The following is a 72,089-nucleotide window of genomic DNA, read 5'->3' on the forward strand; positions in this document are numbered from 1 at the left end:
TCCTATTTATGTAAATAATCCTACAATTTACGTATATTATACAATAACAAAATACAAAATACTTCATAAAGTTGTAATTCTCATTACATCAGTTTCCAGTGTTCGATATGATCGTCGTGCATAAGCGCACTTGTTCTAATACCTATTCTTAAATGCTTACCACACCTCCAAACATCCCCTTTCCAATTTTGTAATCCACTTTTTTTTTTATACATTCTCTCCGTATATAAACTGTATTCATTTCAACTTTTACTTATCACTCATGATGTAAGCGCGCGCGGAGAATCGAACCTCGGACGGCACGGAGAAAGACAAGTGTGTTACCACAGCGAAACTCGCCCACCACCTGATGATGATAAAGAAGAAGACGGTGATGAAAATGTAACACCAGATAGATAGTAGTCCGTGGTAACACATTGGTACATGTCGGCGTGCGTCTTCATGAAATCTTCTAAGATTTAAGGGTTTTTTTTAAATACTTAAGTGAAACCATGAATCAATTAATTCGAAAGTTGATCAACATGCGCTCACTTTTAGACGGTGCCAATTTCATTTGATTTAAATTTGTTTCGAAATCCAAACAGCGTTTTTATTGTATGTATATCTTTAAGCTTAGTATATTGACATAATGGTAGTGATTTTCTCCCATCAATGCTTTAGCTGGACACATTCGGTGACACGACCACGACAATCACAAAGACAATACTTACACTAAACATTAATAAATTATCAGACGTTTAACGACATGCCTATATCACTAACGTCACAGTTGATATTTCTCCATAGTTGCATATACAAATTGCGTTGAAAATCTGATATTTTCTCACATCAAGGCCTTGTTTAAAGCAGCCAACGACAAGACTACAACTATTTGTGTTCATAAAGGTATACAAATTTAACGACATATCCATACGCTTAAAGTGGCGGTATCTCTCCGTGCTTGAACATCTTCAATGTCACACAAGTAGATTTCCAATATTTTAGTTTTAATTGCAAGTAGTGAACATCCAGTGCAGCCGGTATTCCTTAAGCCATTTACATGCAGTTTCTTTATTTATTCAATTAGGTAATATTTCATAGGGCTGTTTACATAGTGCTTGTCAGCTGTTCCTTATCAATATAAACCTTAATTTGATATGATATAGACATAGATGTATATAACGCATATATATGCTATATAAATATTTCGTATCAAGGAAAATCATGGATACTGAACAAAAAGCAAAGTGATTACAGCTACAATGTAAAAAATGTTATAAATAAGTGCATTTATCATGCATTCACTTCCTGTTAATGAAACCTATTTAACGTTTTTTCTAACTTTGGTTTGATTGTGTTGTAGTTCTTTGTATATAACCATGTTTGTGATGTATAATCAATATCACAGATGCCAACCTTGTTCAACTTTCATTACAATTAGGTCAATGTCATATAAGAAAAGGTCAAGGTCATATAATAAAAGGTCAAGGTCATAACTAAAGCCATCTATCCTAAATTTACTATGTATTTTTGGGTAATGAAATCAAAATCTGTTTAAAAAACTTGTGTTATCCATTGAACGTTTAGTCCAATCAATTGATATTTTTCGCAGCCAAATTGCAACAGAAAGTGTTTTTTTGTATTTCAGAATGGTTGGGATATGCATTATGTATGTATAGTGTCACAGGTAAAAAAAACTGTATATATAAATCAACCCTTTTTCCTGTATTGATTAAAGCAGAAATAAACATAATTGCTAATTGGAACAAATTTAAAGTGTGACATCTACCTCCTAGATCAAACAGAATATGGAAAGTTAGTAGCATTGCTAACCGAGGTACAGAACAAATTTAAAGTGAGACATCTACCTCCTAGATCAAACAGAATATGGAAAGTTAGTAGCATTGCTAACCGAGGTACAGAACAAATTTAAAGTGTGACATCTACCTCCTAGATCAAACAGAATATGGAAAGTTAGTAGCATTGCTAACCGAGGTACAGAACAAATTAACCAACATAATCAATTCTGTATATTTTATGGATACTGTTAAATTAATCAATATAAATACTAGTTAAACATAATCAATATAAATACTAAACATATTGCGTCATGAATATTGCTTAAAAGCATTCAAATATATTGTATATTATTTGGTTTTGCTGTATTTTAAGACATTATATATCATCAATCAAAATCAATATGTATACTAGTTAAACATAATCAATATCAATATAAATACTAGTTAAAAATAATCAATATAAATAATAGTTAAACATAATCAATATAAATACTAGTTAAACATAATCAATATAAATACTAGTTAAACATAATCAATATAAATACTAGTTAAACATAATCAATACAGATACTAGTTAAACATAATCAATATAAATACTAGTAAAACATAATCAAAATCAAATGCTCAAAATCCCATGCAATTATTTCATGCGCATATTATTCTAAACAGCAATAACATCTCGTACAAGAAATATGAAACTAGTGAAAGTAATGAGGGTGCTGGAATGCCTACCTTATACAAAAGTCCGTCATTCTGACTAACAAAGATGTGTATCCTGTTTTGGTGTTTTATTGGTTAAATGTTTGGCATGAATTGCCATTATAAAATGGTTTGTTATAATTATGAGGATTTATGGTAAATATCATTTTTCCTATTTAAACAAATCTGAAATTTTCTTTTCCTCCATCAGTTCAGTACAGGTGCAAAGCGTGGTATGCGTATGTTTGAATGAAAATACGAAACTTGATTTATAGTAAGCTCCAAATTTACTTCATGAAAATATAATATGATGATAGCTTTTCTAGCAAAATCATTAGGTCAGAGGTCATCTGACATAAAAGCCCCGCACAAAATATCAATATTTGTATTGTCTATGTTCGTGGGCTTCATCATTTTTACTGTTCAGGCAAAATTGCGAGTGATGAAGTTTTCCCCCCTGAAAACTTGAACATATTTGGGGACCCATTTCACCACAATCTTGAACACAAATGACCGAATGATTATCTATGCTTGGCAAATCCAAGTCTCTGTCACTCAAAACATAACGTATCGGTACCTAGAATGGACAAAGTGCACCAAACTCACTGCTTGTGATATATGTTTTCATTTTTCTGTTGAATATGTGTGTGCAAACTCACAAACAGTTTCACTCCTTACCAATAAGGCCAGCTTGTTTCTTTGGAGGCCTTGTGGGCCTACACCAAACTAAGAGTGCTTTCGCGTATGCAGTTGAAACGGTTGGACCGGTTGAACCTGCAAGAAAAACGGCAGGTACAAATCGGGACCGAGGCTGAACCGCGGAATAATTGGTACGTGCAGTTTGAGGGGTCCAACTGTACCTAAAAAACAAACTTGCTGAATAACATTATTTTTCAGTATTTCAGCATAAAAAGTAGGGTCAGTGCACATATCTTCCGGAGCAGTGTGCTATAAAGTCTAAGTGAAATGGATGGTATCTTAAATTTAGTTTAATTCTTGACAGAAAATTCCGAAACTTTGCATTTTGAGCTTTATATATCTCAGATTCAACATTAGGTACAAGTGCGTTCGCGTATAGTGGATTAATTACAGACCACCTGAACCGTTTCAACCGAGTTACGCGAATGCAGCCTACGTCTTTTGTAGGCGTTCGGGACACACCGATTTCATTTGGAAAATTTAACGTCTCGAGATTAATCCAGTTATCACATCACATGTTCATTTCTGATGTCTGGTAACTACGTTTGAGATACATGATATATATACATCACTTTTTACATGAAAAAATATGTGAAAAAATACGAAACTAATGGTGAATACTTAAAGCTTACCAAAAAATTGAGCTACAGAATGTCACTTTGAAGACAACCCTAGAGAGGTTCCGTATTGTGACCGCCATTGTAAATATTAGTTTAGACATCCCAGAAAGGTGCCGAGAGAATATTTGACATCGTGTAAATATATGTCAGTCGTTTAAGTGGATTTGCCTCATGGTACTAGCAAAATTAACACGGATTGTTTTGAATATTCTTTTCAAAACATTGAGGAAAAAAAGGTGGGTTGTAAAAATGCATACCTTTCTTTTGACCAAAGCATTGACCTGTCTCGCTGTGGTACTGTACTGTGGTACTGTCGGTATAAATACAGATCATTGAAGGCAAACATCATAGTTGTTAGTATTATATGTGTTTCCGCTCGGAGATAAATCATTCACGGTTCAAATCAGTAGTATATCGTTTACTTACAAGCGTAACAGTGTGTTATGCCGTGTATTCGAGCAGTTATGTAAGATATGTATAACACCGTGGTTGATGGTTCGTCATACAATTTATCCTGACCAAAACATGGTTTTAATAATGTAATGACGCAGTTTTGATCAGATGTTTAAAAACTTCATACCTTGCACCCTCGAAGGGTTATCCTGATGTGTGACATCGTGTGAGGTTTTCGTTCCTTCCTTATCTAGTCGTCCTGTACATGTGCATTCACAACACAGCGATGTTACACGGTGTACCCACATGTACACTGAACCAGGAAGCCCTGATATAGATAATTCTGTCTGCGTTACAAAAAACGTACCAGGTGCATATTACGGAAAATTGGTCTCTGGGTATACACAATATCTAGATGTCTGGGTATACACAATATCTAGATGTCTGGGTATACACAATATCTGGGTCTCTGGGTATACACAATATCTAGATGTCTGGGTATACACAATATCTAGGTCTCTGGGTATACACAATATCTAGATGTCTGGGTATACACAATATCTGGGTCTCTGGGTATACACATTATCTAGATGTCTGGGTATACACAATATCTGGGTCTCTGGGTATACACAATATCTAGATGTCTGGGTATACACAATATCTAGGTCTCTGGGTATACACAATATCTAGATGTCTGGGTATACACAATATCTGGGTCTCTGGGTATACACATTATCTAGATGTCTGGGTATACACAATATCTGGGTCTCTGGGTATACACAATATCTAGATGTCTGGGTATACACAATATCTGGGTCTCTGGGTATACACATTATCTAGATGTCTGGGTATACACAATAGCTAGGTCTCTGGGTATACACAATATCTGGGTATCTGGGTATACACAATATCTAGGTCTCTGGGTATACACAATATCTAGATGTCTGGGTATACACAATATCTAGATGTCTGGGTATACACAATATCTAGATGTCTGGGTATACACAATATCTAGATGTCTGGGTATACACAATATCTAGATGTCTGGGTATACACAATATCTAGATGTCTGGGTATACACAATATCTAGGTCTCTGGGTATACACAATATCTAGATGTCTGGGTATACACAATATCTAGATGTCTGGGTATACACAATATCTAGGTCTCTGGGTATACACAATATCTAGATGTCTGGGTATACACAATATCTAGGTCTCTGGGTATACACAATATCTAGATGTCTGGGTATACACAATATCTGGGTCTCTGGGTATACACAATATCTGGGTCTCTGGGTATACACATATCTAGGTCTCTGGGTATACACAATATCTAGATGTCTGGGTATACACAATATCTGGGTCTCTGGGTATACACAATATCTAGATGTCTGCGTATACACAATATCTGGGTCTCTGGGTATACACAATATCTAGATGTCTGGGTATACACAATATCTAGATGTCTGGGTATACACAATATCTGGGTCTCTGGGTATACACAATATCTGGGTCTCTGCGTATACACAATATCTAGATGTCTGGGTATACACACTTTCTAGATCTCTGGGTATACACAATATCTAGATGTCTGGGTATACACAATATCTGGGTCTCTGGGTATACACAATATCTAGATGTCTGCGTATAAACAATATCTAGATGTCTGCGTATACACAATATCTGGGTCTCTGGGTATACACAATATCTGGGTCTCTGGGTATACACAATATCTGGGTCTCTGGGTATACACAATATCTGGGTCTCTGGGTATAAACAATATCTGGGTCTCTGGGTATACACAATATCTTGGTCTCTGGGTATACACAATATCTGGGTCTCTGGGTATACACAATATCTGGGTCTCTGGGTATACACAATATCTAGATGTCTGCGTATACACAATATCTGGGTCTCTGGGTATACACAATATCTGGGTCTCTGGGTATACACAATATCTAGATGTCTGGGTATACACAATATCTGGGTCTCTGGGTATACACAATATCTGGGTTCGGGTATACACAATATCTGGGTCTCTGGGTATACACAATATCTGGGTCTCTGGGTATACACAATATCTAGGTCTCTGGGTATACACAATATCTGGGTCTCTGGGTATACACAATATCTGGGTTCGGGTATACACAATGTCTAAATGTCTGCGTATACACAATATCTGGGTTCGGGTATACACAATATCTGGGTCTCTGGGTATACACAATATCTGAGTCTCTGGGTATACACAATATCTGGGTCTCTGGGTATACACAATATCTGGGTCTCTGGGTATACACAATATCTAGATGTCTGGGTATACACAATATCTAGATGTCTGGGTATACACAATATCTGGGTCTCTGGGTATACACAATATCTAGATGTCTGGGTATACACAATATCTGGGTCTCTGGGTATACACAATATCTGGGTCTCTGGGTATACACAATATCTAGATGTCTGGGTATACACAATATCTGGGTCTCTGGGTATACACAATATCTAGGTCTCTGGGTATACACAATATCTGGGTCTCTGGGTATACACAATATCTGGGTCTCTGGGTATACACAATATCTGGGTCTCTGGGTATACACAATATCTGGGTCTCTGGGTATACACAATATCTGGGTATACACAATATCTAGATGTCTGCGTATACACAATATCTGGGTCTCTGGGTATACACAATATCTAGATGTCTGGGTATACACAATATCTGGGTCTCTGGGTATACACAATATCTGGGTCTCTGGGTATACACAATATCTGGGTTCGGGTATACACAATGTCTAGATGTCTGGGTATACACAATATCTGGGTCTCTGGGTATACACAATATCTGGGTCTCTGGGTATACACAATATCTAGATGTCTGGGTATACACAATATCTGGGTCTCTGGGTATACACAATATCTGGGTCTCTGGGTATACACAAACTCTAGAAAACTGTGAAAACATAAAATCTATGTCTGGGTATCTAGGTTTCTGGGTATACACAATATCTGGGTATACACAATATCTAGATGTCTGGGTATACACAATATATGGGTATACACAATATCTGGGTCTCTGGGTATACACAATATCTGGGTTCGGGTATACACAATATCTGGGTCTCTGGGTATACACAATATCTGGGTCTCTGGGTATACACAATATCTGGGTTCGGGTATACACAATATCTGGGTCTCTGGGTATACACAATATCTGGGTTCGGGTATACACAATGTCTAGATGTCTGCGTATACACAATATCTGGGTTCGGGTATACACAATATCTGGGTCTCTGGGTATACACAATATCTAGATGTCTGGGTATACACAATATCTGGGTCTCTGGGTATACACAATATCTGGGTCTCTGGGTATACACAATATCTGGGTTCGGGTATACACAATGTCTAGATGTCTGCGTATACACAATATCTGGGTTCGGGTATACACAATATCTGGGTCTCTGGGTATACACAATATCTAGGTCTCTGGGTATACACAATATCTGGGTCTCTGGGTATACACAATATCTGGGTTCGGGTATACACAATGTCTAGATGTCTGGGTATACACAATCTCTAGATCTCTGGGTATACATAATATCTAGATGTCTGGGTATCTAGGTTTCTGGGTATACACAATATCTGGGTATACACAATATCTAGATGTCTGGGTATACACAATATATGGGTATACACAATATCTGGGTATCTGGGTATACAAACTTTCTAGATCTCTGGGTATACACAATATCTGGGTCTCTGGGTATACACAATATCTGGGTATCTGGGTATACACAATATCTAGATGTCTGGGTATACACAATATCTGGGTCTCTGGGTATACACATTATCTAGATGTCTGGGTATACACAATATCTGGGTCTCTGGGTATACACAATATCTAGATGTCTGGGTATACACAATATCTAGATGTCTGGGTATACACAATATCTGGGTATCTGGGTATACACACTTTCTAGATCTCTGGGTATACACAATATCTGGGTCTCTTGGTATACACTATATTTAGGTCTTTGAGTACATAATAGCTTTAATTACTTGAAATTAGGAAATACTTTATGCTGTGTTAAATGAAAATGACTTTATGTGAAATGTGACATCTTAAATTCGTTTATATCCTTAATTCGTTTTAAAGATAACCTTAAAGTTGACATACATTTGCCTTAATGGAAACATGCCCCTTTGAATTCATGAGAAACTATCCCTTAATAACTTTTTAAGGATATTTGAAATTTGAAATAAAGAGTTATTTATATCTGTTTCTTTCTTTTGTCTTGGAAATTCTGCATAACTGATGACAAACTATCCATACTTAATGTTAAGTGCGTTAGGCTAAAGACTGAATGCGAAACGTTACAAGTGGACATTGATATGATCGTTGTTCTGATCTACAACTACTGTACGCCTTTCTCATGGTCAATGAAAATGCATTGGCCAAAATATTGCGCATTTACTATTTTGTCGTACCTAGATAGAGTCGTCCAAATAAAGGGTCTGATATGTTTCATGACTGGACTTCACAAATGCAATGGTAAATTAGGGTTACTTAAAAATGTCTGTCTTGTTCAAACAACTGATTACCTTATATCAATTTACTTATAATGAGTTGTACATACCTGATTGTAAGTTGTATGTTCAAGAAAGTAGCTCTTGTTTTAAGTGGCCCAAACACCCCGCTGTACAACAAAAAACTAGTGTATTGGTTCAAGCAATCTTCTTAATGATCAAACCTCTATGTTATAGACTTTCAACGATGACAATGTGTTTCGGGGAGTGTTTTGTGACCATTCAATGATAATGAACTGAGAATATCGCCTTTATATCCGTGGTCATTTGTTCGTTCGTTGATCTTCTGTTTTTAAACAGAATTGAATTCATTTGATGCGTACCTCGTTGTACAAGTATTGCTTAATGTGGAACTGATCGGGGAAAAAATCCCAAATAGCCTCGACAGAAATCTTTGATTTCGTCTGCTGTAAGTTATGGCGATTTGATGGGAACTACTGGATGAATCCTTCACAATTTTTCTATGTAGAGTCTCCTGTGGCTCTTGTACTTTGTTCACTTTGAAAACGACCAGAATTACGAAATGGGCGATAGGGTGTCCCTGATCATAATTAATACATGTACATTACCATGCATGTATACGAATATGATTTTAAGAACAAAGATGAGAAGGGAGATATCAAAGGCATGAAGAATGAAACGTCATGTGATAGTGGTTTCGAAAATCCCACCATACAATCTTGATCATTGTGTTAATACAGTTTATAAGTAATTAGGTATAAAAAGTATTATCATTCGTACCGAGTTAGGTAGTATTGTATCGTTCCAACACGATATCTGTTATAAAAGTCTTAACTGAATTGTTTATCTTGTACATATTATATCTCATACTACAAAGACAGCGAAATGTATACATTTCACTTGCCTGTTCTCATTTAGACTAACAATAATTCATAAACACAAAACTCAACTGGTCTGGGTCTGGTAGTTTATTTTGTTTTCTTTCATGTCGAACATTCTGTATCATTTGTATTCATGTCTTGGTTAAATTGATAAACCATCTACAGGTTTCAACAAAACTGATCCCTGCGACCTCGAATATAGGTCAAGGTCATTTATTTTCGAAAATTTTGTTACGCTTCATTCCAGGATCTTACATACAAACAGTCAGATTATTTCATTTGAATAATTGTTCATGCGATTTGTCGGGCTTTGTCTGAAGAATGTTCCAGCGTTACATCATGATGTTTAGCCATTGAGAAGAAGTCGTTCAAAAGGAAAAGTGACGCTGCCGGGCGCCATATTTATGCCGATGTTCTGACACATTTTTCGATAATTGCGACATTCCTAGACTTTCTCGTGATTTCATAAACCATTCCAGGGTGCGATTTTCATCACCTAACAGTGCACACAGAAGTCATGTCATATCTTGCCCAACTAAACCTTTCCGAAGTTCGTGACAATCACTATTAGTTAGCTACAAGTCTGTATCTAAACAGGTGTTGATTCATGTGCCATACTGTGGCGCGTTATTAGGAATATCAATTATATGCTTATGGAGGAAAATCGTTTAATAAAACAATACAACGCCTAATATGGCAGGAAAGTCAACAATTTAATGTATGCTGTGTTGACGATTCCTTGTCGTAATTCATGTTCTTTTCAACGAGATTGTCGCAGAATAACACTATATAATGTATCACTACCTCCTGAACAACCAACGATTAAGGAATATTGAAGGTAAACAAATAGGGATTGCTTCTTACTAAAAGAAGATAGATTCAGGTCACCTCTTGGCACTTTGTACTGTCACTACAGAGACATCACAGCTATCCTCTGTCAGACCTCTGTGTGATATACATACAGACACCACAGTTATCCTCTGTCAGACCTCTGTGTAATATACATACATAGAGACACCACAGCTATCCTCTGTCAGACCTCTGTGTGATATACATACATAGAGACACCACAGTTATCCTCTGTCAGACCTCTGTGTGATATACATACATAAAGACACCACAGCTTTCCTCTGTCAGACCTCTGTGTGATATACATAGAGACACCACAGCTATCCTCTGTCAGACCTCTGTGTGATATACATACATAAAGACACCACAGCTTTCCTCTGTCAGACCTCTGTGTGATATACATAGAGACACCACATCTATCCTCTGTCAGACCTCTGTGTGATACACAAACAGACACCACAGCTATCCGCTGTCAGACTTCTGAGACACATGCATACATGTGTCATCGTCAGACTACTGAGACACATGCATACATGTGTCATCGTCAGACTTCTGGGAGACATGCATACATGTGTTATCGTCAGACTTCTGAGACACATGCATACATGTGTAATTGTCAGACTTCTGGGAGACATGCATACATGTGTTATCGTCAGACTTCTGAGACACATGCATACATGTGTCATTGTCAGACTTCTGGGAGACATGGATACATGTGTCATTGTCAGACTTCTGTTAACTATCCTCCGTCTGTTTTTACGAGACACGTATATATTTAAAAAAAAAACAATTTCACACCCCATACAGTATGAAAAAGAGCGAAATTTCAACTGTATCTCTTTAATGCCATTGATCATTACGTAAATTATAACAAATACTGGAAGTACAAAATAGAATAAATAAAACATAATAATAGAAACACCACATCTTGGTATATCAGTGAAAATAACAAATGTAAATACAGACTAAAAACATGAAAAAATAAAGATAGACATTACATGTATAACGTCTTATAAAAATAAATTGGGCATCATGTAAAATACATTCTTGGAATACCTATCTAAACTTATCATTATATGTGTTTCAAAAGTCCATTAAATTTATAGACTTTATTTTATGAAATACAATATATAATTACAAGAGCCCCAAATGGCCTGCACTGAAAATTTTACTTAAATCAATAATACAAAACACCACTCCATTTACCAAGAGCTTAATTCTTTCTGAGGACATTTACCTTTATCTTATAATATCAATGAAGAAAAACCTACATATCTAAAATTTGAGTGTGATCCATCCAGTACTTTTTAAGAAATACTTAATGGCAGTAACAAGTTTTGTTTAAAGATAGAAAGGCAGGCGATGAACCACAAACAAAGAGCAATTTAAATCTAAATTCAATGATTGTACAATAATAAGAAAGTCTTTACGAAAAGCTGACTTGGCTGAGTATGAACAAAATTTTTTATACCTATTACAAAAGTTACTTGAAATTATAGAATGTAAGTGAAATAACCATTTTAATTTTTCAAGACACTCAAAGGATATGTAGTCATCATTTTATAAACATCATCACATGGGACCAACGCACAAATTTATTGCAAAAACATTCTTAGTTGAAATAAATTCTGGCACTTTTAGTGGCAGAAATCAGAATGCTGGACAATATTTCCTCAAACTCTACTTTTAGATCAGGATTACTGTAAATGAGGGAGGAAGGAAAGAGGAAATGTGTCACAAACCTGGTCCATGTCAAATGTTGATCAAGGAGCTAGACTTGGTTACTTTGAGAGTCTGATGAAGGGAAAAATCCAAACAAGAAAACTTCATTCTCAATGATAAGGAAACCTTTGTTTGAAGATATACCTCCAACTGACGTTGTTGTTGACAATCTACATGTTTTTTCCAGAAATGACAAAGCCCTTCTACATTTTTCTACTTCTGTTTTACGTAATTTAGACTGATGAGATTTACTGCAGTCTTCAAATGATTTTCTTTTTCCTCTTGTAGAACTTGTACATCTATTGGCATTGTTATTAATCAGTTTAGTTTTGTCACACAAAAGCACCTTATTTTTCTCTGCTTTATCACTTAGCCCCTTATTTTCATTTTGTAAAAAAGTTACATTTTCAGCTAATGTGTTGTGTCGATTTATCTGATTTTCCTCTTCCATAATCTCCACCATTTTTTGCATACTGTGACGCTCTATTCCTACTTTCCAGTTGTAAGATACTTTTTTCAAATTTTCTACAAACTCATTGTACTGTCTCCCACCTTTTTTACATGTTTTTAGTCCTCTTTGTTTCAACTCGTGAAGCAAAGTTTTGAAATTGTGAATTTGTTGAGTGTCAACATTAAATGAAACATTAAGTTGATATTCGAGAATCTGAAGAAACTGTAAAATTTGATCAGATATAGACCGACTCAAAAAAACTGGATTTAAGAATATGAAAAAGAATGTATCTGCTGATATACATCTGGATACAGCTAACCTGTTGACAATGTCAGGTATGATCACAATACATCTGCATTTTGTAGAACTGATAGTCTGGAAGCATTTCCAGCTCACAACAAATGTTAAAGTTAAACAAACTCCCCTGTCTACTTCTGATTCTTGTTTGTGATCAGGGTATAATATGTATTCCTTTAATGGTTTTCTTCTGTAAAGCTAAAAATTGACAGTCTCTGTTTTCACAAAATAACTGTCACCCAGTACATTTATAATTCTATAGTCCCATCCAACTCCCAAAATTTTCTCCATGTCCTGTCGATTTTTTATATTATAAAAAAACCCTGTGCTTGGTGACCTTGTATATTCTTGCATTATTTTGCATTGGCTTAAAATCTTCCATTTCCATAACAGGAATCCTAATTGTGATTCTTGAATCTTTTAGGCTCGTTGATAAGTGTTCTTTTATCTGGATCTGCAATACAAAGTGTATCACATATAAACAATAAGCATTATAAATATTGATTACATATCACATCATAGACAATAGATCCAACAGGAATCTTGACCCCCACCATTGTAAATGACCTTTACTGATTACATCCCAGCTAAATCTTTTTTCTGAACTTCTTGTCTCTTTCCTCTTGATGTTCTGTTCCATTGACAAAATATGCACCATATGAGTGTAGATAAAATATAGCTATAACCAACTTCAACTGTCATAATCCCAGATGGGCAAATGTTGGTAATTTTACTTTCCCAATCATCTTCAAATTGAACAGGCAATGCTGGGGTTGACAAACCTACATATGAATTTGAGAAATATCCTTCTGGTATTTTTTGAGAAGCAGCTATAATACACATTGTTTCTGGACAGACAACTTACTGCAGAATGAAATGAAGGTCGCCAAAAAGTTTGAAACCATCCACTGATGATGGTTGGAAAAAAATAGAATTGATGCCAGTCAGATTTGGACTCTGCAATACAGAATAGTTTGAAAGTCATTAAACTGTCAAAACTCATGTCACTGGCCTGCTGCATTTAAAGTGTAAAAATTTTTGAAGAGAGGTCTGACAGATGTCAGGACAGACAATGTAATTTTGGGACATCTATGTTATGACATCATTATTCAAGGAAATCAACAACACAACATACAATATTTCGAATCTGAAATTTTAAACATATGAAGCAGTTGTGTAAAAATGTCAATTAATTGATCAAAACACTGTAACACATTTTCATCAGAGTAATATAAATGGATTGTGGCTAGTGAAGACATATAAAACAGATGAAGAACTTTCACCACTAGTGGCCTACCAATAACAGGGTTCAATCTAAATTAGTTTACTTCTGTAAGAATAAATTTGAAATTTGAAATGTCATCAAGAATCAAAATCTCAGAAGATGTCTACTGTTCTACATGTACCTGACTGTTGAATTTCTTTTCTGAATGTTTCATCATGGTCAATTCCTGTTAACCCGAAGCAATGTAAAATGATTTTACAAAAGTAAATCATTTTTAGTATACACTTACTGTAAGTTTTTTGCAAAGAGAATTTTCAATTGTAGAAGCTATTGATACCAGGTCCTCCTTCCTTCTCCACTCATCATAGTACTTAGGCCAGCCTACAATAACATATACTCAACAAAAAAAAGAAGGTTAACATGTTTCCTTGGCGAATGCCTGTAAATGAGTGAAAACAAAATGACGTTTGTGCAATATTAGAAAATGGTAATGTTTTACATTACAAAATCCAAGGGGGTTACCAAAATAATTCAAGAGCTGCACGAGGTTTTCTGCGACTAACTTGTATCTTCGCTTGAATTTCATAAACATTCAAACTGACAACTGTTCCTTAGATCCTTAGGACTTAGAAATCACCGAATCTTGCTATATATCAACTTTATCATTATGCCCCGGCTGTCACAAGTACAGAGAGAAAGGGCTGTAGGCATGATCCAGGCTGGGGAGTCTCGCCGTCGAGTTGCACGGCATTTTGGTTGCAGTGTTAAGACAATTTGCCAGTTGGTAAGTCGTTTAAACCAAACTGGGTCAACATCCGATCGTCCCCGAAGCGGCCGACCCCGTAAAACGACCACCAGGGATGACCGTTGTATACGATTGATACACTTGCGCAATCGACTCGTAACCGCAGTAGAGACTACAAGGACATTGTTTGGGCGTCGTGTGTCTCCCTAAACAGTCCGCAACAGGTTGAGGGCATACCAGTTGAAAGCGCGACGTCCCTACACTGGACCCAATTTATTGTGACGTCACCGTAATAATCGGTGTAAATGGACCCGTGTTCACAATGTTCTGTTTTCAGATGAGTCCAGGTTTTGTCTGCAATACGGTGACGGAAGGCGCAGAGTGTGGAGGCGACGAGGGGAGCGTTTTGCGAGCTGCTGCGTCGCAGAACGGGACCGCTTTGGCGGCGGAAGTGTAATGGTTTGGGGTGGTATTTGTGGGGGGACTCGTACCAGGCTTGTTGTGTTAAATGGCAATTTAACCGGCATTCGATATCGGGACGAAATTTTAAGACCAGTGGTTCTGCCATTCTTAAGACGCCATGGAGTTGGCGCCATTTTTCAACAGGATAACGCACCAGCGCACACCAGTCGCGTCAGCAGAACTTTCTTGCAGCAGAATAACGTACAGGTGTTAGATTGGCCATCTAAATCACCTGATTTGTCACCGATTGAGCATGTCTGGGACGTTCTTGGGCGACGCGTGAGAGAACGTCTAAATCAGCCGTCAAACTTGCAGGAGCTGACCCAAGCCTTGATCGCTGAATGGAACAACATCTCTCCTCGAATTATCCGCCGGTTTACGAGTTCCATGCGACGACGCTGCAATGCTGTTTACTTAGCAAACGGTGGCCATACCCGTTACTAGTGGTGTTACCTTTGAAATTGACCCCAATGTCCTTTACAGTCGAATAAAATCAACTGAACGCAAAGTTTTATAATGAACCATGACTACAGTTTTATCAGAATTGATCAATTACTTTATTCGTACATGATTGGTAAGGATTTATGAAGGGGTTAATTAATTAATCACAATAAAGTAGCGTATCTTTCTTTTTTTTGTTTAGTATATTTCACAAGTTTATACATGTAACTTGGAGCACTCATGACATTGGAATGGAACAAAACATATTGGAATGGGCATCTTGTTTTAACCATAAATATCAAAAGGACAAATTCACAATGTGTTTTTGTGGTGACCTTTACTAATATTGTTATGATTTATATCAACATTATGATAATGAGCCTTACAATAACTACAACCTCTGATCATGAGAATAAAAAGTATTAATGTACATATACATATAATTATTTACTTTTTTCTTTTCAATATTAATTTTTCTAAACCATAATGATACAAACGATTTGATGCGTGTATCCACCTTAATTTGGTGACTGCATAGAACAAACTTATTGAAACAATTACCAATGTAATGGATTTTCACTTTTTCTTTGATTTCATCCTCTATTGTGACCTGTCATAATCTGTTTTGTCAAGCCAGCTTAGGCCTATAGCAGGGACTACTGGTTCTGCGATGGACAGCTGGTAGGGAAGAATTTGCAAGCTCACTGTAAAAAAACTACGTTAGTGTATTCAAAATCGTTCTTTCGATCTAAATGCCCCCTCGACGTCTGAATGTTTCCAATTTCCAGACCACTCCTTAGGGGAACTTGATTGCATATAATGACCTAATATTATGAGGACCTGTGATAATGCATATTGTATACTTGACAGACATGTCGGTCTGGATTTCCTAGGGTACGAAATTTACATGGACTTCACCAGCCGGAATAAAAAGCCACATTCTGAATCGAATCAGAATTCAAGATACTTGTTACATAGTGATATCATTGGTTTCAATGCAATGAAACTTACTTGTATGTACTGACCTGTCGACCTTCCTTGGTGACTATTTCAAACTTACGTTGACTACGGCACTCTTCCAAGTCCTCGTGCTTTGAAGACTCCATCATTTTTATGTCTGTGATCACGTGATTTAGAATAGGGGAGATAATCCATGCGAATAACAACTATTTCGCAACATGATGTATATGTGTCAGATTTCTGTGAGACATACAAGCATTTGTCATTGTCAGATTTCTGTTAGACCATCCTCGATACTCCAGTGGTTACAATCACATTCGCTCTGTGCACCCCTGGAACCATCCTCGGTAATCTAAGGGTTACGATCACTTTCGCTCTCTGTACCCCTGGAACCATCCTCGATACTCCAGGGGCTACGATCACTTTCGCTCTCTGTACCCCTGGAACCACCCTCGATACTCCAGGGGCTACGATCACTTTCGCTCTCTGTACCCCTGGAACCACCCTCGATACTCCAGGGGCTACGATCACTTTCGCTCTCTGTACCCCTGGAACCATCCTCGATACTCTGACTCTACTCTAACTCTATATTAAAAGATGCCAGTCACTAGTGTGTCTTTTGTACAATCTCTGTTACAGTAAAAAGTGCTCAGAAACCAAACAAGAAATTGTTTAAATTAGAATCTTTATTGACATTTCGTTTTTATTTACATTTAAAGTATACACAGACTGATTATCAGGCAGAATGTGATTGAGGAAAGACCAAATCACAGGTTCACATAATCTACATGTACAGGAGAGACATACTTACTATGGTTTAAGCTCCAGATAGATTAATGTGTATCCTTTCAATATCATAAAACATCCACTTTAAAATGACTAAAGACTTACTTTCTTGGTCAAAATCCAAGACAGCCACCTGTCATCCTTTTTGTTTTTCTAATCAGTCACCAGAGTAAAACTAGGGACTAAGGGGAACTGACATGTACATATGACAAAAGAGAAAGATCTACCCAGTATTTCTCGAGATAACAAGAATTGTTAAAGGACGGATGATGGACCACAGATGGTGAGTGCTTTGATCAGACAACCATCCTCAAATGGTGAGCTGAAAAAACATTTCTGTCAATACAAACCAATGATATATTGTATATTTCCACATAAATAACAAAGGCTAAAGCTCCAAATAAAGTTTAATAAAATTACTGATAATTTAGCATTTCTTCAGAACATTAAAATGGATGTGTTTTTGGGGACACACCTTCATTTTCCACATCAATAAATTCTCCCTCTTAGAACAATGAACTTTTTATTCAGTAATCCTAATTTGTAATAATTAGATCTTTCAGGGAGGTGAACGTTACCAAATATCACCATATGAATGGTTTAATTATAAAAACTTAAACTGCCAATTAGTGAATCTGAAAATATAACTTTAGGTACACATATATAAGTGATATGAAAGTTAAGGATACAGTGACAGGAAAACATTAATAATGGTAATCAAGGATGTCACCCGATATGGAGGGACTTTTAAAACCTATCCAAACAGAAAAATATTTCACATACACTTTGTTTTTGCATACAGGCAATACAACTCTCCTAAGATCTAGGGAAATAAGTTTCAACTTCTTATGTGTTGGATCAGATGTGTGCATAGTGTCATTCAAATAGCAGTACTCCAGGTCAAGAAACATATCTTTCAAAATACCTTTCACAAATTACAGGTATAATGTATAAGGTAGCATAAATCATTTATCTTTCAAAATACCTTTTACAAATTACAGGTATAATGTATAAGGTAGCATAAATCCTTAACTCAAATATAAACCACAAGATGTAATAATTTGTGTGGTAGCATATAACCTTCACTCAAACAGATCATAAGACTTAATATTGTGTAAGGTAGCATATATCCTTAACCCAAACATAAATTATATACAAACCCCATTTGATGACATCACATTGAAACAAAGGGATGGACTTTATTTGTAAGTATCCCCTCTGTACTCTAGTGTCTGCCATTTTGGATAGATGTGGTACATTATGTTGCTGACATCAACAAGTAGTATCACATGATGTTGATGGTTTCTTTCATGCACATAAAGTAATGTGTAAAGCAACATATATCTTCTTTCTTACATAGATAATCAGTTTCTTGAGTGAGTTAGCATACAACTGAAAGCCTAACAAAAATGACCAGTGTAATGTGTGAACTAGCATACATTCTTATCCCTAACACAAGTGACAAACTAGGGTAATGCGTAAGGTACGATACACCCTTAACCAGAACACAAATGACAAGTGTACTGTGTAAGGAAGCATACAACCTTATCCCTTACACAAATGACCAGTGTAATGTGTAAGGAACGTGCAAGGAAGCATGCATCCTTAACCCTAACACCAGTGTAATGTGTAAGGAAGCATACAACCTAAACCCTAACACAAATGACAAGTGTAATGTGTAAGGTAGCATACACCCTTAACCCTAACACAAATGACCAGTGTGATGTGTAAGGTAGCATACAACCTTAACCCTAACACAAATGACCAGTGTAATGTGTAAGGTAGCATACAACCTTAACCCTAACACAAATGACCAGTGTGATGTGTAAGGTAGCATACAACCTTAACCCTAACACAAATGACCAGTATAATGTGTAAGGTAGCATACACCCTTAACCCTAACACAAATGACCAGTGTAATGTGTAAGGTAGCATACACCCTTAACCCTAACACAAATGACCAGTGTAATGTGTAAGGTAGCATACAACCTTAACCCTAACACAAATGACCAGTGTGATGTGTAAGGTAGCATACAACCTTAACCTTAACAAAAATATATAAGAGTTCACCAAAGTGAACATCACAGTAAAAAAGTTTTTACTAATTAGTTATCATTGTATATATGTATATCATGTGTACCACAACAATATTTTGTTTTACACTGGAATATGCACATAAAAAGGCTAATTAAAACAGGAATACCTTACCTTATGATCAACAGTCTTCATATATAATTGTTTACGTCATATATAATAACGCATGTGCACAAAAGCTATCGCCTGTATAAAAAAGGCAACCGTCTGAATTGGTCATGACAATGCTGGTGATGAATGCCACTTAATTTATAATTATGAATTGACTTAGAGTTGTCACTGTCATTTCTGCCTTCACGAGTTTGTGTTTACAACATGAATCGCTTAGTTTTTAAAACTATCACATGATATTATCAGAGCTAAATTTTTGAGTGCTTTCCCAACCAAAGAAGTGGTCAAGCTGGACATTGGAAATCACTATGAGTATCAGGATAGCATAGAAACATAACTGTAAGTGTATGAAACGGGTACAATCAATAACAAAATACCTTTACCGTGATGTCGCTTTAAAATTTACACTTTTCTCCTACAATTTACGGTATACATATCTGTTGTATATGACTTTTATTTTCAACCTTGTACAAGCTAAAGAAAATTCCAGAAGTTCTTCAAAAATGAAATACAAAATTTCCTTGACAACTAAGATTATAATAAAAAAATTCTAGGACAAATTTTATTACAAAAAAGATCTGTGGTTTAAGGCTTGTTGGCTACAGCCAAACACATGAAATCTTCATAACTTAAACGTATGCTGCCGTGTCCTTGTGTGTCTCGTGACTTGAAATTGTCTGTCAGCGCTTTCAACATCACACATGCTTGAATGAAATTATCCAGAGTCAGTTGTCGTCTGCCCATTGAGTCAAACTTACATACGACCAGTGTAGCAAATTGTGGTGACACGTTATAACCCATTCTCTGGAAAGCTGTAACAGAATAAACAGTGTACAGTGGTTTATTGGGTGAATTTCACTGAATTATGTAATCATTGATTTGGTTTATATTTTATAGGAACAAGAAGTTGGTGCTACTGATGTGTTCTAAGCATCAATAAAGTATAACATTGAGTAAGGCACAATTCCATCATTTTGTAATACAGAGTTATCTGCTCTTATGAGCAGGTATTCATTGTTACATCCTGTTGTTTTCTCATGACCTTACTTTCATAAACAAATGACATCAGAAAATGATTACATGGAATATCATAAGAAAATGGAATATCATTACTGATTAAAAACTGATAGCAAACTTTACTATACAATAGTATACTAAATATTGCCCATTAAATCTGATTTAAAACTAACTGTTCTGACATCATAAAATGTAATTTCCTTTAAATCATCAAGCATTTTGATTGGTCATTATTTAGCATACCGACAGTCTTAAAACTTCTCCTCACCTACAATCCCTATACTGCAAGTAATCAGATATTTTGAGAATTAAGGTAGAGGTTAAGGTAGAATGTCTGATGAAAGTGGTGGGTATTTTATCTGTAAGACCGAGAAATGAATCAAATTCTAACCTCCTGTCAACTCATTAGCATCAATAGAGCCTGTCCTGTTGATATCTGTCTGCTCAAACACACCCCTCCATTGCTGAATATAATTCCAAAGGGCAGCAAACTCATGCAAATTGATAGTTCCTGTGAAATCTCGATCAAACATTCCTAAAAAGTAAAAAATGATCATTATAAGACACCCAAGAGGGACCTCGGCATCCACAATTGTTTGATTTTCATTTGCTCATTAAAAATCAGATCTTTTCTATTCTGTCCTTTCATCTTACTGTAATAATGTGGTTTTTAAGAATTCTCTTTATAAGCAGCGTTAACAATCTTTATCCCTGAAATCAAAGATGGTTACTGTCAGTCTTTTTGTTTTTCTGATCAATCCCAAAATCAAAATGATACAACTTAGAACCAGTTGGAACATACATATGAAATTCACACACATTCATCCAGTTCTTCTCAAGAAATAGCAATAACAAACTTTCAATGCCAAAAATGACCAGCTGTTAGCCATTTTGTTATGGAGAAATACCCATTCATTACTTCTTACTTCAGATAACAAAAATGCTCAGAATTGTTTCTGGATGGATGACAGAAAATGGACAAAGATTTGAACAGCCCATCAACAGTTATTGATAAGCTCATAAAAATCTTGATAATTCCTCAAAAAATGATAATCATAATCTATCCTGAGTCTGGTGGTCTCTACATTAAAGTGAGACCAGATGATGGTAACCAGGGCCTGCCGAAGTCTTACCTATCATGAGTCTGGTGATCACTGTATTAAAGTGAGACCAGATGATGGTAACCAGGGCCTGCCGAAGTCTTACCTATCATGAGTCTGGTGATCACTGTATTAAAGTGAGACCAGATGATGGTAACCAGGGCCTGCTGAAGTCTTACCTATCATGAGTCTGGTGGTCTCTACATTAAAGCGAGACCAGATGATGGTAACCAGGGCCTGCCGAAGTCTTACCGTAGTCGGTGATCGGTGTTTCTAGCATTAAAGTGAGACCAGATGATGGTAACCAGGGCCTGCCGAAGTCTTACCTATCATGAGTCTGGTGATCACTGTATTAAAGTGAGACCAGATGATGGTAACCAGGGCCTGCCGAAGTCTTACCTATCATGAGTCTTGTGGTTTCTGTATTAAAGTGAGACCAGATGATGGTAACCAGGGCCTGCTGAAGTCGTGAGTCTGGTGGTCTCTACATTAAAGTGAGACCAGATTGTGGCCTGCCGAAGTCTTACCTATCACGATCTTACCTTTTGTTATTAAAGTGAGACCAGATGATGGTAACCAGGGCCTGCTGAAGTCTTACCTATCACGAGTCTGGTGATCACTGTATTTAAGTGAGACCAGATGATGGTAACCAAGGCCTGCTGAAGTCTTACCTTTTGTGAGTCTGGTGGTCTCTACATTAAAGTGAGACCAGATGATGGTAACCAGGGCCTGCCGAAGTCTTACCTTTTGTGAGTCTGGTGGTCTCTACATTAAAGTGAGACCAGATGATGGTAACCAGGGCCTGCCGAAGTCTTACCTATCATGAGTCTGGTGATCACTGTATTAAAGTGAGACCAGATGATGGTAACCAGGGCCTGCCGAAGTCTTACCTTTTGTGAGTCTGGTGGTCTCTACATTAAAGTGAGACCAGATGATGGTAACCAGGGCCTGCTGAAGTCTTACCTATTGTGAGTCTGGTGGTCTCTACATTAAAGTGAGACCAGATGATGGTAACCAGGGCCTGCTGAAGTCTTACCTTTTGTGAGTCTGGTGGTCTCTACATTAAAGTGAGACCAGATGATGGTAACCAGGGCCTGCCGAAGTCTTACCTATCATGAGTCTGGTGGTCTCTGCGTTAAAGTGAGACCAGTTTGCATTGACCAGGGCCTGTTGAAGTTCTATGGCTGTGATCTGCCCACTCCTGTCGCTGTCCACAGATTGAAACCACTGGTATACCTGTGGATCTACACCTGGAGGAGGCCCTTCAACAAGAAAATGATATCTTAGACATGTTAATTTTTTAAATGATTATTAAACTAAGACCACATTTTAGTTGATAACATGTTTAAGTAGACATTGAGGTTGTGAAGAGTACATTCTTTGGTGTTCTTACTACATTCTTGGTAAAGTATTATATATATAATATGGAAATTACTAGTCAAAATTTGTACATGTCAAGCCAGCAAATATGTAAAAGACTTTCCTAAATTTTCTCCAGCCCCATTTTTTGTACAATATTGGTTTTCTTTCCCCAAGGTTGCATCTGGCCAAATTGGTTAAAATTGCTTCAGTTGCTTATAGAGGAAACAAGAGTATCAGTGAAACTGATGAATGCTCTCCGGAAACAATCTTATTGGACAAAAAATTTGAACAAAGGGCACATCCACCAAGTTAAAATGCTATCGAAGTTATACTTTGAACACAAAAAGACAGACACTTGAGACAGATGGACGGACAGACAATAAGCTATGCTCCCCGACCTCCATTCCCCACCCCCTTCCAAATTTTTTTTTCATGCAGCATAAAAAATTGACAGATGGATAGACAACATACACTGCACCATTCCATAATTAAGTTCTCTTATACTGGCCCAGCTTTCGGGTCAGGTGGCCTAAACTTTTCCCATTGATATGATGGAATATACCAGTACTCTGTAGTCTATTCAAAAATATTTTGTCAGTCTGACTTTATATACCTCCCATTGGAGCCCCTCCATATGGCATCTGTCCAGGCATTCCAGGTTGTCCCGGCATTCCTGGGGGCATTCCCGGGGCACCATATGAACCAGGTTGAGGTGGAACATATTGAGCAGGTGGTGGGGCTCCATATCCTGGTTGTCCAGGGGGTGGACCACCATAAGGGGCCTGTCCATATGGTTGCTGAAACAAATACATTTTTGCGACTATATTTGTCAATATATTTTTATTACAGCTTTATGAACGTGTACTAATATTACCATAATTAGGTAACTCAGTATCATATACAACATTTCATCAGAATGTTCATCAATAGTGCATAAAAATTTTTTAACTGATGTTGATCTGACAATCTGCAAAATTACAGTAAAATCATGTCCTTTTGTTGGCCTCATATCTTGTGGTTCTACAAAATTAGAAATTTTCACTGACACTGTCGATCGATTTTGTGGATAAAAAGCTCAGGGAACCTGTAAGGACTACATCATATATATGATCTATGTCAATATTAATCTGTTGATCATTTTGAAGACATATCAATTTATAAATGAAGAATTCACAGAAATTCAACAAAAATAAACCATCCACGAAAATTAGTGATTTCACAGTAAGCTTAAGATATTCTGATTTCTTACAATAACATTCTACTGGCCACTAGACATTGTGTACTGTCTGGTGTTGGGGACAGATACTAAATACAGGATTGTCTACTGTCTGGTGTTGGGGACAATACTAAATAGACCACTAGACATTGTGTACTGTCTGGTGTTGGGGACAGAGGATACTCAATACAGACCACTAGACATTGTCTACTGTCTGGTGTTGGGGACAGAGGATACTAAATACAGACCACTAGACATTGTCTACTGTCTGGTGTTGTGGAAGCATACTCAATACAGGCCACTAGACATTGTGTACTGTCTGGTGTTGGGGACGGAGGATACTAAATACAGACCACTAGACATTGTCTACTGTCTGGTGTTGGGGACAGAGGATACTCAATACAGGCCACTAGACATTGTCTACTGTCTGGTGTTGGGGACAGAGCATACTGAATACAGACCACTAGACATTGTCTACTGTCTGGTGTTGGGGACAGAGGATACTAAATACAGACCACTAGACATTGTCTACTGTCTGGTGTTGGGGACAGAGGATACTGAATACAGACCACTAGACATTGTGTACTGTCTGGTGTTGGGGACAGAGGATACTAAATACAGACCACTAGACATTGTGTACTGTCTGGTGTTGGGGACAGAGGATACTAAATACAGACCACTAGACATTGTGTACTGTCTGGTGTTGGGGACAGAGGATACTGAATACAGACCACTAGACATTGTGTACTGTCTGGTGTTGGGGACTAGACATACTCTAAATACAGACCACTAGACATTGTGTACTGTCTGGTGTTGGGGACAGAGGATACTAAATACAGACCACTAGACATTGTCTACTGTCTGGTGTTGGGGACAGAGGATACTAAATACAGACCACTAGACATTGTCTACTGTCTGGTGTTGGGGACAGAGGATACTAAATGCAGACCACTAGACATTGTGTACTGTCTGTTGTTCGGGACAGAGGATACTAAATACAGACCACTAGACATTGTGTACTGTCTGGTGTTGGGGACAGAGGATACTAAATACAGACCACTAGACATTGTGTACTGTCTGGTGTTGGGGACAGATACTCAATACACCACTAGACATTGTCTACTGTCTGGTGTTGGGGACAGACTCAATACAGGCCACTAGACATACAGGCCACTAGACATTGTCTACTGTCTGGTGTTGGGGACAGAGCATACTCAATACAGGCCACTAGACATTGTCTACTGTCTGGTGTTGGGGACAGAGGATACTAAATACAGACCACTAGACATTGTCTACTGTCTGGTGTTAGGGACAGAGGATACTCAATACCGACCACTAGACATTGTCTACTGTCTGGTGTTGGGGAAGCATACTCAATACAGGCCACTAGACATTGTCTACTGTCTGGTGTTGGGGACAGAGGATACTCAATACAGACCACTAGACATTGTCTACTGTCTGGTGTTGGGGACAGAGGATACTAAATACAGACCACTAGACATTGTCTACTGTCTGGTGTTGGGGACAGAGGATACTCAATACAGGCCACTAGACATTGTCTACTGTCTGGTGTTGGGGACAGAGGATACTCAATACAGACCACTAGACATTGTCTACTGTCTGGTGTTGGGGAAGCATACTCAATACAGGCCACTAGACATTGTATACTGTCTGGTGTTGGGGAGGATACTAAATACAGACCACTAGACATTGTGTACTGTCTGGTGTTGGGGACAGAGGATACTAAATACAGACCACTAGACATTGTGTACTGTCTGGTGTTGGGGACAGAGGATACTAAATACAGACCACTAGACATTGTCTACTGTCTGGTGTTTGGGGAGGATACTAAATACAGACCACTAGACATTGTGTACTGTCTGGTGTTGGGGACAGAGGATACTAAATACAGACCACTAGACATTGTGTACTGTCTGGTGTTGGGGACAGAGGATACTAAATACAGACCACTAGACATTGTCTACTGTCTGGTGTTGGGGACAGAGGATACTAAATACAGACCACTAGACATTGTGTACTGTCTGGTGTTGGGGACAGAGGATACTGAATACAGACCACTAGACATTGTCTACTGTCTGGTGTTGGGGACAGAGGATACTGAATACAGACCACTAGACATTGTCTACTGTCTGGTGTTGGGGACAGAGGATACTGAATACAGACCACTAGACATTGTCTACTGTCTGGTGTTGGGGACAGAGGATACTGAATACAGACCACTAGACATTGTCTACTGTCTGGTGTTGGGGACAGAGGATACTCAATACAGGCCACTTGACATTGTCTACTGTCTGGAGTTGGGGACAGAGCATACTCAATACAGACCACTAGACATTGTCTACTGTCTGGTGTTGGGGACAGAGGATACTCAATACAGGCCACAAGACATTGTCTACTGTTTGGTGATGGGGACAGAGCATACTCAATACAGGCCACTAGACATTGTCTACTATCTGGTGTTGGGGACAGAGCATACTCAATACAGGCCACTAGACATTGTCAGAATACTATACCAATATTCTTCATGAAGTCTTTAGTGATAACATCAAGGCCTTGTTTCTGAGTCTTCACTGGTAACTTCTAGGCCTTGTTTCTGAGTCTTTAGTAATAACATGCAGGCCTTGTTTCTAAGTCTTTACTGACAACATCTAGGCCTTGTTTCTCAGTCTTTAGTGACAACATGTAGGCTTTGTTTCTGAATCTTTAGTAATAATGTCTAGGCCTTGTTTCTGAGTCTTTAGTGATAACATCTAGGCCTTGTTTCTGAGTCTTTAGTGACAACATGTTGGCCTTGTTTCTGAATCTTTAGTAATAATGTCTAGGCCTTGTTTCTGAGTCTTTACTGACAACATCTAGGCCTTGTTTCTGAGTCTTTAGTGACAACATGTAGGCCTTGTTTCTGAATCTTTAGTAATAATGTCTAGGCCTTGTTTCTGAGTCTTTAGTGACAACATGTTGGCCTTGTTTCTGAGCCTTTACTGATAACTTCTAGGCCTTGTTTCTGAGTCTTTAGTGATAACATCGAGCCCTTGTTTCTGAGTCTTTAGTGATAACATCTAGGCCTTGTTTCTGAGTCTTTAGTGATAACTTCTAGGCCTTGTTTCTCAGTCTTTAGTGATAACATCTAGGCCTTGTTTCTGAGTCTTTAGTGATAACTTCTAGGCCTTGTTTCTGGGTCTTTAGTGATAACATCTAGGCCTTGTTTCTGAGTCTTTAGTGATAACTTCTAGGCCTTGTTTCTGAGTCTTTAGTGATAACATCGAGCCCTTGTTTCTGAGTCTTTAGTGACAACATCTAGGCCTTGTTTCTGAGTCTTTAATGACAACAGTGATAACATCTAGGCCTTGTTTATGAGTCTTTACTGATATCTTCTAGGCCTTGTTTCTGAGTCTTTAGTGACAACATCTAGGCCTTGTTTCTGAGTCTTTAGTGACAACATCTAAGCCTTGTTTCTGAGTCTTTAGTGACAACATGTAGGCCTTGTTTCTTTAGTGATAACTTCTAGGCCTTGTTTCTGAGTCTTTAGTGATAACATCTAGGCCTTGTTTCTGAGTCTTTAGTGATAACTTCTAGGCCTTGTTTCTGAGTCTTTAGTGATAACTTCTAGGCCTTGTTTCTGAGTCTTTAGTGATAACATCGAGCCCTTGTTTCTGAGTCTTTAGTGACAACATCTAGGCCTTGTTTCTGAGTCTTTAGTGACAACGTGTTGGCCTTGTTTCTGAATCTTTAGTGATAACATCTAGGCCGTGTTTCTGAGTCTTTACTGATAACTTCTACATGTAGGCCTTGTTTCTGAGTCTTTAGTGATAACTTCTAGGCCTTGTTTCGGAGTCTTTAGTGACAATGTGTTGGCCTTGTTTCTGAATCTTTAGTGATAACATCTAGGCCGTGTTTCTGAGTCTTTACTGATAACTTCTACATGTAGGCCTTGTTTCTGAGTCTTTAGTGATAACTTCTAGGCCTTGTTTCTGAGTCTTTAGTGACAACGTGTTGGCCTTGTTTCTGAATCTTTAGTGATAACTTCTAGGCCTTGTTTCTGAGTCTTTACTGATAACTTCTACATGTAGGCCTTGTTTCTGAGTCTTTAGTGATAACTTCTAGGCCTTGTTTCGGAGTCTTTAGTGATAACATCTAGGCCTTGTTTCTGAGCCATTGAAACAGCTATGAAAATGATCATGGATATCACTGAGATATTCTTTAGCAAAATAAACATAACATTAGTGTAGTAAACATTTATCAGCCATTGCAACAGCTATGAAAACCATTTCATAAATACAGTATGGTTGGCCAGAAGAATGTAGCAAATTAAACCACAATGAACATATGCAACTATATACAGTAGTAACAGTTAGCTACATAAGTGGACGTTTACATAATAGAGGAATAAATAGTGTTATCCAAATAGATAAGTGATCCCTTTTGAAATTCTTCCCCTATATTCATTTATATCGGACGTTGGACAATGTCTTTAATCCGGCGAGGGGACATTGTCAAACGTCCGATATAGATGCATCTAGAGGAGGAATCCTAAAAGGGATAACAAGATCCATGCAGTCCTGGAACAGTGCTCAACAGTTGAAACCAGCACACACTAACACAACACAGTGTTTGTTATATTGTTAACTTATACCATCATAATGAAAAAAAGTAAACAGTCGTTGTTAACAACCGCTTCCCGTAACGTTGATGTGCACGTGTGCAGACATCATTATTGATGGAGTTCTGAAACCCCTAAAAAGGAGAAATGTTAAATATAATTGGATCGAAACGAGGAAGTCATCGGCTCTGGTCATAATTTGACATTAACTCGAATTAAATCGATGACGTATCAACAAATAAGAACAAAACTGGCTTTCATGAAGTGAACGAAATGTAGGTCAACAATGTTCTATTATAATATAGGACCTATACATAGCAATGCTCCAACATCTCGCCAAGAATGCTGGTAAATAGCGGAGTTTAGCTTACAAACTTACCTGTCCATAGGGATTCGCCATCTTGAATATGTAAATTGCAGAATGTATGAAGAGACGGAACGCTATCTAAAATTTTGGCGATATATTTAAAGAAAACAATCCTCTTTGTTCGTATTTTATATACGCCTTTAACTTAATTCAGAAAAAATAAGATGGAAATCAATTTTCGATTATTCATAGTGTATTGAATTTATTTAATTATTTTCCAGTTGTTATCAACTTTTAACCTTTGATGCAACTGATAATTATCTTAGGTTAACACCCCCTTTTATTTGGAAACAAGATATACGCTGTTCTAATCTGAATAGCGTTGTTGGGCTCCAAATCGTAGTTCAATGGATTGCTTTTGTTCAAACAGGATGATGACCTGTTATAGACCATCTTTTCACTCTTTGGCGATACTTGTGTTTGCTGTTATTTTGTTTTTCGTCCCAGAAGTAAGTTTCTTGTAACATCGATATTTCAACATTTCAATTGACTTAATGGGAATGTATATATATTTTAAAGATATCGTATATTATGTAACGCAGATAAATGGCGACACAGATAATGGACACTGTATATGGTATGGGGAATGCACGGACAATCTTACTGGCAAACAAAACTGTGTGTACAATGGTCCTGGCAAACCGCTGACAGACCCAATGGCGTTGAGCCGACTTGAACAATATTGTCCTCAGTTGTACACAGGTATGTTCAAATTGCGAACTTTCAACACTATATGTACTGCAGGTAAAGTGCACACTTTGTTACAAACGTCTGTCATTGTCATATGTGCACAGATACACCTACAGGTACATGCACGTCCGTCATTGACACCTGTCCATAGGTTGACCTGTACACAGGTACACCTGTCACTGACATCTGTACACAGGTACACTGACTTGGAAAACCCAAGTACACCGATAAACAGTTAGTGACTCAAATTCACAGGTACAGTCGTCTGTAATATCAGTACACAGGTACACCTTAACTACTGACATCTGTGCATAGATACACTTGTCCATAGGTACAACTGTTCACAGGTAAACCTTTTCACTGTCACCTGTCCACAAGTACACCTGTCTATGACACCTGTCAATAGGTAACTTGTTTCTGACAGCTGTACACATGTACACCTACCAACATCATGCACATGTTCACCTGTCTGTTACACTTCTGGACAAATACACCTGTCAACATGTACATTGGCCTTTGTCACCAATATACAATTATTCCAGTCCCTGACACCTGTACACAGGTAACTATTTCCAGGTACCTATATACAGGTACACTTATTCTGGACAACAAAGTACATAGATACACACTCACTGATTCAAGTGCACAGGTGCAATGGTCTTGGAGAGCCAATTGCAAGTATACTGATACACACTCGCTGACTCAAGTGCACAGGTACACCTATTACTGACACCTGTCCATAGGTACACCTGTTTACAGGTAAACCTATCAATATCGCCTGAACACATATTCACCTGTTTATTATGCTTTTGGACAAATATACCTGTCAATAACACCTGTTCACAGGTAAATCTGTCAATGTCACCTGTACACATGTTCACCTGGTTGTTATGCTTTTGGACAAGCATACCTGTCAATAAGTTCACAAATACATCTGTAACTTACACCTGTGCACAGGTACAAAAAGTCGCTGTCACCAGCATAAAGGTTTACCTATCACTGACACCTTTTCACAGATACATCTGCCACTGACAGCTGGACACAAGTATGCCTTTCACTTACATCTCTACAAAGGTACACCTGTCTCAGACACTTGTCTACAGGTACCCTGGTTAATGACACTTGTACATGTATAGGTACACCTGTATATAACATCTGTATACAGGTGTACCTGTTTCTGTCATCTGTTCATAGGTACACCAGTAACTGATATCTGTTCTAAATTAAGTTGTTTTTGACACTTGTACATATTCACACATCACCAGCACCTGTAATCATGTTATGTTCAAGTGACAGGTAAATCTGTCTGTGACATCTATCAACAGGTAAATCTGTCTGTGACACCTATCAACAGGTAAATATGTCTGTGACACCTATCAACAGGTAAACCAGTCTGTGACACCTATCAACAGGTAAATCTGTCTGTGACACCTATCAACAGGTAAATCTGTCTGTGACACCAATCAACAGGTAAATCTGTCTGTGACACCTATCAACAGGTAAACCTGTCTGTGACACCTATCAACAGGTAAACCTGTCTGTGACACCTATCAACAGGTAAACCTGTCTGACACTAATAGACAGGTAAATCTGTCTGTTGATAGCTATAGATAGGTAAATCTGTTTGTGAAAGTTATGGACAGGAAAATCTGTCTGTGATACCTATCAACAGGTAAATCTGTCAGTGACATCTATCAACAGGTAAGTCTGTCTATGACACTAATAGACAGGTAAACCTGTCTGTGACACCTATCGATAGGTAAACCAGTCTGACACTAATAGACAGGTAAATCTGTGTGTTGATAGCTATAGATAGGTAAATCTGTTTGTGAAAGTTATGGACAGGAAAATCTGTCTGTGATACCTATCAACAGGTAAATCTGTCAGTGACATCTATCAACAGGTAAACAACCAGTCTGACACTTATCAACAAGTAAGTCTGTCTATGACACTAATAGACAGGTAAAGCTGTCTGTGACACCTATCGATAGGTAAACCAGTCTGTGACAACTATCAACAGGTTAATCTGTCTGTGACATCTATCAACAGGTAAACCAGTCTGACACTTATCAACAAGTAAGTCTGTCTATGACACTAATAGACAGGTAAAGCTGTCTGTGACACCTATCGATAGGTAAACCAGTCTGTGACAACTATCAACAGGTTAATCTGTCTGTGACATCTATCAACAGGTTAATCTTTCTGTGACACCTATCAACGGTAAACCTGTCTGTGACACCTATCAACTGGTAAATCTGTCTGTGACACCTATCAACAGGTTAATCTGTCTGTGACAACTATCAACAGGTTAATCTGTCTGTGACACCTATCAACAGGTAAATCTGTCTGTGACACCAATCAACAGGTAAATCTGTCTGTGACTCCTATCAACAGGTAAATCTGTCAGTGACACCTATCAACAGGTAAACCTGTCTGTGACACCTATCAACAGGTAAATCTGTCTGTGACACCTATCAACAGGTAAACCTGTCTGACACTAATAGACAGGTCAACCTGTCTGTGACACCTATCAACAGGTAAATCTGTCTATGACACCTATCAACAGGGAAATATGTCTGTGACACCAATCAACAGGTAAATCTGTCTGTGACACTTATCAACAGGTAAATCTGTCTGTGACACCTATCAACAGGTAAATCTGTCTGTGACACCAATCAACAGGTAAATCTGTCTGTGACACCTATCAACAGGTAAACCTGTCTGTGACACCTATCAACAGGTAAACCTGTCTGACACTAATACAGAGGTAAATCTGTCTGTTGACAGCTATAGATAGGTAAATCTGTTTATGAAAGTTATGGACAGGTAAATCTGTCTGTGATACCTATCAACAGGTAAATCTGTCTGCGACATCTATCAACAGGTAAACCAGTCTGACACTTATCAACAAGTAAGTCTGTCTATGACACTAATAGACAGGTAAACCTGTCTGTGACACCTATCGATAGGTAAACCAGTCTGTGACAACTATCAACAGGTTAATCTGTCTGTGACATCTATCAACAGTTTAATCTTTCTGTGACACCTATCAACAGGTAAACCAGTCTGTGACACCTATCAACAGGTAAATCTGTCTGTGACACCTATCAACAGGTTAATCTGTCTGTGACAACTATCAACAGGTTAATCTGTCTGTGACACCTATCAACAGGTAAATCTGTCTGTGACACCAATCAACAGGTAAATCTGTCTGTGACTCATATCAACAGGTAAACGTGTCTGTGACACCTATCAACAGGTAAATGTGTCTGTGACATCTATCAACAGGTAAACCTGTCTGACACTAATAGACAGGTCAACCTGTCTGTGACACCTATCAACAGGTAAATCTGTCTGTGACACCTATCAACAGGGAAATCTGTCTGTGACACCTATCAACAGGTTAATCTGTCTGTGACAACTATCAACAGGTTAATCTGTCTGTGACACCTATCAACAGGTAAACCTGTCTGTGACACCTATCAACAGGTAAATCTGTCTGTGACACCTATCAACAGGTAAACCTGTCTGACACTAATAGACAGGTCAACCTGTCTGTGACACCTATCAACAGGTAAATCTGTCTATGACACCTATCAACAGGTAAATCTGTCTGCGACATCTATCAACAGGTAAACCAGTCTGACACTTATCAACAAGTAAGTCTGTCTATGACACTAATAGACAGGTAAATCTGTCTGTGACACCAATCAACAGGTAAATCTGTCTGTGACTCCTATCAACAGGTAAATCTGTCTGTGACACCTATCAACAAGTAAACCTGTCTGTGACACCTATCAACAGGTAAATCTGTCTGTGACACCTATCAACAGGTAAACCTGTCTGACACTAATAGACAGGTCAACCTGTCTGTGACACCTATCAACAGGTAAATCTGTCTGTGACACCTATCAACAGGGAAATATGTCTGTGACACCAATCAACAGGTAAACCTGTCTGTGACACTTATCAACAGGTAAATCTGTCTGTGACACCTATCAACAGGTAAACCAGTCTGTGACACCTATCAACAGGTAAACCAGTCTGTGACACCTATCAACAGGTAAACCTGTCTGTGACACTTATCAACAGGTAAATCTGTCTGTGACACCTATCAACAGGTAAATCTGTCTGTGACACCAATCAACAGGTAAATCTGTCTGTGACACCTATCAACAGGTAAACCTGTCTGTGACACCTATCAACAGGTAAACCTGTCTGTGACACCTATCAACGGGTAAACCTGTCTGACACTAATAGACAGGTAAATCTGTCTGTTGACAGCTATAGATAGGTAAATCTGTTTGTGAAAGTTATGGACAGGTAAATCTGTCTGTGATACCTATCAACAGGTAAATCTGTCTGTGACATCTATCAACAGGTAAACCAGTCTGACACTTATCAACAAGTAAGTCTGTCTATGACACTAATAGACAGGTAAACCTGTCTGTGACACCTATTGATAGGTAAACCAGTCTGACACTAATAGACAGGTTAATCTGTCTGTTGACAGCTATAGATAGGTAAATCTGTTTGTGAAAGTTATGGACAGGTAAATCTGTCTGTGATACCTATCAACAGGTAAACCAGTCTGACACTTATCAACAAGTAAGTCTGTCTATGACACTAATAGACAGGTAAAGCTGTCTGTGACACCTATCGATAGGTACACCAGTCTGTGACAACTATCAACAGGTTAATCTGTCTGTGACATCTATCAACAGGTTAATCTTTCTGTGACACCTATCAACAGGTAAACCTGTCTGTGATACCTATCAACAGGTAAATCTGTCTGTGACACCTATCAACAGGTAAACCTGTCTGACACTAATAGACAGGTCAACCTGTCTGTGACACCTATCAACAGGTAAATCTGTCTGTGACACCTATCAACAGGGAAATATGTCTGTGACACCAATCAACAGGTAAACCTGTCTGTGACACTTATCAACAGGTAAATCTGTCTGTGACACCTATCAACAGGTATATGTGTCTGTGACACCAATCAACAGGTAAATCTGTCTCTGACACCTATCAACAGGTACACCTGTCTGTGACACCTATCAACAGGTAAACCTGTCTGTGACACCTATCGACAGGTAAACCTGTCTGACACTAATAGACAGATAAATCTGTCTGTTGACAGCTATAGATAGGTAAATCTGTCTGTGATACCTATCAACAGGTAAATCTGTCTGTGACATCTATCAATAGGTAAACCAGTCTGACACTTATCAACAAGTAAGTCTGTCTATGACACTAATAGACAGGTAAACCTGTCTGTGACACCTATCGATAGGTAAACCAGTCTGACACTAATAGACAGGTTAATCTGTCTGTTGACAGCTATAGATAGGTAAATCTGTTTGTGAAAGTTATGGACAGGTAAATCTGTCTGTGATACCTATCAACAGGTAAACCAGTCTGACACTTATCAACAAGTAAGTCTGTCTATGACACTAATAGACAGGTTAATCTTTCTGTGACACCTATCAACAGGTAAACCTGTCTGTGATACCTATCAACAGGTAAATCTGTCTGTGACACCTATCAACAGGTAAACCTGTCTGACACTAATAGACAGGTCAACCTGTCTGTGACACCTATCAACAGGTAAATCTGTCTGTGACACCTATCAACAGGGAAATATGTCTGTGACACCAATCAACAGGTAAACCTGTCTGTGACACTTATCAACAGGTAAATCTGTCTGTGACACCTATCAACAGGTAAACCTGTCTGTGACACCTATCAACAGGTAAACCTGTCTGTGACACCTATCAACAGGTAAACCTGTCTGACACTAATAGACAGGTTAATCTGTCTGCTGACAGCTATAGATAGGTAAATCTGTTTGTGAAATTTATGGACAGGTAAATCTGTCTGTGATACCTATCAACAGGTAAATCTGTCTGCGACATCTATCAACAGGTAAACCAGTCTGACACTTATCAACAAGTAAGTCTGTCTATGACACTAATAGACAGGTAAACCTGTCTGTGACACTTATCAACAGGTAAATCTGTCTGTGACACCTATCAACAGGTATATGTGTCTGTGACACCAATCAACAGGTAAATCTGTCTGTGACACCTATCAACAGGTAAACCTGTCTGTGACACCTATCAACAGGTAAACCTGTCTGTGACACCTATCAACAGGTAAACCTGTCTGACACTAATAGACAGGTAAATCTGTCTGTTGACAGCTATAGATAGGTAAATCTGTTTGTGAAAGTTATGGACAGGTAAATCTGTCTGTGATACCTATCAACAGGTAAATCTGTCTGCGACATCTATCAACAGGTAAACCAGTCTGACACTTATCAACAAGTAAGTCTGTCTATGACACTAATAGACAGGTAAACCTGTCTGTGACACCTATCGATAGGTAAACCAGTCTGACACTAATAGACAGGTAAATCTGTCTGTTGACAGCTATAGATAGGTAAATCTGTTTGTGAAAGTTATGGACAGGTAAATCTGTCTGTGATACCTATCAACAGGTAAATCTGTCTGTGACATCTATCTACAGGTAAACCAGTCTGACACTTATCAACAAGTAAGTCTGTCTATGACACTAATGGACAGGTAAATCTGTCTGTGACACTTATCAACAGGTAAATCTGTCTGTGACACCTATCAACAGGTATATGTGTCTGTGACACCAATCAACAGGTAAATCTGTCTGTGACACCTATCAACAGGTAAACCTGTCTGTGACACCTATCAACAGGTAAACCTGTCTGACACTAATAGACAGGTAAATCTGTCTGTTGACAGCTATAGATAGGTAAATCTGTTTGTGAAAGTTATGGACAGGTAAATCTGTCTGTGATACCTATCAACAGGTAAATCTGTCTGCGACATCTATCAACAGGTAAACCAGTCTGACACTTATCAACAAGTAAGTCTGTCTATGACACTAATAGACAGGTAAACCTGTCTGTGACACCTATCGATAGGTAAACCAGTCTGACACTAATAGACAGGTAAATCTGTCTGTTGACAGCTATAGATAGGTAAATCTGTTTGTGAAAGTTATGGACAGGTAAATCTGTCTGTGATACCTATCAACAGGTAAATCTGTCTGTGACATCTATCTACAGGTAAACCAGTCTGACACTTATCAACAAGTAAGTCTGTCTATGACACTAATGGACAGGTAAATCTGTCTGTGACACCTATCAACAGGTAAACCTGTCTGTGATACCTATCAACAGGTAAATCTGTCTGTGATACCTATCAAGAGGTAAATCTGTTTGTGATACCTATCAACAGGTAAACCTGTCTGTGATACCTATCAACAGGTAAATCTGTCTTTGATACCTATCAACAGGTAAATCTGTCTGTGATACCTATCAACAGGTAAACCTGTCTGTGATACCTATCAACAGGTAAACCTGTCTGTGATACCTATCAACAGGTAAATCTGTCTGTGATACCTATCAACAGGTAAACCTGTCTGTGATACCTATCAACAGGTAAATCTGTCTGTGATACCTATCAACAGGTAAATCTGTCTGTGATACCTATCAACAGGTAAACCAGTCTGTGACATCTATTGACAGGTAAATCTGTCTGTGATACCTATCAACAGGTAAATCTGTCTGTGACATCTATCAACAGGTAAATCTGTCTGTGATACCTATCAACAGGTAAACCAGTCTGTGACATCTATTGACAGGTAAATCTGTCTGTGATACCTATCAACAGGTAAATCTGTCTGTGACACCTATCAACAGGTAAACCAGTCTGTGACATCTATTGACAGGTAAATCTGTCTGTGATACCTATCAACAGGTAAATCTGTCTGTGACATCTATCAACAGGTAAATCTGTCTGTGATACCTATCAACAGGTAAACCTGTCTGTGACATCTATTGACAGGTAAACCTGTTTGTGATACCTATCAACAGGTAAATCTGTCTGTGATACCTATCAACAGGTAAACCTGTCTGTGACATCTATTGACAGGTAAACCTGTCTGTGACATCTATTGACAGGTAAACCTGTCTGTGACGGCTATAGACACTAAAGTCTGTCTGTGACAGCTATGGACAGGTAAACCAGTCTCTGACAGCTATAGATAGGTAAATCTGACTGTGACACCTATCTACAGGTAAATCTGTCTATAATGCCTGAAAAAAAAGACAATTATTTTATGAATTAAATATGGCTATTATTCAGGTAGCCTCTCAATAAAATAATCGTTGTTTGAAATTTTTGTAAATGAAGTTATGTTTGATAAGATAGTGACAGTGAAAAAGACATTCACACAAAGTAGGGCAACATTTGCAGGTAGTGTGAAACAAAGGAGAACATTTAAACACTTATAATAATGTTCATATCCTTCAGTAATTTATTAGATAAAGCCAATGTGTTCAGTAAGGACACAAGGTCTCATAATTACTTTAAGTGACCCATATTTTGCATGAGATTTATTTTCGCATTACTACATGAGGAGATTTAATCACGAATTCAAATTCCTGGTGATTATTTGATGACATCCATGTTGATTTCGTTACTGATATCAGAGTCCATATGTCAAATAAATCATCATTCGTGAAGTTAAAGTCATTTCTGGATCACTTTGCAAAATCATGTATTTGAAATATTTTCTTAAGTGACAAGTTTGCAAAATAAAGTATTTGAGAAATATAGGTGATTTACAGTATCTGATATTAATTGTCTGTTTTGTTTTTTTTCATCAGGAAATTCTTCCCTTACCTGTTGCAGTGCATCTCAGCTGGTTACCATGGAGACACATATGGCTGTGGCAAAGCAATTACTCCAAGCATGCCCTTCCTGCTACTACAACTTCCTCAATATATTTTGTTTCCTGACATGTAACCCTCATCATAGCACTTCTGTGGGGGTCAAATCTCAAGCTCCTAATGACAGAGGGGTCGCTACAGTCCTGTCAGTTGATTATGCCATGACAACAACTTTTGCGAATGGAATGTATAATTCATGTAAAGACGTTATGATACCCGGTATTCAGGAACGTGCTATCAGTGTCTTATGTGGAAGATCTGCGACTGACTGCAATGCCACAGAATTACTTAACTATCTAGGATCGTCATCAAATGGTCCAACACCATTTGAAATTGATTTCCATGTGCAGAATACATCATGGTCAAGACCAGGAAAATACATACTAAAACCCATGAATACTAAGACAGTGCCATGTGACATGGAGTTTGGGAACTTGTCTGCCTGTTCATATAAGGACTGCCCATCAGTATCACCTCCTCTGACACCAACCCTGCCCAACATATCAGTTCTCTATCCATGGTAAGTTTGGATGAAATCTACCATATTTATCTGCCAATAAGCCCATGCCTGGTAATAAGCCCATCAGGATATACATAATTCACTGTCCAATAACATAAATCATGACTTTTCTTTCGGTCAATTTTATTTTTATTTTTTTTGCAGTCCCCTCTTAGATACATTGAAAACTAGTCCTTATTATCTATGACTAGTCCAAGGAAGAGGATACAAGTCAATGGTATAGCTTTTATCCTTGTTTGGCTCTGTTGATGCATGTGTGTTGTGTACATTTTTGGTGCTATTTCAACATACTTTGAGCACAACCTCAACTTTGTATGAGGAATAACAAACTATGTCGAACCTGAAGCCTATTACAGGATAAAAAGAGGTTACTTAACGAGTGGTCAGGGTACATGTCATTTCTTTTCTTGGAGTTCTTTACTTTTCAAAAGTTAAAAAAAACATGTACTTGAGTGAGTGATTTTTATAACTTTTTTGAAAATAATTAACGAGAGTGAAAGAAATAACCTATCTAACAACCACGAGTTTGTGTGACCTGTTTCTACCACGATACTATATATATATAACAACCACGAGTTTGTGTGACCTGTTTCTACCACCATACTATATATATATAACAACCACGAGTTTGTGTGACCTGTTTCTACCACGATACTATATATATATAACAACCACGAGTTTGTGTGACCTGTTTCTACCACGATACTATATATATATAACAACCACGAGTTTGTGTGACCTGTTACTACCACGATACTATATATATATAACAACCACGAGTTTGTGTGACCTGTTTCTACCACGATACTATATATATATAACAACCACGAGTTTGTGTGACCTGTTTCTACCACAATACTATATATATATAACAACCAGGAGTTTGTGTGACCTGTTTCTACCACGATACTATATATCTATACCAACCACGAGATTGTGTGACCTGTTTCTACCACAATAAAACACTATTCCAAGGGTTAACTGATTGATCTGTTTTGTAACCACATGTTTTGTTAATGTTATCAGTGTGGGTGTAATGATTTAACCTTTGGTGCAACGTCCCTAATTGATATGAGAAACAGATTGATACATTATAACTCTTTACAAATTTAACCTAGTAAAAAATTATTTTCACTGAAACAGATCAATATCAAATGACTCCAAAAAACAATGATGCACTGTACTTAATGTGCATTTTAAATGCCATGAATGAAATGCCAGTCATAGTTCATCTTGTCAGCAAATCAAAACAGGTTACAATATTATACCACATGTGGTATTACATGCAATGATTCAAATAAAACCCACCTTTTGTGGTATAAATGAATATTGATCTCCGATATTGAAACAGGTATTCCTCACCTGACAAACCACTTCAAGTTTCAGTTTTAATTTGTTCTATTTTATTATTTGTGTTACATTGTTGTATTTCAACACACAAATGTACAATGTGAATCAGAAAACAGAAAACTTTAACAGTATAAAATACAAACAACACAGGTAAAATGATGACATATTGAATCATTCAAGGCAACCAAATACGGTAGGATAAACAGGCACCAGGTTAGAGTACAGGGTGTAACAGACAACAGTGATGTATTTATTAATTCCAGGTTAGAGTACAGGGTGTAACAGACAACAGTGATGTATTTATTAATTCCAGGTTAGAGTACAGGGTGTAACAGACAACAGTGATGTATTTATTAATTCCAGGTTAGAGTACAGGGTGTAACAGACAACAGTGATGTATTTATTAATTCCAGGTTAGAGTACAAGGTGTAACAGACAACAGTGATGTATTTATTAATTCCAGGTTAGAGTACAGGGTGTAACAGACAACAGTGATGTATTTATTAATTCCAGGTTAGAGTACAGGGTGTAACAGACAACAGTGATGTATTTATTAATTCCAGGTGAGAGTACAGGGTGTAACAGACAACAGTGATGTATTTATTAATTCCAGGTTAGAGTACAGGGTGTAACAGACAACAGTGATGTATTTATTAATTCCAGGTGAGAGTACAGGGTGTAACAGACAACAGTGATGTATTTATTAATTCCAGGTTAGAGTACAGGGTGTAACAGACAACAGTGATGTATTTATTAATTCCAGGTGAGAGTACAGGGTGTAACAGACAACAGCGATGTATTTATTAATTCCAGGTTAGAGTACAGGGTGTAACAGACAACAGCGATGTATTTATTAATTCCAGGTTAGAGTACAGGGTATAACAGACAACAGTGATGTATTTATTAATTCCAGGTTAGAGTACAGGGTATAACAGACAACAGTGATGTATTTATTAATTCCAGGTTAGAGTACAGGGTGTAACAGACAACAGTGATGTATTTATTAATTCCAGGTTAGAGTACAGGATGTAACAGACAACAGTGATGTATTTATTAATTCCAGGTTAGAGTACAGGGTGTAACAGACAAAAGTGATGTATTTATTAATCCCAGGTTAGAGTACAGGGTGTAACAGACAACAGTGATGTATTTATTAATTCCAGGTTAGAGTACAGGATGTAACAGACAACAGTGATGTATTTATTAATTCCAGGTTAGAGTACAGGGTATAACAGACAACAGTGGTGTATTTATTAATTCCAGGATAGAGTACAGGGTGTAACAGACAACAGTGATGTATTTATTAATTCCAGGTGAGAGTACAGGGTGTAACAGACAACAGTGATGTATTTATTAATTCCAGGTGAGAGTACAGGGTGTAACAGACAACAGTGATGTATTTATTAATTCCAGGTGAGAGTACAGGGTGTAACAGACAACAGTGATGTATTTATTAATTCCAGGTTAGAGTACAGGGTGTAACAGACAACAGTGATGTATTTATTAATTCCAGGTTAGAGTACAGGGTGTAACAGACAACAGTGATGTATTTATTAATTCCAGGTGAGAGTACAGGGTGTAACAGACAACAGTGATGTATTTATTAATTCCAGGTTAGAGTACAGGGTATAACAGACAAGATTTATGTATATATGTATTCCAGGTCAGAGTTTAGTGTATAACAGAATGGAGAAATCACAAATTTATTTATTCCAGGCCAGACTACAGGGTGGAACAGCTAATTATTACCCGACCTGACAACAATACTAAAGTCAAACACGACTTCCCAGCTCCAGCTATTGGACACATTTCATTCAGCAGCTTGTTTGACAGAACATTTTTACACCTGGTACTGATAAGTATACCTGGCCTACATTGTTGTAAAGCTCTACATACATAAGGTTGAACTAAGAATCAATTGTTTGTTTGAAGTACAATCTAGGTTAATTCTTTTTTGTAGGGGAGGGGATGGGGTAGGTATATCTGACGAGGTTTTTAGAGTGTGAATATCGATATATTCTGTTATGTGAATGTCATAATAAGAAGTTCCTAAGAGAAACCTGGTTTTTTTTTATCAGATTTCTATGAAATCAAAGCTATGTATCATGTAGAGATGATGAGTGACAGATATATACGTTCTACCTATACCAAGTTTTACCCAATGTTTTCAGCTTCAATATAATTTAATCTAAACTAAAAATCATTATTACTTCTTTGACGCAGTGAATTCTGTGATAAATATCTAGGACTATTTTCTATAAGATGTTGCAGTTTCTGTGATGAAAGAATACAGAAAGGTGATTGGCGCCACACTTTCGTCAGACTAATCTTCAGGAAATGTACTTATTTCAGTGTCTTATGAATTGGTATATAACAATTTAAAACTGTATTTGTTTAAAGATATTTAGTAAGCTTATTACACAAATTAAAAAACTGTTTTTGTTTAAAGATGTTTTAGTAAGCTTATTACACAAATCAAAAAACTGTATTTTTTGAAAAATGTTTTAGTAAGCTTATTACACAAATCAAAAAACTGTATTTTTTGAAAGATGTTTTAGTAAGCTTATCACACAAATATCTGTATTATTTGAAAAATGTTTTAATTAACTTATTACACAATTTAAAAAAGTATTTTTTTGAAAGATGTTTTAGTAAGCTTATTATACAAATTGAAAAACTGTATGATATTTTGGTAAGGTTATCACACAAATTAAAAAAAAAACTGTAATGTTTAAGAAAACTGACAGCAGGAATCTTCCAGTGATACTGAGGTGTCGTTAGATAAACTATTCAATTTTTGTTTTGTTTTCTTCAATCTGTATGTTGTACAGTAAAATCATTGATGAGCTTAGATAAAGTTATCACAATTGTTTTATTATATAGTGCTATTTAGTGAGCTATATGTAATGTTATTTGGTGAGAATTGTGTAATGTTATTTGGTGAGCTTTGTGTAATGTAATATGTTATTTGATGAGCTATGTGTAATGTTATTTGGTGAGCTATATGTAATGTTATTTGGTGAGAATTGTGTAATGATATTTGGTGAGCTTTGTGTTTAATCATTTAGTGAGCTATGTGTAATGTTATTTGGTGAGCTATGTGTAATGTTATTTGGTGAGCTATTTGTAATGTTATTTGGTGAGCTTTGTGTTTAATCATTTAGTGAGCTATTTGTAATGTTATTTGGTGAGCTATGTGTAATGTTATTTGGTGAGCTATGTGTAATGTTATTTGGTGAGCTATGTGTAATGTTATTTGGTGAGCTATGTGTAATGTTATTTGGTGAGCTATGTGTGATGTTATTTGGTGAGCTATATGTAATGTTATTTGGTGAGCTTTGTGTAATGTTATTTATTGAGTTTTGTGTAATGTTATTTGGTGAGCTATGTGTTATGTTATTTGGTGAGCTTTGTTATTTAGTGAGATTTGTGTTATGTTATTTAGTGAGCTATGTGTAATGTTATTTGATGAGCTATGTGTAATGTTATTTGGTGAGCTATGTGTAATGTTATTTAGTGAGCTATATGAATGTTATTTGGTGAGCTATATGAATGTTATTTGGTCAGCTTTGTTATTTGGTGAGCTATATGTAATGTTATTTGATGAGCTATGTGTAATGTTATTTAGTGAGCTATGTGTAATGTTATTTGGTGAGCTTTGTGTAATGTTATTTAGTGAGCTATGTGTTATGTTATTTGGTGAGCTATGTGTAATGTAATTTGGTGAGCTTTGTGTAATGTTATTTGGTGAGCTATGTGTAATGTTATTTGGTGAGCTATGTGTGATGTTATTTGGTGAGCTATATGTAATGTTATTTGGTGAGCTTTGTGTAATGTTATTTATTGAGTTTTGTGTAATGTTATTTGGTGAGCTATGTGTTATGTTATTTGGTGAGCTTTGTTATTTAGTGAGATTTGTGTTATGTTATTTAGTGAGCTATGTGTAATGTTATTTGATGAGCTATGTGTAATGTTATTTAGTGAGCTATGTGTAATGTTATTTGGTGAGCTATGTGTAATGTTATTTAGTGAGCTATGTGTAATGTTATTTGGTGAGCTATGTGTAATGTTATTTAGTGAGCTATGTGTTATGTTATTTGGTGAGCTATGTGTAATGTAATTTGGTGAGCTTTGTGTAATGTTATTTGGTGAGCTATGTGTAATGATATTTGGTGAGCTATGTGTAATGTTATTTGGTGAGCTATGTGTAATGTTATTTGGTGAGCTATGTGTAATGTTATTTGGTGAGCTATGTGTAATGATATTTGGTGAGCTATGTGTAATGATATTTGGTGAGCTATGTGTAATGTTATTTGGTGAGCTTTGTGTTATGTTATTTGGTGAGCTATGTGTTATGTTATTTGGTGAGCTATGTGTAATGTTATTTGGTGAGCTATGTGTAATGTTATTTGGTGAGCTATATGAATGTTATTTGGTGAGCTATATGAATGTTATTTGGTCAGCTTTGTTATTTGTTGAGCTATTTGTAATGTTATTTGGTGAGCTTTGTGTTATGTTATTTGGTGAGCTATATGTAATGTTATTTGGTGAGATTTGTGTTATGTTATTTAGTGAGCTATGTGTAATGTTATTTGGTGAGCTATGTGTAATGTTATTTGGTGAGCTATGTGTTATGTTATTTGATGAGCTATGTGTAATGTTATTTGGTGAGCTATGTGTAATGTTATTTGGTGAGCTATATGAATGTTATTTGGTGAGCTATATGAATGTTATTTGGTCAGCTTTGTTATTTGGTGAGCTATGTGTAATGTTATTTGGTGAGCTATGTGTTATGTTATTTGATGAGCTATGTGTAATGTTATTTGATGAGCTATGTGTTATGTTATTTGATGAGCTATGTGTAATGTTATTTGGTGAGCTATTTGTAATGTTATTTGGTGAGCTATATGAATGTTATTTGGTCAGCTTTGTTATTTGGTGAGCTATGTGTTATGTTATTTGGTGAGCTTTGTGTATATGTTATTTGATGAGCTATGTGTAATGTTATTTGGTGAGCTATGTGTAATGTTATTTGGTGAGCTTTGTGTATTGTAATTTGGTGAGCTATGTGTAATGATATTTGGTGAGCTATGTGTAATGTTATTTGGTGAGCTTTGTGTTATGTTATTTGGTGAGCTATGTGTTATGTTATTTGGTGAGCTATGTGTAATGTTATTTGGTGAGCTATGTGTTATGTTATTTGGTGAGCTATATGAATGTTATTTGGTGAGCTATATGAATGTTATTTGGTCAGCTTTGTTATTTGGTGAGCTATTTGTAATGTTATTTGGTGAGCTTTGTGTTATGTTATTTGGTGAGCTATATGTAATGTTATTTGGTGAGCTATGTGTAATGTTATTTGGTGAGCTATTTGTAATGTTATTTGGTGAGCTATATGAATGTTATTTGGTGAGCTATATGAATGTTATTTGGTCAGCTTTGTTATTTGGTGAGCTTTGTGTTATGTTTTTTGATGAGCTATATGTAATGTTATTTGGTGAGCTATGTGTAATGTTATTTGGTGAGCTATGTGTAATGTTATTTGGTGAGCTTTGTGTAATGTTATTTGGTGAGCTATGTGTAATGTTATTTGGTGAGCTATGTGTAATGTTATTTGGTGAGCTATGTGTAATGATATTTGGTGAGCTATGTGTAATGATATTTGGTGAGCTATGTGTAATGTTATTTGGTGAGCTTTGTGTTATGTTATTTGGTGAGCTATGTGTTATGTTATTTGGTGAGCTATGTGTAATGTTATTTGGTGAGCTATGTGTTATGTTATTTGGTGAGCTATATGAATGTTATTTGGTGAGCTATATGAATGTTATTTGGTCAGCTTTGTTATTTGGTGAGCTATTTGTAATGTTATTTGGTGAGCTTTGTGTTATGTTATTTGGTGAGCTATATGTAATGTTATTTGGTGAGATTTGTGTTATGTTATTTAGTGAGCTATGTGTAATGTTATTTGGTGAGCTATGTGTAATGTTATTTGGTGAGCTATATGAATGTTATTTGGTGAGCTATATGAATGTTATTTGGTCAGCTTTGTTATTTGGTGAGCTTTGTGTTATGTTTTTTGATGAGCTATATGTAATGTTATTTGGTGAGCTATTTGTAATGTTATTTGGTGAGCTATATGAATGTTATTTGGTGAGCTATATGAATGTTATTTGGTCAGCTTTGTTATTTGGTGAGCTATGTGTTATGTTATTTGATGAGCTATGTGTAATGTTATTTGATGAGCTATGTGTTATGTTATTTAGTGAGCTATGTGTAATGTTATTTGGTGAGCTATTTGTAATGTTATTTGGTGAGCTATATGAATGTTATTTGGTCAGCTTTGTTATTTGGTGAGCTATGTGTTATGTTATTTGATGAGCTATGTGTAATGTTATTTGGTGAGCTATGTGTAATGTTATTTGGTGAGCTATGTGTAATGTTATTTGGTGAGCTTTGTGTAATGTTATTTGGTGAGCTATGTGTAATGTTATTTGGTGAGCTTTATGTTATGTTATTTGGTGAGCTATGTGTAATGTTATTTGGTGAGATTTGTGTAATGTTATTTATTGAGCTATGTGTAATGTTATTTAGTGAGCTATGTGTAATGTTATTTGGTAAGATTTGTGTTATGTTATTTGGTGAGCTTTGTGTTATGTTATTTGGTTAGCTTTGTGTTATGTTATTTGGTCTATGTTTTAGAAATGCCACACATAAAATATATAGGTTTTATTTTTTTCAATTTTGTTCTTTAAGATTTCCATACAGATATTTGTGGTACCGTATTAGTTTTTTGACTGAACATCAATAGAAATATTGGTTTTCGAGTACATCATATTAGATGTAAACTAATCAAGCAAATTTTCATTGTAAATTTGTTTGGAAAAAGACTTCAATGAGAGAATTCAAAATGACATGACATGTGCTAGTTTGATTTCCAGGAAATATTTATTTATGAAAAGAGAATGCTTAAAAACAATGCAGAAACATAGTCTGTTTACAATTGCCATGAAAAATACACCCCTACTATAATAAACATTGGTAATATTGAAAAAAACATTTGAACCAAAATAGTCTTAAAAGTGTGACTATCCAGACTGTCACCACTTTGTGTTGTTCTATCTACATATGGACATTAGGATAGGTATGACACTGTTGTTTTTATGGTTACAGTTGCTGGACCTACAGTTAAAGATTCAGAATATCACAACAACTTATAAAGGAAAGATGATAACACTAGATGATATTTGTTATCGTGTCAAGTCCTCTGAAAGCTGCGTCATCATCAGTATGTTGGAATATTGGCAGATGGACGTGACACGACTAGATCAGGTCGTAATGGATTCGTTTGGATTCTTCATGTTAGCTGATTACCTGGATCACTTGCAGGCCTGTGTTCGGTACGCATTACTTTTATAATTACTAATTTGTGTTCAAGTAAATTTGATTTCAGATTGACTAATCCTTTGTCTGTTATACAGTGAGCTACATAGTTATACAAAGATACACAAATGAGTTGCACCATTCAATATCAATTTAGAATTTGATACAGAAGAGCCAAATAATAGCTAATGAATGACTGCACCTTACAGCAGTTTTGGCCTTCTAGAATTTGTCAGTGATGATACGAACCTAAATTGTTTAGATATACATGTAGGGGACAACTGAGATCAATAAAAACTGGTCCAAATAGATTTCAGAACCCAGTTAGGGAGGTGTATTGTCACAAATTTGGTAAATTTCATCATTTCCAATATCTAATGCTTTCAAACGAACTCACAAGCATTGTCTAACAGCTGCAGTTTCCAGGACGGTATTATGAAATGCACACACTTAAGAAAATTTTAGAAACATGTTAGATGCAGAAGAGCCAAATCATGAATGAAACTACGACACATTTCTTACATCTAATCTTGTATACGCCTCAATGATCTCTCTATATCGTTTCACGGGGGATATGAAATTGGAAAAAAGGCAGAGCATGAATTTACCAAATTACAGCATTAACATTGTGCCACACACTTAAGCCATATCATTGAAAGAGACAAAACATGTTGATAGACAAGGTTCTAAATAGGGACAAGGAGGCCCTTCTTTTACAATGTTTTACATAAAGCAAAGTTGAATCCTCTTTCATGGAAAAGTACATTGTTACTGCTTCAGCACACATAAAAAGGTCTAAACGCCGCTCTAGTTGGTCTGGATTGAAGTGAACATGGGACCTTTCTGGGGAAGGAAAAGTATATCTGGTAAAGTTGTGTGGTCATTTTAGATCCAATTTAGGAATTGAACCTCTGTCATAGAGGTGAAAGGTGAGTGTGTGCATATTCTGAACAGTACAATTATTCGTATTAACCAGAATGTAATTGTCATGCAATAGAAAACACACCAACATACAAACATATGTGTACTGCATTCAATATGTTATTTTTTTGTTGATCTTGCTTCAAAAATCTTTATTTATCTATTTATCTTTTTATCTATTTATCTACTTTGATTTCAGTACACCTAATGCAACGTTTGACCGCACAAAGTTAAACACTACATGTCTTAGTACAAGCAGCGTTCCTATAGACCCCTGGCTGGTAATGCAGGATGGTAAATACAAATGCTAATTGTATTAGGAAATATTGTTATCATTCATTAAATGTCTCTGTGATCTGTCTGTTTGATAAATTTTTAGGTAAATGTTGGGACTTTCTTGTTCATATATAACTAATATTTCCATATTTACGTCAAATTTGTGTTGACGTAGCCCAGGCTGTTCTTGATAATACAAGCGCAAATGTGCACAATGCGACATTGAAATTTCCAAGATTAGCGCTAGTGGCTCGGACAGGGATATGGACGATGCTGATGATTACTACAACTGCACTAACCCAGGACATTTAAATCATACCTGCTTTCAATGTCCACAGTGCAGTCATAGTAATCCCCAGCATAGGCCTATTTATATATTCTGAATAAAAAGGTAAAGAATATGCAATTGGACACTCAGCCAAGAAATTTTACTGAAAAAAAGACATAGGCACCCTTATTTAGATGCGCCCTAAAAAGGTCATATACAGTATGTAAATGGAATGCACAAAATATCACTTGTATCTTTTGATTGATATCCTGATGAAATTGATATTTGTTACAATGAGAAATGTTTAAGATAAAACATTTTCACTCTTATTACATCATGATTCAGTGAGGGGGCATTGTGTTTGGTTTAGTCGGTTGATTGCTTGTATACACACCATCAGATGAATATCTGAAGTGTGTAGTTCAATGTCTCCATAGGGCTGGTTGTTCTTCTCAGGAAACTGAGAAACAGACTGCACTGTCCTATCATGTTTATATCCTTGGGTTAGATATCTTACACCATCTGAGTTAGATGTCAATTGATGGGCCCCCAGTATCTTGTTCAGTGAGGTAGGCACCACTGTTACAACAATTCTTGGTCTGAAATGACTCAGGCTGTTGACGACACAATAAACACAATGAATAAAACCATCAATTTGATAAACGTTTATAAGAAATATCTGAGACAAATTGACTAGTCATACCATCCTACAAAAAGGCGATCGTTGTTTATCTATGAAAGCCCAATAGTGCTCCCATTTACAATAAATTTATAACTATTTGTCTACTCTAAATCAAAGTTCAGGAATCTTTGGAGGACCACCATGAAGGTATTGTCATAGGAAGTTAAAAACAAGACAATGAGAAAAAAATATTTTGAAGTTTACTCTGGCACATTTTGTAAACCACCTTACAGACAAAAAGTAACCAATGTCATGCACGAGTCTATGTTTCCTTTATTTAACTTCCTGTTGAAAGGTCTTGGATACCCTGAATCAGAGACTTTCGTTATTTCATTCATCGTAAAGAATTCTCAAGATCCACATGAGGTGGGAGCTGCTCACGCATGGGAAAAGGCTTACACAAGTTTCCTAACCAACTTCTCCAGCCCAAATATGACCATAAAGTTTTCAACTAAGGTATGATGGAATGGCCTGTGTATTGATGTATTACATACATAAGTGTATGGTGATGTGTAAAAATGTAATGACTGATTGGATGATATTCACAGCATCTACAGGTATTAGACTTCTTTCTTATTTAATTTGGGTTTAAGTATGTCACAGGTAGCATTTAAAATTAACAAACCATACAATAGCCTTCAAGAATTTTTATATGACCATTGTATGGTTTTTTTTATAAGTGCTATTGAAATTGAGTCCACAAGCACCTGTAATCTCAGTTGCCTAAAAGCTACTGATCCACTTACTGTAAAAGTGAATATTTTTGCACTGTGATAAGAGAGCAGCTGGGAAATGGTACATTAAACATAGTTAACTTCCTTCATATATGTGTTACCAAAGATAATTGTATGGTCTTTAAATCAGGAGAAATAACTTCAGTGGAAAAACTGTTTTGCTCAACCATCTCTTGAAAATTTTATAAAGAGATCTTATATAAATAAGAGTTACCTCCCTTATACAAACAACACTGCGGTGAACAGTGTATTTCACTTTTACTTGATAAGAACAAGTTATGACTACATTTATCAATACAAGAATACATATTTTTATTCAAAGAATATTTCATGTTCAAACCAAGAATAGTATGCAGAATTAAGTATATTATTTTTAGAATTAAAGATTTTGGCTTTGCAAATATTCTGGTACCAGAAAAGTATTATGTACATTAAGTATAAGGTTAAGCCCCATCATTCAAACAACCAAATCAGCCATATATTTTTAACAATGGGACATGCTAATACATTTGATCATATTAACTTTTGTGTTGTTTCAGTCTGATTCCACTATAACTGTTCCGGTAACTGTAAAGTTACATTCTTTTTAAACTTTTTCATAGTACTGCACCAACAAAATGTGTAACACTGGGAGCTGTCCATCGATAATTATAGTGTTACCTATGTACAGCTTTGTTTTTAAACTTTTGACTCTTCCTCAGTGATGTATAACTCTACCTTAGACATGAAATATTGTAAACTCTATAATCAATTTTGAGAAATGAATAACTGACTTAACTACAATTTCTTTGATTTAGCAATCTTGATTGAACTACAGATGTACAACTGAGAATGAGGCTAGAACCAATTTTAAATATAGATATTGCTGATGACATCCAAGACAATTTCCTAACTTAATTTCCTTTTGAACGAGGATGCTTACTTAGCTGATGGTCATTGTGAAGCTGTATCTATAATTCTACATTATTTCCTTTAGAGACCTACAACAGCAGACCCAATGCAAGTTCCAAATACAGCTTTTCCCTATTCGCCTGAGTCTGTCAAGCAAATTGACATTAAGGTAAATAGACACAAGTGAAGTATGATCTTCAGAAATGTGGGTGTCTTCTGTAATGTTATATAGGAGAAGTCCATGTTTATCAAATTGGATGTCACTGCTTTTAAGTTGGCAGATATACCTGTTATTTTTTACTGTATTATTAGATTTCTTTCTTAAATGTGAAGAACCACCTCTCCTGGAGAGCAACTTTATCCGATAATACTGGCATTATTTTGCATGTTTGCCAGTTGGAAAAGCATATTTGATATATCAATCATGTTTCTGTCTGAGGCAGGCATGGTTGAATTAGAAGTCTTACTACTGGTATTGCTTACTTTGGTATTTACCTACTTTGGTATTTACCTACTTTGGTATTTACCTACTTTGGTATTTGCCTACTTTGGTATTTAACTACTTTGGTATTTACCTATTTACTTTGGTATTTAACTACTTTGTTATTTACCTACTTTGGTATTTACATACTTTGGTATTTACATACTTTGGTATTTGCCTACTTTGTTATTTACCTACTTTGGTATTTACATACTTTGGTATTTGCCTACTTATTTTGGTATTTGCCTGCTTTGGTATTTACCTACTTTGGTATTTACCTACTTTGGTATTTACCTGCTTTGGTATTTACATATGTGTACTTTGGTATTTGCCGACTTACTTTGGTATTTGCCTGCTTTGGTATTTACCTACTTTGGTATTTACCTACTTTGGTATTTACATACTTTGGTATTTACCTACTTTGGTATTTACCTACTTTGGTATTTACCTATTTACTTTGGTATTTAACTACTTTGTTATTTACCTACTTTGGTATTTACATACTTTGGTATTTACATACTTTGGTATTTGCCTACTTTGGTATTTACATACTTTGGTATTTGCCTACTTATTTTGGTATTTGCCTACTTTGTTATTTACCTACTTTGGTATTTACATACTTTGGTATTTGCCGACTTACTTTGGTATTTGCCTGCTTTGGTATTTACCTACTTTGGTATTTACCTACTTTGGTATTTACCTGCTTTGGTATTTACATACTTTGGTATTTGCCGACTTACTTTGGTATTTGCCTGCTTTGGTATTTACATACTTTGGTATTTGCCTACTTTGTTATTTACCTACTTTGGTATTTACATACTTTGGTATTTGCCGACTTACTTTGGTATTTGCCTGCTTTGGTATTTACCTACTTTGGTATTTACCTACTTTGGTATTTACATACTTTGGTATTTACCTACTTTGGTATTTACCTACTTTGGTATTTACATACTTTGGTATTTACCTACTTTGGTATTTACCTACTTTGGTATTTACCTGCTTTGGTATTTACATACTTTGGTACTTGCCGACTTACTTTGGTATTTACCTACTTTGGTATTTACCTGCTTTGGTATTTACATACTTTGGTATTTGCCTACTTTGGTATTTACCTACTTCGGTATTTACCTGCTTTGGTATTTACCTACTTTGTTATTTACCTTCTTTGGTATTTACCTACTTTGGTATTTGCCTACTTACTTTGGTATTTACCTACTTTGGTATTTACCTACTTTGGTATTTACATACTTTGGTATTTACCTACTTTGGTATTTGCCTACTTACTTTGCTATTTACCTACTTTGGTATTTGCCAACCTACTTTGGTATTTGCCTACTTTGGTATTTACCTACTTTGGTATTTACATACTTTCGTATTTACCTACTTTGGTATTTGCCTACTTTGCCATTTACCTACTTTGGTATTTGCCAACCTACTTTGGTATTTGCCTACTTTGGTATTTACCTACTTTGGTATTTACATACTTTCGTATTTACATACTTTGGTATTTGCCTACTTTGGTATTTACATACTTTGGTATTTACCTTCTTTGGTATTAACCTACTTTGGTATTTGCCTACTTTGGTATTTACCTACTTTGTTATTTACCTACTTTGGTATTAACCTACTTTGGTATTAACCTACTTTGGTATTTGCCTACTTTGGTATTTACCAACTTTGTTATTTACCTACTTTGGTATTAACCTACTTTGGTATTTGCCTACTTTGGTATTTACCTACTTTGTTATTTACCTACTTTGGTATTAACCTCCTTTGGTATTAACCTACTTTGGTATTTGCCTACTTTGGTATTTACCTACTTTGCTATTTACCTACTTTGGTATTAACCTACTTTGGTATTTGCCTACTTTGGTATTTACCTACTTTGTTATTTACCTACTTTGGTATTAACCTCCTTTGGTATTAACCTACTTTGGTATTTGCCTACTTTGGTATTTACCTACTTTGCTATTTACCTACTTTGGTATTAACCTACTTTGGTATTTGCTTACTTTGGTATTTACCTACTTTGGTATAAACCTACTTTGGTATTTACATACTTTGGTATATGCCTACATTGGTATTTACCTACTTTGGTATTTACCTACTTTGGTATTTGCCTGCTTTGGTATTTACATACTTTGGTATTTGCTTACTTTGGTATTTGCCAACTTACTTTGGTATTTGCCAACTTACTTTGGTATTGACCTACTTTTGAACGAGGATGCTTACTTAGCTGATGGTCATTGTGAAGCTGTATCTATAATTCTACATTATTTCCTTTAGAGACCTACAACAGCAGACCCAATGCAAGTTCCAAATACAGCTTTTCCCTATTCGCCTGAGTCTGTCAAGCAAAGTGACATTAAGGTAAATAGACACAAGTGAAGTATGATCTTCAGAAATGTGGGTGTCTTCTGTAATGTTATATAGGAGAAGTCCATGTTTATCAAATTGGATGTCACTGCTTTTAAGTTGGCAGATATACCTGTTATTTTTTACTGTATTATTAGATTTCTTTCTTAAATGTGAAGAACCACCTCTCCTGGAGAGCAACTTTATCCGATAATACTGGCATTATTTTGCATGTTTGCCAGTTGGAAAAGCATATTTGATATATCAATCATGTTTCTGTCTGAGGCAGGCATGGTTGAATTAGAAGTCTTACTACTGGTATTGCTTTCTTTGGTATTTACCTACTTTGGTATTTACCTGCTTTGGTATTTACATACTTTGGTATTTGCCTACTTATTTTGGTATTTGCCAACTTACTTTGGTTTTTGCCTACTTTGGTATTTACCTACTTTGGTATTTACATACTTTGGTATTTGCCTACTTTGGTATTTGCCAACTTACTTTGGTATTTGCTTACTTTGGTATTTGCCGACTTACTTTGGTTTTTGCCTACTTTGGTATTTACCTACTTTGGTATTTACATACTTTGGTATTTGCCTACTTTAGTATTTGCCAACTTACTTTGGTATTTGCTTACTTTGGTATTTACCTACTTTTGTATTTGCCGACTTACTTTGTTATTTACCTACTTTGGTATTTGCCGACTTACTTTGGTATTTACCTACTTTGGTATTTGCCTGCATTGGTATTTACCTACTTTGGTATTTGCCTGCATTGGTATTTAACTACTTTGGTATTTGCCAACTTACTTTGGTATTTACCTACTTTGGTATTTGCCTGCATTGGTATTTACCTACTTTGGTATTTGCCGACTTACTTTGTTATTTATCTACTTTGGTATTTGCCAACTTACTTTGGTATTTACCTACTTTGGTATTTACATACTTTGGTATTTGCCTACTTTGGTATTTGCCTACTTTGGTATTTACCTACTTTGTTATTTACCTACTTTGGTATTTGCCTACTTTGGTATTTGCCTACTTTGGTATTTACCTACTTTGGTATTTGCATACTTTGGTATTTGCCTGCTTTGGTATTTACCTACTCTGGTATTTGCCTGCATTGGTATTTACCTACTTTGGTATTTGCCGACTTACTTTGTTATTTATCTACTTTGGTATTTGCCAACTTACTTTGGTATTTGCCTACTTTGGTATTTACATACTTTGGTATTTGCCTACTTACTTTGGTATTTGCCAACTTACTTTGGTATTTGCCTACTTTGGTATTTACCTACTTTGGTATTTACCTACTTTAGTATTTACCTACTTTGGTATTTACATACTTTGGTATTTGCCTACTTTGGTATTTGCATACTTTGGTATTTGCCTACTTTGGTATTTACATACTTTGGTATTTGCCTACTTTGGTATTTACCTACTTTGGTATTTACATACTTTGGTATTTGCCTACTTACTTTGCTATTTACCTACTTTGGTATTAACCTACTTTGGTATTTGTCTACTTTGGTATTTGCCTACTTTGGTATTTACCTACTTTGGTATATGCCAACTTACTTTGGTATTTACCTACTTTGGTATTTGCCAACTTACTTTGGTATTTACCTACTTTGGTATTTACATATTTTGGTATTTGCCTACTTACTTTGGTATTTACATACTTTGGTATTTGCCTACTTACTTTGGTATTTGCCTACTTTACTATTTACCTACTTTGGTATTTACCTACTTTGTTATTTGCCTACTTTGGTATTTGCCTACTTTGGTATTTACCTACTTTGGTATTTACCTACTTTGGTATTTGCTTACTTTGGTATTTACATAATTTGGTATTTACATACTTTGGTATTTGCCTACTTTGGTTTTTGCCTACTTTGGTATTTACCTACTTTGTTATTTGCCTACTTTGGTATTTACCTACTTTGGTATTTACCAACTTTGGTATTAACCTACTTTGGTATTTACCTACTTTGGTATTTACCTACTTTGGTATTTGCCAACTTACTTTGGTATTTGCCTACTTACTTTGGTATTTGCCTACTTACTTTGGTATTGACCTACTTTGGTATTTACATCGAAAATTATCAAATGTTTACTTGTTTTTTTCAGATCCTGTCTGCAGCTGCCACACCTCTCTCAGGTGTTATCAAGGTGTTGACCTTCGCTCTCTTGGCTCTATTTATCGACAAGCTTTGACCAATTTGTCGCAGACACAACAAGGAACAAATGGCATCGACAAACTCGAGAGATCTAGTATCTCTTGATTATAGAATATATTATATAATTTATAGACATATAATAGATGATAGTTTTGATTTTTGTCTAATTCTTGTATGATCTTGCCTATGTTTAATACCAATATCTGAAGGTGATTTATCTCTGACCACAACTCAAAACAGGAACAAGTTTGTGATAATCAATACTTAAAAGAGAGGAAGAAATCAGCTTGTGTACCCATCAGGATTTCTGTAGTTTGTACTTTTCTGAAATAACATAATATGAAATATTTCAATAACAAATCAAGCATTAGATACATGTAACAAATCAAACATTGGATACATGTAAAAAATCAAACAGATACATGTATCAAATCAAACATTAGATACACGTAACAAATCAAACATTAGATACATGTAACAAATCAAACAGATACATGTAACAAATCAAACATTAGATACATGTAACAAATCAAACATTAGATACATGTAACAAATGAAACATTAGATACATGTAACAAATCAAACAGATACACGTAACAAATCAAACATTAGATACACGTAACAAATCAAACATTAGATACATGTAACAAATCAAACATTAGATACATGTAACAAATCAAACATCGGATACATGTAACAAATCAAACATTAGATACACGTAACAAATCAAACAGATACACCTAACAAATCAAACATTAGATACACGTAACAAATCAAACAGATACACGTAACAAATCAAACATTAGATATATGTAACAAATCAAACATTAGATACATGTAACAAATCAAACATTAGATACATGTAACAAATCCAACAGATACATGTAACAAATCCAACAGATACATGTAACAAATCAAACATTAGATACACGTAACAAATCAAACATTAGATATATGTAACAAATCAAACAGATACATGTAACAAATCAAACATTAGATACATGTAACAAATCAAACATTAGATACATGTAACAAATCAAACATTAGATACATGTAACAAATCAAACATTAGATACATGTAACAAATCAAACATTAGATACATGTAACAAATCAAACATTAGATACATGTAACAAATCAAACATTAGATACATGTAACAAATCAAACATTAGATACATGTAACAAATCAAACATTAGATACACGTAACAAATCAAACATTAGATACATGTAACAAATCAAACATTAGATACATGTAACAAATCAAACATTAGATACATGTAACAAATCAAACATTAGATACATGTAACAAATCAAACATTAGATACACGTAACAAATCAAACAGATACACGTAACAAATCAAACATTAGATACACGTAACAAATCAAACAGATACACGTAACAAATCAAACATTAGATATATGTAACAAATCAAACATTAGATACATGTAACAAATCAAACATTAGATACATGTAACAAATCAAACATTAGATACATGTAACAAATCAAACAGATACATGTAACAAATCCAACAGATACATGTAACAAATCAAACATTAGATACACGTAACAAATCAAACATTAGATATATGTAACAAATCAAACAGATACATGTAACAAATCAAACATCGGATACATGTAACAAATCAAACATTAGATACATGTAACAAATCAAACATTAGATACATGTAACAAATCAAACATTAGATACATGTAACAAATCAAACATTAGATACATGTAACAAATCAAACATCGGATACATGTAACAAATCAAACATTAGATACACGTAACAAATCAAACAGATACATGTAATAAATCAAACATTAGATACATGTAACAAATCAAACATTAGATACATGTAACAAATCAAACATCGGATACATGTAACAAATCAAACATTAGATACACGTAACAAATCAAACAGATACACGTAACAAATCAAACATTAGATACATGTAATAAATCAAACATCGGATACATGTAACAAATCAAACAGATACATGTAACAAATCAAACATTGTAACAAATCAAACATTAGATACACGTAACAAATCAAACATTAGATACATGTAACAAATCAAACATTAGATACACGTAACAAATCAAACATTAGATACACGTAACAAATCAAACATTAGATACATGTAACAAATCAAACATTAGATACATGTAACAAATCCAACAGATACATGTAACAAATCAAACATTAGATACATGTAACAAATCAAACATTGGATACACGTAACAAATCAAACATTGGATACATGTAACAAATGAAACATTAGATACACGTAACAAATCAAACATTAGATACATGTAACAAATCAAACAGATACATGTAACAAATCAAACATTAGATACACGTAACAAATCAAACATTAGATACACGTAACAAATCAAACATTGGATACACGTAACAAATCAAACATTAGATACATGTAACAAATCAAACATTAGATACATGTAACAAATCAAACATTAGATACATGTAACAAATCAAACATTAGATACATGTAACAAATCAAACATTAGATACATGTAACAAATCAAACATTAGATACATGTAACAAATCAAACATTAGATACATGTAACAAATCAAACAGATACACGTAACAAATCAAACATTAGATACACGTAACAAATCAAACAGATACACGTAACAAATCAAACATTGGATAAATGTAACAAATCAATCATTAGATACACGTAACAAATCAAACATTAGATACACGTAACAAATCAAACATTAGATACATGTAACAAATCAAACATTGGATACATGTAACAAATCAAACATTGGATACATGTAACAAATCAAACATTAGATACATGTAACAAATCAAACATTAGATACATGTAACAAATCAAACATTAGATACATGTAACAAATCAAACATTAGATACACGTAACAAATCAAACAGATACACGTAACAAATCAAACATTGGATAAATGTAACAAATCAAACATCAGATACACGTTAGAAATCAAACATTGGATACACGTAACAAATCAAACATTAGATACATGTAACAAATCAAACAGATACATGTAACAAATCAAACATTAGATACATGTAACAAATCAAACAGATACATGTAACAAATCAAACAGATACATGTAACAAATCAAACATTAGATACATGTAACAAATCAAACATTAGATACATGTAACAAATCAAACATTTGATACACGTAACAAATCAAACATTAGATACATGTAACAAATCAAACATTAGATACATGTAACCAATCAAACATTAGATACATGTAACAAATCAAACATTAGATACATGTAACCAATCAAACATTAGATACATGTAACAAATCAAACAGATACATGTAACAAATCAAACAGATACATGTAATAAATCAAACAGATACATGTAACAAATCAAACATTGGATACATGTAACAAATCAAACATCGGATACATGTAACAAATCAAACATTAGATACATGTAACAAATCAAACATCGGATACACGTAACAAATCAAACATTAGATACACGTAACAAATCAAACATTAGATACATGTAACAAATCAAACAGATACATGTAACAAATCAAACATTAGATACATGTAACAAATCAAACAGATACATGTAACAAATCAAACATTAGATACATGTAACAAATCAAACAGATACATGTAACAAATCAAACATTAGATACACGTAACAAATCAAACATTAGATACACGTAACAAATCAAACATTAGATACACGTAACAAATCAAACATTAGATACATGTAACAAATCAAACAGATACATGTAACAAATCAAACATTAGATACATGTAACAAATCAAACATTGGATACACGTAACAAATCAAACATTAGATACATGTAACAAATCAAACATTAGATACACGTAACAAATCAAGCATTAGATACATATGTTTCTAATTGGAATATTAGATACATGTATAAAATTCAAACAGTTGATTTATGTAACAAATTTAAACACTAGATACATGTATCAAATTCATTGCAATTGTAAGATTCATGTAACAAATTTAAACACTAGGTACATGTATCAAATTCCAACATTAGACATGTAAATCAAACAACAAACATTAGACCAATGTATAAAGAAAAGTGAAGATGTGCGAGGTGTTGATGTTCTCAGCGATACATCTCGTATCTCTGGGTAATTTCTTTTCTACTTCAGATAGTTAATTTCATTGTAGCATTTGATTATAAAATGATGTTGATAACAAATCAAATATATTTTTTCTGCATAATGAATGACTTTTTCTTCATTTCATTTTGAAGGTTATGGATAGGGAACAGTGTATCGATGATTAACCACTAGAACTTTGTATTGCTTTCTTTCCAATCGTTATACTCATGTCATTGTTATTTTTTGTTATGTTTTTAATGTTTACACACTTAATTTGCATATCTGTCATCTTGGATTTTGAATCTAGCAGAAGAACAGAGAACTGGTGCATTCTTAAAATTAACGGAGCTGGGCATTTTTTCTTCGGTCAATTGTTTCACCTGACACCGTTTGAATGATTAATTGATGCCATTGCCTTTGGAAATTAACAACAACGACCTGCTTTGTAGAATAACCTGTACACTTGGCGATAGGTTAACGACCACCCATATCAGTTGGACTTAATTCTGTCCGCTTTATATAAGAGAAGTATTAAACGACAACTCATACATGAAGTATAGGAATGTAGCATAGGTATCAAAATTACACATAGTTTACAGACCGGAAGTGAATTTTGAGAAATACATCGTCAGAGTGGCATTCGTAAAGTATAGAAAGAAATACTTTAACTGTCTCTTTTTAACATATAGAACACCGACTGTATGAAAATGTTAACATAGGGTGATAGGGTGAAGTCACCATACTGCTACAACTATTTTACCCGCAGTTTCACAAAGCGTCATTTTACCCAATACTACCCAATACAAACGTCGATTTACCTAATACAAGACTTCTAACCAAATACAAATATCGATTCTTCCATAACAACCAACAACTACGTCAATTAACTTACCCAATACAAACGTCGATTTATACAAGTCAATACTACACAATACAAACGTCGATTTATACAAGTCAATACTACCCAATACAAACGTCGATTTATACAATACATGTCAATACTACCCAATACACACGTCGATTTATACAATACATGTCAATACTACCCAATACACACGTCGATTTATACATGTCAATACTACCCAATACAAACGTCGATTTATACAAGTCAATACTACCCAATACAAACGTCGATTTATACAATACATGTCAATACTACCCAATACAAACGTCGATTTACACAATACATGTCAATACTACCCAATAACAACGTCGATTTACACAAGTCAATACTACCCAATACAAACGTCGATTTATACAATACATGTCAATACTACCCAATACAAACGTCGATTTATACAATACATGTCAATACTACCCAATACAAACGTCGATTTATACAATACATGTCAATACTACCCAATACACACGTCGATTTATACAAGTCAATACTACACAATACAAACGTCGATTTATACAAGTCAATACTACCCAATAACAACGTCGATTTATACAAGTCAATACTACCCAATAACAACGTCGATTTACACAATACATGTCAATACTACCCAATAACAACGTCGATTTACACAATACATGTCAATACTACCCAATAACAACGTCGATTTACACAATACATGTCAATACTACCCAATAACAACGTCGATTTACACAATACATGTCAATACTACCCAATAACAACGTCGATTTACACAATACATGTCAATACTACACAATACAAACGTCGATTTATACAAGTCAATACTACCCAATAACAACGTCGATTTATACAAGTAAATACTACCCAATACAAACGTCGATTTATACAATACATGTCAATACTACCCAATACAAACGTCGATTTACACAATACAAGTCAATACTACCCAATAACAACGTCGATTTACACAATACAAGTCAATACTACCCAATAACAACGTCGATTTACACAATACATGTCAATACTACCCAATACAAACGTCGATTTATACAAGTCAATACTACCCAATACAAACGTCGATTTATACAATACATGTCAATACTACCCAATACAAACGTCGATTTATACAATACATGTCAATACTACCCAATACAAACGTCGATTTATACAAGTCAATACTACCCAATACAAACGTCGATTTATACAATACATGTCAATACTACCCAATACAAACGTCGATTTATACATGTCAATACTACCCAATACAAACGTCGATTTATACAATACATGTCAATACTACCCAATACAAACGTCGATTTATACATTACATGTCAATACTACCCAATACAAACGTCGATTTATACAAGTCAATACTACCCAATACAAACGTCGATTTATACAATACATGTCAATACTACCCAATACAAACGTCGATTTACACAATACATGTCAATACTACCCAATACAAACGTCGATTTATACAAGTCAATACTACCCAATACAAACGTCGATTTATACAATACATGTCAATACTACCCAATACAAACGTCGATTTATACAATACATGTCAATACTACCCAATACAAACGTCGATTTATACAATACATGTCAATACTACCCAATACAAACGTCGATTTACACAATACAAGTCAATACTACCCAATACAAACGTCGATTTATACAAGTCAATACTACCCAATACAAACGTCGATTTACACAATACATGTCAATACTACCCAATACAAACGTCGATTTACACAATACATGTCAATACTACCCAATACAAACGTCGATTTATACAATACATGTCAATACTACCCAGTAACAACGTCAATTTACACAATACAAGTCAATACTACCCAATACAAACGTCGATTTACACAATACATGTCAATACTACCCAATACAAACGTCGATTTACACAATACATGTCAATACTACCCAATACAAACGTCGATTTACACAATACATGTCAATACTACCCAATACAAACGTCGATTTATACATGTCAATACTACCCAATACAAACGTCGATTTACACAATACATGTCAATACTACCCAATAACAACGTCGATTTACACAATACATGTCAATACTACCCAATACAAACGTCGATTTATACAAGTCAATACTACCCAATACAAACGTTGATTTACACAATACATGTCAATACTACCCAATAACAACGTCGATTTACACAATACATGTCAATACTACCCAATACAAACGTCGATTTATACAATACAAGTCAATACTACCCAATACAAACGTCGATTTACACAATACATGTCAATACTACCCAATACAAATGTCGATTTACACAATACATGTCAATACTACCCAATACAAACGTCGATTTATACAATACAAGTCAATACTACCCAATACAAACGTCGATTTATACAAGTCAATACTACCCAATACAAACGTCGATTTATACAATACATGTCAATACTACCCAATTACAACGTCGATTTATACATTACATGTCAATACTACCCAATACAAACGTCGATTTACACAATACATGTCAATACTACCCAATACAAATGTCGATTTACACAATACATGTCAATACTACCCAATACAAACGTCGATTTACACAATACATGTCAATACTACCCAATACAAACGTCGATTTACACAATACATGTCAATACTACCCAATACAAACGTCGATTTACACAATACATGTCAATACTACCCAATACAAACGTCGATTTATACAATACATGTCAATACTACCCAATACAAACGTCGATTTATACAATACATGTCAATACTACCCAATACAAACGTCGATTTACACAATACATGTCAATACTACCCAATACAAACGTCGATTTACACAATACATGTCAATACTACCCAATACAAACGTCGATTTACACAATACATGTCAATACTACCCAATACAAACGTCGATTTACACAATACATGTCAATACTACCCAATACAAACGTCGATTTACACAATACAAGTCAATACTACCCAATACAAACGTCGATTTATACAAGTCAATACTACCCAATACAAACGTCGATTTATACAAGTCAATACTACCCAATAACAACGTCGATTTACACAATACATGTCAATACTACCCAATACAAATGTCGATTTACACAATACATGTCAATACTACCCAATACAAACGTCGATTTACACAATACATGTCAATACTACCCAATACAAATGTCGATTTACACAATACATGTCAATACTACCCAATACAAACGTCGATTTACACAATACATGTCAATACTACCCAATACAAACGTCGATTTACACAATACATGTCAATACTACCCAATACAAACGTCGATTTATATATGTCAATACTACCCAATACAAACGTCGATTTACACAATACATGTCAATACTACCCAATACAAACGTCGATTTACACAATACATGTCAATACTACCCAATACAAACGTCAATTTACACAATACATGTCAATACTACCCAATACAAACGTCGATTTACACAATACATGTCAATACTACCCAATACAAACGTCGATTTACACAATACATGTCAATACTACCCAATACAAACGTCGATTTACACAATACATGTCAATACTACCCAATACAAACGTCGATTTACACAATACATGTCAATACTACCCAATACAAACGTCGATTTACACAATACATGTCAATACTACCCAATACAAACGTCGATTTACACAATACATGTCAATACTACCCAATACAAACGTCGATTTACACAATACATGTCAATACTACCCAATACAAACGTCGATTTACACAATACATGTCAATACTACCCAATACAAACGTCGATTTATACAATACATGTCAATACTACCCAATACAAACGTCGATTTACACAATACATGTCAATACTACCCAATAACAACGTCGATTTATACAATACATGTCAATACTACCCAATAACAACGTCGATTTACACAATACATGTCAATACTACCCAATAACAACGTCGATTTACACAATACATGTCAATACTACCCAATACAAACGTCGATTTACACAATACATGTCAATACTACCCAATACAAACGTCGATTTACACAATACATGTCAATACTACCCAATAACAACGTCGATTTATACAATACATGTCAATACAACCCAATACAAACGTCGATTTATACAAGTCAATACTACCCAATAACAACGTCGATTTATACAAGTCAATTTTACCCAATAACAACGTCGATTTATACAATACATGTCAATACTACCCAATACAAACGTCGATTTATACATTACATGTCAATACTACCCAATACAAACGTCGATTTATACAATACATGTCAATACTACCCAATACAAACGTCGATTTATACATTACATGTCAATACTACCCAATACAAACGTCGATTTATACATTACATGTCAATACTACCCAATACAAACGTCGATTTATACATGTCAATACTACCCAATACAAACGTCGATTTATACAATACATGTCAATACTACCCAATACAAACGTCGATTTATACAATACAATTCAATACTACCCAATACAAACGTCGATTTATACAATACACAATACTACCCAATACAAACGTCGATTTACACAATACATGTCAATACTACCCAATACAAACGTCGATTTATACAATACATGTCAATACTACCCAATACAAACGTCGATTTATACATTACATGTCAATACTACCCAATACAAACGTCGATTTATACAATACATGTCAATACTACCCAATACAAACGTCGATTTACACAATACAATTCAATACTACCCAATACAAACGTCGATTTATACAAGTCAATACTACCCAATAACAACGTCGATTTATACATTACATGTCAATACTACCCAATACAAACGTCGATTTATACATTACATGTCAATACTACCCAATACAAACGTCGATTTATACATTACATGTCAATACTACCCAATACAAACGTCGATTTATACAATACATGTCAATACTACCCAATACAAACGTCGATTTATACATTACATGTCAATACTACCCAATACAAACGTCGATTTATACATTACATGTCAATACTACCCAATACAAACGTCGATTTATACAATACATGTCAATACTACCCAATACAAACGTCGATTTATACATTACATGTCAATACTACCCAATACAAACGTCGATTTATACATTACATGTCAATACTACCCAATACAAACGTCGATTTATACATTACATGTCAATACTACCCAATACAAACGTCGATTTATACAATACATGTCAATACTACCCAATTACAACGTCGATTTACACAATACATGTCAATACTACCCAATACACACGTCGATTTACACAATACATGTCAATACTACCCAATACAAACGTCGATTTACACAATACATGTCAATACTACCCAATACAAACGTCGATTTATACATTACATGTCAATACTACCCAATACAAACGTCGATTTATACATTACATGTCAATACTACCCAATACAAACGTCGATTTATACAAGTCAATACTACCCAATACACACGTCGATTTACACAATACATGTCAATACTACCCAATACAAACGTCGATTTATACAAGTCAATACTACCCAATAACAACGTCGATTTATACATTACATGTCAATACTACCCAATACAAACGTCGATTTATACATTACATGTCAATACTACCCTATACAAACGTCGATTTATACAAGTCAATACTACCCAATACAAACGTCGATTTATACAATACATGTCAATACTACCCAATACAAACGTCGATTTATACATTACATGTCAATACTACCCAATACAAACGTCGATTTATACAATACATGTCAATACTACCCAATACAAACGTCGATTTATACATTACATGTCAATACTACCCAATACAAACGTCGATTTATACATTACATGTCAATACTACCCAATACAAACGTCGATTTATACAAGTCAATACTACCCAATACAAACGTCGATTTATACAATACATGTCAATACTACCCAATACACACGTCGATTTACACAATACATGTCAATACTACCCAATACAAACGTCGATTTATACAAGTCAATACTACCCAATACACACGTCGATTTATACAATACATGTCAATACTACCCAATACAAACGTCGATTTACACAATACATGTCAATACTACCCAATACAAACGTCGATTTACACAATACATGTCAATACTACCCAATAACAACGTCGATTTATACAAGTCAATACTACCCAATACAAACGTCGATTTATACAATACATGTCAATACTACCCAATACAAACGTCGATTTACACAATACATGTCAATACTACCCAATAACAACGTCGATTTATACAAGTCAATACTACCCAATACAAACGTCGATTTACACAATACATGTCAATACTACCCAATAACAACGTCGATTTATACAAGTCAATACTACCCAATACAAACGTCGATTTATACAATACATGTCAATACTACCCAATACAAACGTCGATTTATACATTACATGTCAATACTACCCAATACAAACGTCGATTTATACATTACATGTCAATACTACCCAATACAAACGTCGATTTATACAAGTCAATACTACCCAATACAAACGTCGATTTATACATTACATGTCAATACTACCCAATACAAACGTCGATTTATACAATACATGTCAATACTACCCAATACAAACGTCGATTTATACAATACATGTCAATACTACCCAATACAAACGTCGATTTACACAATACATGTCAATACTACCCAATAACAACGTCGATTTATACAAGTCAATACTACCCAATACAAACGTCGATTTATACAATACATGTCAATACTACCCAATACAAACGTCGATTTATACATTACATGTCAATACTACCCAATACAAACGTCGATTTATACATTACATGTCAATACTACCCAATACAAACGTCGATTTATACAAGTCAATACTATCCAATACAAACGTCGATTTATACAATACATGTCAATACTACCCAATACAAACGTCGATTTATACAATACATGTCAATACTACCCAATACAAACGTCGATTTATACATTACATGTCAATACTACCCAATACAAACGTCGATTTATACATTACATGTCAATACTACCCAATACAAACGTCGATTTATACAAGTCAATACTACCCAATACAAACGTCGATTTATACAATACATGTCAATACTACCCAATACACACGTCGATTTACACAATACATGTCAATACTACCCAATACAAACGTCGATTTATACAAGTCAATACTACCCAATACACACGTCGATTTATACAATACATGTCAATACTACCCAATACAAACGTCGATTTACACAATACATGTCAATACTACCCAATACAAACGTCGATTTACACAATACATGTCAATACTACCCAATAACAACGTCGATTTATACAATACATGTCAATACTACCCAATACAAACGTCGATTTATACAATACATGTCAATACTACCCAATTACAACGTCGATTTACACAATACATGTCAATACTACCCAATTACAACGTCGATTTACACAATACAAGTCAATACTACCCAATACAAACGTCGATTTACACGTCGATTTCATACATGTCAATACTACCCAATTACAACGTCGATTTACACAATACAAGTCAATACTACCCAATACAAACGTCGATTTACACAATACATGCCAACACTACCCAATAACAACGTCGATTTATACAATACATGTCAATACTACCCAATAACAACGTCGATTTATACAATACATGTCAATACTACCCAATACAAACGTCGATTTACACAATACATGTCAATACTACCCAATAACAACGTCGATTTACACAATACATGTCAATACTACCCAATACAAACGTCGATTTACACAATACAAGTCAATACTACCCAATACAAACGTCGATTTACACAATACATGTCAATACTACCCAATACAAACGTCGATTTATACAATACAATTCAATACTACCCAATACAAACGTCGATTTACACAATACATGTCAATACTACCCAATACAAACGTCTATTTATACAAGTCAATACTACCCAATACAAACGTCGATTTATACAATACATGTCAATACTACCCAATACAAACGTCGATTTATACAAGTCAATACTACCCAATACAAACGTCGATTTAAACAATACATGTCAATACTACCCAATAAAAACGTCGATTTATACAATACATGTCAATACTACCCAATACAAACGTCGATTTACACAATACATGTCAATACTACCCAATACAAACGTCGATTTACACAATACAATTTATACAAACGTCGATTTATACAATGTCAATACTACCCAATACAAACGTCGATTTATACATTACATGTCAATACTACCCAATACAAACGTCGATTTACACAATACATGTCAATACTACCCAATACAAACGTCGATTTACACAATACATGTCAATACTACCCAATACAAACGTCGATTTATACATTACATGTCAATACTACCCAATACAAACGTCGATTTATACAATACATGTCAATACTACCCAATACAAACGTCGATTTACATGTCAATACTAATTCAATACTACCCAATACAAACGTCGATTTATACAATACATGTCAATACTACCCAATAACAACGTCGATTTATACAATACATGTCAATACTACCCAATACAAACGTCGATTTATACAATACATGTCAATACTACCCAATACAAACGTCGATTTACACAATACATGTCAATACTACCCAATACAAACGTCGATTTATACAATACATGTCAATACTACCCAATACAAACGTCGATTTACACAATACATGTCAATACTACCCAATAACAAATACAATACATGTCAATACTACCCAATAACAACGTCGATTTATACATTACATGTCAATACTACCCAATACAAACGTCGATTTATACAATACATGTCAATACTACCCAATACAAACGTCGATTTATACAATACATGTCAATACTACCCAATACAAACGTCGATTTATACAATACATGTCAATACTACCCAATACAAACGTCGATTTATACATTACATGTCAATACTACCCAATACAAACGTCGATTTATACATTACATGTCAATACTACCCAATACAAACGTCGATTTATACAATACATGTCAATACTACCCAATACAAACGTCGATTTATACAATACATGTCAATACTACCCAATACACACGTCGATTTATACAATACATGTCAATACTACCCAATACAAACGTCGATTTATACAATACATGTCAATACTACCCAATACACACGTCGATTTACACAATACATGTCAATACTACCCAATACACACGTCGATTTATACAATACATGTCAATACTACCCAATACACACGTCGATTTACACAATACATGTCAATACTACCCAATACAAACGTTGAATTAAAAAATACAAGTGAATACAAACCAATACAAACGTCGATTTATACAAGTCAATACTACCCAATACAAACGTCGATTTATACAATACATGTCAATACTACCCAATACAAACGTCGATTTACACAATACATGTCAATACTACCCAATAACAACGTCGATTTATACAAGTCAATACTACCCAATACAAACGTCGATTTATACAATACATGTCAATACTACCCAATAACAACGTCGATTTAATACATGTCAATACTACCCAATACAAACGTCGATTTATACAATACATGTCAATACTACCCAATAACAACGTCGATTTATACAATACAAGTCAATACTACCCAATACAAACGTCGATTTACACAATACATACCCATACAAACGTCGATTTATACCCAATAACAACGTCAATTTATACAATACATGTCAATACTACCCAATAACAACGTCGATTTATACAATACATGTCAATACTACCCAATACAAACGTCGATTTATACAATACATGTCAATACTACCCAAAACAAACGTCGATTTATACAATACATGTCAATACTACCAAATACAAACGTCGATTTATACAATACATGTCAATACTACCCAATACAAACGTCGATTTATACAATACATGTCAATACTACCAAATACAAACGTCGATTTACACAATACATGTCAATACTACCAAATACAAACGTCGATTTACACAATACAAGTCAATACTACCCAATACAAATGTCGATTTACACAATACAAGTCAATACTACCCAATACAAACG

At 35.3% G+C, this 72,089-nt stretch overlaps 2 protein-coding genes and 1 pseudogene across 2 annotated transcripts; 1 reads left to right on the forward strand and 2 right to left on the reverse strand.

Moving 5' to 3' along the window:
• Nucleotides 1-12,983: 12,983 nt before the first annotated feature.
• LOC132547123 (uncharacterized) lies at nucleotides 12,984-16,921 on the reverse strand (annotated as a pseudogene).
• Nucleotides 16,922-17,440: 519 nt separating this feature from the next.
• Nucleotides 17,441-29,476, reverse strand: LOC132547080 (peflin-like). The gene is made up of 5 exons (XM_060210836.1): nucleotides 29,456-29,476; nucleotides 23,856-24,039; nucleotides 22,990-23,142; nucleotides 21,172-21,315; nucleotides 17,441-20,575 (listed from the first exon to the last, which is right to left on the reverse strand). The coding sequence occupies exons 1-5, from the start codon at nucleotides 29,474-29,476 to the stop codon at nucleotides 20,349-20,351; spliced, it is 729 nt and encodes a 242-aa protein (XP_060066819.1). The 3' UTR covers nucleotides 17,441-20,348.
• Nucleotides 29,477-29,943: 467 nt separating this feature from the next.
• On the forward strand, nucleotides 29,944-56,983 carry LOC132547124 (NPC intracellular cholesterol transporter 1-like). Its single transcript, XM_060210878.1, has 9 exons — nucleotides 29,944-30,145; nucleotides 38,847-39,429; nucleotides 42,496-42,628; nucleotides 47,950-48,176; nucleotides 49,280-49,374; nucleotides 50,602-50,762; nucleotides 52,017-52,100; nucleotides 54,699-54,782; nucleotides 56,897-56,983. Exons 1-9 carry the CDS (start codon nucleotides 29,944-29,946, stop codon nucleotides 56,981-56,983), a joined length of 1,656 nt encoding a protein of 551 aa, XP_060066861.1.
• Nucleotides 56,984-72,089: the final 15,106 nt, after the last annotated feature.

The sequence above is a fragment of the Ylistrum balloti genome, unplaced genomic scaffold, assembly GCF_031769215.1.
Source record: "Ylistrum balloti isolate Yb309-2 unplaced genomic scaffold, AGI_CSIRO_Ybal_v1 Utg369934, whole genome shotgun sequence".
NCBI lineage: Eukaryota > Metazoa > Mollusca > Bivalvia > Pectinida > Pectinidae > Ylistrum > Ylistrum balloti.

What these genes read in the sequence shown, in the direction of transcription:
- LOC132547080 (XM_060210836.1), bottom strand. Translation starts at nt 29,476, where the DNA reads ATGGCGAATCCCTATGGACAG. An exon ending in TGGCGAATCCCTATGGACAG is followed by an intron (nt 24,040 to 29,455) that starts GTAAGTTTGTAA and finishes TATTTGTTTCAG; the next exon opens with CAACCATATGGACAGGCCCC. An exon ending in TGGAGGGGCTCCAATGGGAG is followed by an intron (nt 23,143 to 23,855) that starts GTATATAAAGTC and finishes TTCTTGTTGAAG; the next exon opens with GGCCTCCTCCAGGTGTAGAT.
- LOC132547124 (XM_060210878.1), top strand. Translation starts at nt 29,944, where the DNA reads ATGTATATATATTTTAAAGATATCGTATATTATGTAACGCAGATAAAT. An exon ending in CACTTGCAGGCCTGTGTTCG is followed by an intron (nt 48,177 to 49,279) that starts GTACGCATTACT and finishes CTTTGATTTCAG; the next exon opens with TACACCTAATGCAACGTTTG. An exon ending in CCATAAAGTTTTCAACTAAG is followed by an intron (nt 50,763 to 52,016) that starts GTATGATGGAAT and finishes TATTTCCTTTAG; the next exon opens with AGACCTACAACAGCAGACCC.